Source organism: Heterocephalus glaber, unplaced genomic scaffold, assembly GCF_053883595.1.
Source record: "Heterocephalus glaber isolate CG9 unplaced genomic scaffold, H.glaber_assembly_v1.0 deba00000470, whole genome shotgun sequence".
NCBI lineage: Eukaryota > Metazoa > Chordata > Mammalia > Rodentia > Bathyergidae > Heterocephalus > Heterocephalus glaber.
This window is the reverse complement of record NW_028258145.1, coordinates 29,010,564-29,081,954: the sequence shown is the minus strand read 5'-3', so window position 1 is coordinate 29,081,954 and position 71,391 is coordinate 29,010,564. Positions and strand designations below refer to the sequence as shown.

The following is a 71,391-nucleotide window of genomic DNA, read 5'->3' as shown; positions in this document are numbered from 1 at the left end:
AATGTCATTATATTCTATACCTAAAATGTACCAATGATTAGAATGAATAACCGATAATGCAAAATAGGAAGAAAAGGTCCAAAGGGGTAGGAGTAGTAGGAGGGGCGGGGGAAAGGAAAGCAGGGAAAGGAAAAATGATGAGAAATGGAAAAAATGGAAATAAAGTCTTTGTAAATAGGGAAGGGGGTGAAGGGAGGGCTAGGAGTGGGGAAAAAGTAAGAACCAAGATGCATCATGTAAAGGTACAAGTTCCCAATGAGAAATGTAATTGTGTTGTATACCTAAAATGTGCCAATAAAAGAATTTAACAAAAAAAAAGAGAAAGAAATATCCCTAACCCCCACCCTTACTGAAAATCCTTGTAGGTATGCTATGTGACTTGCTTCCCAATTGGACCACCATTACTTAAGTGACTATACTTGTAACCTTATTAGATGTTCATGGCTGTGGCCCACATTGTACCCACCTGGGTTTCACCCTATAAAACTTCTCTGTAAAGTGGGGTCCTTGGCTAACCACTCAGGACCCCGCCTGCCCCTCAGGAGCTTTCCTATCAATAAATATCTTCCTACTTTTAACCTCCCTTGTTCCTAGGACTCATTCTTCGATATCTAGAGAACAAGAACTCAGCATATCATACAGTTAACAGGTTGGGAGATATAACATTTCGTATTTCCTGTGACATGGTCAGGGGCACTTCCAAAAGAAAAGAAAACCATGCAGAAAACTTCACCAAAAAGCAGGAACCAAGCTTTAATGTTATAACATAAGGGCTGCATCAGATCATGAGAGTTGGAGCTGCAGCTACTGAGTTCAAGAGCTATGTATCCTTTTTTAAAATCAGCTTTTCTTTCTTTCTTTTTGGTATCGGGAATCGAACTAGGGTACTTGCACTTGCTCAGCAGGCACCAGAACCACTGAGCTAAATCCCTGGCCCCAGGACCTTCCACTTTCAAGGCAGGTGAGGCCCCCTGAGCTAAATCCTAGGCCATGTTATCAGCTTTTCTGAGACACACTTGGACAAAACAGCCTTGCATAGCCATGTGATACATGCGTGGTCATTCCTGTTGACATTATTATTATAACAAAATCTGTCATGCACCTGCACCATAAGACAGACTTTGTGTCCTCAGGTGCCTGGGGTTTGACACATCTGCCAGTGGCCCCTTTCACCACCCCACCCTAAACACCTTTTTTTGTTTGTTTGTTTTCTCCTTCTCTTTCTTAGTACTGCAGTAAAACCCTGGGCCTTATGCTTGCTAGATAAGTACTGTACCATTGAGCTGCATCCCCAGCCTATATTTTCCTTTTAAATTTATTCTGACAAGAGACTAATTTCCAGATAATATAAAAAAAAGAAATCTCACTTGAGGGGAGGCTGTAATTGGAGCTACTGGGGAAAGAAGAAAAAGGATCTCAAGTTGAAAGCCAACCAAAGCAACTTAGTGAGACTGTCTGAAACAGAAAAACATTAAAAGCACTGGAAATGTGACTCACTGTGAGGCCTTACATTCAATCCCAAGACTCTAGTAAATAAACAAATAAATACATCAAGGAAACCCTACAACACAAACATAATAAGAAAAATAATGTAATTCAGAAGAAGCGACACATCTAAACACATACTATACAAAAGATTAAAAAAAGTATGAAAAGATTCTCAACATCATTAGTCATATGAGAAACAAATTTAAAACACAATGCAACAAAAATGAAACAATGGCAATACCATGTCAAACATGTAGACCTAGAATCTTCTTACACACACACACACAACACATACACTATATATACACATATACATATATGTGTGTGTGCATATGTATATAACTGTATGCCTTGTTCAGCCACTTACTTGTCTAATGACTCTTTATGTTTACAATAGAGGCACACTCTTTGGATTTACAATGTATCACTCAGACTACAACCCAGATTTTTTTATACAGTTCTGTATATCTTAGTTACAGACTCTCCATGTCTTTTTTTTTTGTATGGTACACATTGTTTATACAGTATTATAATTTTTGCTGGTTGTGATAGTTTGGGAAATAACATAACTGCCAACCTGCTACATGTCAGACATGACAAATTCCTGTTTTCCAAAATTGAAGAATGTATTCTAAGGAAACACGGAGGTTAAGAGTAAGAGAAGTTTATTGAGAGAGATAGCTCCTGAGAGACAGGAGGGAACTCGAAAGTGGGTTGCCAGCAAGCCCATTTCTCAAAGTTTTATAGAACAAAATCACAGGGTGAGTACAAAATTACGAGGTGGGTACAACATGGGTCAAAACTATGATCAACCAATAAACTTACAAATATACCTGCTTAGGTAATATTAGGTAATATTGATCTAGTGGGAAGCATGTCATGTAACAAGTGTACATGGAAAGAACAAAGACTTTTTAGGAAGGGATGGATCAGGAGATCTTGGTCACCCACCAAGGTGACTAATGATAGATTTCCCTCTGATTTAGGGTGGCTGATGTATATAATAGCAACCTTCTTCCCAACATGCCCTATTCCTCCCAACAGAGTAACCTAATACTTACTCTCCTCCTAGCAACTAATGACATCAGAGGCTCCTCCAGCCCCCAGCCACTACCTCACTTAACCCCACCCCAGCTCCTATAAGAAGCGCTCCCTGCCCTGGCCATATTGCTTTTGTCTCTCCTTTGTTCAGAGACAGCCCGGCAGATCATCCCTGCAATAAAAGCTTGTTGTCGCCTGGTCTGCTCTTGGTTTTCAGCTTTTTTTACCTGACAACTAATATCTATCTAGAGTTTATTGGACCAGGTGATACCACTTATCCCTTCAGGAAGTATGTAGGCCTGGCCATTCCATTTTAATCTCTTTTTTTTTTTTGCTTAAATTCTTTTATTGGTATATTTTAGGTATACAATATGTTTACATTTATCATTGGGTGCTTGTATCTGTACATGATGTAACTTGGTTCTTATTTTTTCCGCATTACCTGTGTACGCTTCACCCTTCCACCCTTCCCTCTTTACATACTTTGTTTCCATTTTTTTTTCTTTTCTCATAATTTTTCCTTTCCATTCTTCCCTTTCCCCATCTCCTCCCACCACCCCTGCCCCTTTGGACCTTTTCCTATTTCAAATTATAAATTATTAGTTATTAATCCTTTTAATCCTTATTTACACTCTCAGTTTCTCAAACTAGAGAAACTATTTGGTATTTACACATGTGTCTTATTTATTTCACTTAAGAGCATGGCCTCAATATGCATCTATAAATTACTCTAGCTTCTCATTCTTTATGGCTGAGTAGTACTCCATTTTATTAAAAAACCCCACATCTTCTTTATCCAGTTTCCAGTTGATCAGCACTTGGGCTGTTTCCAAGCTTTAGCTATTACAAACTGTGCCACTATAAACATGAGTACACATATATCTCTGTGGTATGATTCTTTTAATTCTTTTGGGAAGATACCCAGCAGGGCAATAGCTGGGTCAAATGGGACCTCCAGCCCTAGCTCTTGGAGGTATCTCCACACTGATTTCCATAGTGGTTGCACCAGTCTGCACTCCCGCCAACAATGGAGAAGGGTTCCTTTCTCTCCACACCCCCATCAGCATTTGTTATTGGTTCATTTCTTGAGAGCAGTCACTCTTTCTGGGGTGAGGTGGAATCACAGTGTTGTTTTCATCTGCATTTCTCGAATGACCAGTGCTGTTGAACATTTTTTCATATGTTTATTTGCTGCTTTTACTTCTTTGTCTGAGAAATATCTGTTCATTTCAGATGCCCATTTTTGAGTTGGGTCCTTGAATTTGGGGGGGTCTGATTTTTTTCATTTCTTTACAGACTCAAGATAGTAGCCCTTTGTCTCAGTTACAGCTGCTAAAAATTTTTTCCCACATTGTAGGTTGTCTGTGAGCTCTGTTGGTGGTTTCTCTTGCAGTGCAGAAGCTTTTTAATAAGATGAAATCCCAGTTGTTGATTCTTTGTGCTAGTTCCCGTGCTATTGAGGTTTTGTTCATAAAGTCTTTTTGTATGCCACTATCTTCAAGAGTTCTACCTAACTTATTTTCCAGCAAGTTTAGTGTTTCTGTCTTAATATTTATATCTTTAATCCACTTCATTCTCAGTTTAGTGCATGGTGATAGATATGGGTCTAGTTTTAATCTCTGACAGGTTGAAATCCAGTTTTCCCAACACCATTTATTAAATAGGCTATCTTTTCTCCAATGAGGATGGTTGGCTCCTTTGTCAAAGATGAGGTGGATGAGTGTGTCTGAAGTTGTTCCTGCATCTTCCAATCTATTTCACTGATCCTTGGGTCTGTTTCTTTGCCAGTACCATGATGTTTTTATCACAGTAGCTTTGTAGTATAGCTTCAAGTTGGGTATTGTGATACCCCCAGCCATGTCTCTGTTGCCCAGAATTTCTTTTGCTTTTCTAGGTGTCTTCTGGTTCCAAATGAATTTTTGGATTGCTTTCTCTAGTTCTGTGAAGTATATTGTTGGAATTTCAATTGGAAGTGCATTAAATCTATATAGCAGTTTTGGAAGTATGGCCATTTTCACTATATTGATTCTTCCTACCCAGGAACAAGGGATATCTTTCCATTTTCTTATATACTCCTTGATCTCCTTTTTCAGGGTGCTGTAGTTTTCAGTGTAGAGGTCTTTTGCTTCCTTTGTTAGATTGATTCCTAGATATTTCATTTTTTTGGATGCTATTATAAAAGGAATTGTTTCCCTAATTTCTCTCTCAGTGAGTCTGCTATTTGTGTATAAGAAGGCTATTGTTTTTTGAGTGTTGACCTTGTATCCAGCTACTCTACTGAATCTGTCAATTAGGTCTAAAAGGCTTTTGACCGAGTTTTTTGGGTCTTCTATGTAAAGTATCATATCATCAGCAAATAATGGCAGTTTAACTTCTTCTTTTCCTATCTTTATTCCTTTTATTTCTTTCTCTTTTCTCATTGCTGTGGCTAATGTTTCCAGAACTATATTGAATAGGAGTGGTGATAGTGGGCATCCTTGTCTTGTTCCTGATTTTAGCATGAAAGTTTTCAGTTTTTGATCATTTAGTATGATGTTGGCTGTTGGTTTTTCATAGATAGCCTTAATCAGGTTGAGATAAAGACATTCTATTCCAATTTTCTGTAGCATTTTTATCATGAGTGGGTGTTGGATTTTGTCGAATGCCTTTTCTGCATCTATTGAGATGATCAAATGGTTTTTGTCCTTCATTCTGCTAATATAGTGTATTACATTTATTGATTTACGAATGTTGACCCATCCTTTCATCCCTGGGATAAATCCGACTTGGTCTGTGTGTATGATCTTCTTGATGACCTCTGTATTCTGTTTGCCAGTATCTTTTTGAGGATTTTTGCATCTATGTTCATTGGGGAAGTTGGCCTGTAGTTCTCTTTTTGGGTTGGGTCTTTCCCTTGTTTTGGAATCAAAGTCACACTTGCTTCCAGGAATGAGTTTGGAAGCCTTGCTTCCCTTTCAATTTCCTTGATGAGTTTCAAGAGTAATGGCATTAGTTCTTCTTTAAAAGTCTTGTAGAATTCAGCAGTGAACCCATCAGGACCTGGGCTTTTCTTTGTTGGTAAATATTTTATTACATTTTCAATTTCACTCATTGTAATTGGGGTGTTTAGACTTTCTATATCTTCTTCATTTAACTTTGGCAATTCATATGTATCTAGAAATCTGTCCATTTCTTTGGTGTTTTCTATTTTATTAGAGTACAGGTTCTTGAAGTAGGAATTGATGATCCTCTGTATTTCTGCTGGTTCTGTTGTGACTTCCCCTTTTTTGTTCTTAATTGCATGGATTTGAGCCTTTTCTTTCCTTTTTTTGATAAGGTTGGCTAAAGGTTTATCGATTTTATTTATTCTTTCAAAAAATCAACTCTTTAATTCACTGATTTTTTTTGTATCCTTCTCCTAGTCTCCATTGCATTGATTTCTGCTCTGATCTTTGTAATTTCCTCTCTTGCGTAAGCTTTGGGTTTGTTATTCTCTTTTTTTTCTAGGAGTTTGAGGTTCTGCATTAGGTTATTTATCTGAGTTCTCTCTGTTTTCGTAATATGGGCATTCACTGCTATGAATTTCCCTTGTAGAACTGCTTTCATTGTGTCCCATAGAGTCCTGTAAGTTGTACTGGCATTATCATTTACTTGTAGAAACTGTCTAATTTCTTCTTTAATTTCCTCTGTGACCCATTGGTTGTTCAGGAGGGTGTTATTCAATTTCCATGTGTTTGTGGGAGTTTTGTGGTTTCTCATGTTATTGATCTCCAATTTTATTGCACAATGGTCTGATAATATACAGGGGGTAACTTCAATTCTTTTACACTGACTTAGACAGGTCCTGTGAGCTAGCATGTGGTCTATTTTGGAGAATGACCCAAGTGCAGCTGACAAGGATGTGTATTCTGATTTTGTGGGGTGGAACACTCTGTAAATATCTATTAAGTCCATTTGTTCAATAGCTTGCTTCAGTTCTTGAATTTCGTTGTTAATTTTTTGTCTAGATGATCTGTCTCTTTGTGATAGTGGGGTATTGAGGTCCCCCACTACAACTGTATTAGTGCTTATTTGGTTTTTCATGTCCATTAATATTTGTTTTGTATAGTTGGGGACATTTGTATTTGGTGCATATATATTTAGGATTGTCATCTCTTCCTCTTGGATTGTTCCCTTCACAAAGATGTAGTGACCATCTTTGTCTCTCTTGATTAGTTTTGGTTTGAAATCTACTTTGCAAATGATTGCTACCCCTGCTTTTTTCTGGGTTCCTGTTGCATGGAGAGCCATTTTCCATCCTTTTACTTTCAGTCTATGAATTTCTTTTTGAGTTAGGTGTGTTTTTTGTATACAGCATATTGCTGGATTTTGCTTCTTAATCCATTCTATCAGTCTACTTCTTTTGATTGGTGAATTGAGGCCATTAACATTGATAGTTATAATTGATAGATATTGACTCATCCTTGTCATGATGTTTTACTGTTGTTGGCTCTTATTTCTTTTTCCTCCTTTCCCTTAATTTCTTACCTTGCCTGGTGGCTTCCCTCTGTTGAGCCTCATGGAGTTGTGACCTTTGTTGCCTTTTTCTAGGATATTGCTTAGAATTGTTTGGAGTGCTGGTTTGGTGTTCATGAAATTTCTCAGGTGTTCTTTGTTGTGGAAGTATCTAATTTTCCTATCGATTCTGAAAGATAATTTTGCAGGATACAACAGTCTAGGTTGGAAGTTATTTTCTTTTAGGGCTTGAAATACTTCACTCCAGGCTCTCCTTGACTTGAGGGTTTGTGTTGAGAAGTCTGCTGTGATTCTGACGGGCTTTCATTTGTAGCTGATTTGTTTCTTCCCAATTAGGACAATGGGTAGCAATGATGGAATCAAATAATTGAAGTATTTTGAAGGGGTCGTGACAGAGAATAAATGACTTTTTTGTTCTGAACCTAGTCTCCTTTGTCCTTTTTTAAAGTCAAATCTCAAATACCATACCTTGGTCTGACATATTTGTGTCTTTTCCCAGCAGTCTTTTTTTTTTTAACTCACTATAAAGGAGAAGGTCATATTGTAACCTGTTGGCTCTTAAACCCTTCAAAGATGACCAATGTACACATATTATAGTAACATATTTAGAATTTAACACTTTGATGACAACCAGTGTAAACATATTTAAACTTTTTATAATAATCCAACAACAAAAGCATACATTTATTTTAGTATATGTGCTGCCGAAGCAAGTGCATACATATTTTTTTATAAATCACTTTCACACATCTTTTGACATACCTAGGCCTTCTGGTCTTGTATAACTCTTTTTATCTTTTTAACAAGACAAACATACAAAATTTTTATATCAAAATTGTATCTCTTTTACTTATAGCTTTTTAATATTTTTATCTTACTTACTATAGACCTTTTATCACAAACTTGTCTTTAGCTGTTAAAATTTTAAAGTGTCCCTTTTTTGTTCTCAGATTGTTACACTTTAAATTTGGTTGGCTGCCAATAGGACAGTAGTAACCTTGAGTTTTTATCAACAAAGTACAGAAAAGAGCAAGTTAACCCTATAATTACAATTGAAGAATTCACAATGTACAAGAAATATTTTAAGGACAACAATTAAACAATCCACTGAAACTGAAGCATAGATACATTTATCAATTAGCTAAAATTTGTAACTTGATTTCTCTTGTAAAATTTCTTACTTTTTTTGGCTTTGTTTTATGTCCTTCAGAGCTTTCTTAGCTGTTTTTAACCCATTACTTATTTTCTCTTTTTTTTCAATTTGAGTGTAAGCCCTATTCGATCCTCTCTGAGTCTCACCACAGCATGCACCCTCTGGTGCTCTAAGGCCAAGCAGTTCTCATGCATTTGTCCCCATCTCCCCACCTGTGAATTTAGGAACTCAAAAGGAGGGGGAAAGTCTAAATTCTCTCAGTCTAAATCTGAAAGGATCAGTTTCTTTTCAGCATTATCCCCTTTCTTTCTTTTTTTTTTTTTTTGGTACTGGGGATTGAACTCAGGTCTTTGCACCTGCACAGCAAGCGGTGAAACCACTGAGCTAAATCCCTGGTGATTATCCCCTTTCTGATGGAGGACCAGGATATTGCTTTTTGCTTCTGGGGTGCACATATGAAGCCAAGGAGGCATTCTGTGGCACAATTTGAGCCATAAATCAATATAGAGAAATTGATCTGGAAGTTCCTGTCCAGGGGTGGTGACTATTAGCCAGACAGACCAGATGAGACCCTCATCTAGGCACCTCTCAGTTGGCCAAGCTAGGCAAAGCTTGGGCCATTCTAACTCACAAAAGGCTCTATGTTTTAGGGTTTTATCTTAATACCCTAATTTCCAGTGAAATCTTTCTTAAAATTCTTAAGTATGCATTCTAAAACAGTAGGATGAGATGTTTCTGTCCCCACGATCAGCGAATCAGAGTGTTGGTTTGTGTATGGGTACCCTCGTACGGAGATGCAAGACAAACAAAGGTGGGGGATCACTTGCTCACCTGCCTGACTGCAGGCCTCTTGGCCACTTTAAGGTCTGTTCAGGCTAAAGTGGGCCATTGCATAAGCTCACCATTATGTCTTTGTTAAACACGACCACAAAACCAAAAGACAGACCACACACAAGTTTGGTGACTCAGGGAGGACTCTTTAAGCACAAGCGCCTCCTCCCTCTGTCTTGTTCCACAGCTCGTTCCACACACTCTCCTATCCAGAACTCTTTCACTCACACAATTATTTACAAGTTATTACATTCCCTCCCAGTGACCCCCTAATCATAACCAAAACAAATAGAAGTTACCTCCCCAGATGCCAAAGCACAAGGGGTAATCAGGCCTCTGCACTATTTTTGCCCAAAGTTCACAAAGTGAACCAAAACATGGGAGGAGCTATCTTCCCAAATGGCAAAGCACAAGGGGTAATCAGGCCCCTGTGCTGTATTTGCCCAAAGTTATAAAATACAAATTCACAAAGTGAAATCAAAGCGAAACCAAAAGTTAATGACTAGGGGGTTTCTCAGGATTTCACACCCAGCAAAGGAAAGAGACAGATGAGACCAACAGCAGCAGCCCTCCTTCTGTCATCCTCTGTCTCAGGTTCAGGTGATCCACAACCAGCAAGCGGGTCTCCCTGCCCTGTTGGGGAACCTAGAAAATTAGTCCCAGGGGTGCGCCTTTCTTCTTGAGGAGACAGAGAGCCACTCCCTCTGGTGGGGTTTGGGCCAATGCCCAAAAGGGTTATTTCATTTCTGATTCCTGGTCAGGGAACCAAATGTTCTGGAAATCTCAGAAAGAAATACACAGAGACACAGAATTCGGGTAAAATAGTAAAAGTTCTACTTGCAAGCAGGCAGGACCACCAGAAACTGGTCTGGTTAGTATCCATGTGCCCCTTTGTTCAGCATTTCCTTTTTATATCCTTTTTAGCCATTATCTCATCCCTAGTGGTCTTTGATGTTTACATACAATTTCAGTTCCTATTTACAAGTCACAGACAAAAGGTAAGCACATATACATTGTAAATTCACCCAGGCATAGTAACTTTGTTAGGTTAATGAAGTTATTGGTTAAAGAGTCAGATAACCATCACCTTAAAGTCACCTTAAACAACAAGAGTTACAGGAAAAGCAAATCTTGGGTGAACACATTACTTATTTTGCTTCTACAACTACCTTAAAATTCAATCTACTAAGTTATCTAAAACTTTTCCCTATCAGGTTGGCCTGGAAGCCTCCTACTCTTTACTGGGAGCTATTGCACACTGACCCAGGAAACCTCTCCTCTACACTGTGAGCTGTAGCATGTCAACCCTTAAGTGTTTTCCAGTATCTTATTGAGGTCTATGTTCATTAGAAAATTGGCCTGTAGTTCTCTTTTTTGGCTGGATCCTTCTCTGGTTTTGGTATCAGGGTAATACTTGCTTCTAGGAATGACTTTTGAAGTGTTGCTTCCCTTTCATGTTCATTAAGGAGTTTGAGGAGTATTGTCGTTACATCTTCTCTAAATTTCTTGTAGAATTCAGCAGTGAATCCATCAGGACCTGGACTTTTCTTTGTTGGGAGGTTTTTAATTACCACTTCAATTTCATTGACTGTTATTGGTTTATTTAAAATTTTTATATTCCTGCTTCGTATTTGGTAATTCATCTGTATCTAGGAATCTTTCCATCATTTTTGTGCTTTCCATCTTATTAGAATAAAGGTTCTTGAAATAGGTGTTTATGATCTTCTGGATTTCTGCAGGACCCATTGTGATTTCACCCTTTTCATTTCTAATTACATGGATTTGAGTCTTTTCTTTCCTTCTTTTATTAAGATTGGCTGAGGGTTTATCAATTTTATTTCAATTTTTCAAAGAACCAAGTCTTTGATTCATTGATTTTTTTGTATTGTTCTCTGAGTCTTGAGTGCTTTAATTCATGCTCTGATCGTCATACTTTCCTTCCTCATATGAGCTGTGGGCTTCACTTGTTCTTCTTTTTCTAGAAGTTTGAGGCTCAGAATTAGGTTGTTTACTTGACCACTGTTTTCCTGATGTGAGAGTTTGCCTCTGGAAATTTCCCTTGTAGGACTGCTTTCATTGTGTCCCATAAGTTCTGGTATGTTATATTGGCATTATAATTTAATTGTAGAAACTGTGTAATTGCTTCTTTAATTTCATCTGTGACTCCTTGGTTTGTTCAGGATGCTGTTATTTCATTTCCATGTGTTTATGAAGTTTTTGTGGTTTCTTTTGCCATTGATTTCCATTATGGTCTGATAATATGCATGAGATAATTTCAATTCCTTTGCATGTACTTAAGTATATTCTATCAGCTAGTATGTGGTCCATTTTGGAGAATGTCCCATGTGCAGCTGAGAAGAATATGTATTCTGATGTTATGGGGTAGAACACTCTGTAGACATTTACTCAGTCCATTTGTTCATAGATTTGGTTCAGCTCTGATATTTCTTTGTTGACTTTTTGTCTAGTTGATCTGTCTATTTGTCACAGTGGAGTATTGAGGTCCCCCTTAGTATTGTGTTAGTGCTTCTTTGATTTTTTCATGTCTGTTAATATTTGTTTTATATAGTTGGGTGCACCAGTATTTGATGCATATATATTTTTTATTATTATCTCTTCTTCTTGTTGTTGGAGGTTTCCCTTAACAAGTAAGTAATGAACTGCTTTGTCTCTTCTGATCAGTCTTGAATTTAAGTTCCCTTTGTCTGCAAATAGAATAGCTACCCCTCATTTTTTCTGGGTTCCTGTCACATGAAGTATTGCTTTCCATCCTTTGACTTTCAGTCTATAAATTTTTTTGAATTAAATATGTTTCTTCTATGCACAAAATTATTGGATCTTGCTTCTTGATCCATTCTGCCAGTCTGTGTTTTTTGATTGGTGAATTGAAACTATTTACATTGATGGTTATAACTAACATGCATCGGCTTATCTATGTTACATTATTTTCCTGTTGTTGGCTCCCTGTCTTTCCCCTCTGTTTAATTGCTTGCTTTGCCTAGTGGCTCCTTTCTATCAGTTTTCTTAGAATTGTGGCCTTCATTATCTCTTTCTAAAATATTTTTCAGAACATTTTGTAGAGCTGGTTTGGTGGTCATGAATTTCTTCAGGTGCTCTTTGTCATGGAAGTATCTTATTTCTCCATCAATTCTGAGATAATTTTGAAGGGTACATCAATTTGACTTGGAGGTTATTTTCTCTTTCAGCTTGAAATACTTCACTCAAGTTCTCCTTGAATTAAGGGTTTGAGTTGGAAAGTCTGCTGTGATTCTGATGGGCTTTCCTTTACACACAATTTGTTTCCTTTCCTAACAGCTTTTAATATTCTGTTCTTGTACTGAATTTCTCTATTATTGATTATTATATGCCTTGGTGTAATCATGGCTGATTGCTGTTCTGTATGCCTCACTTTTCTGCATGTGAAATTCTTTTTCCCTGCGTGGTAAGTTTTCTGCCATTACATCTATGAATAGGGTTTTTCTGTTCTTTATGCTGATCCTGCTTCTGCCCTGACTCTGATCAATCTTGTGTTGTTCTTTGCATCATCTTGCAGTTCTTGGATTTTTTTTCACATTCCCTTGCTATTTTTAAGAGATTTTTCTTTTCATAATCACTACCTGCAATCTTGTCTTCTAGGTCTGATACTATGTCTTCACTCTCATTCATTTGGCTTTGCAAAATTTCAATGGAATTTTTAATTTCCTGGATATCTGTTTGAATCTGTTTTCATGTATTCTATTTCTTCCCTATATTGGACATTAGTGGTTTCCATCATTTCCTAAACTTCTCTATTTTTTATCTATGTCCACTCTAGATTTGCTGAGCAGGTCCTTCACTATGATTGTCATCATTTTTTTTTACCTGGGAGATTATTTCTTTTATGATTTTCTCTACAGCCCCATTCATTTGTTTATTTACTTCTACTGCTTTCATTTCATAAAATTCCATGGGAGAATTCTGATTTCCTCTATTGCATTGCTCCCCAGATTGCTCCTGGATGGACTAGAGATCTAGGGTTGCATTTTGCTTCTGCATCTTGTCATTTTTTATTTTATTTTGTTTTCTGTGTTGATGCTTGTAAGTTTCTTGTGTTAGGTAGCTTTATCACTAGTATCAAGGCCTCCCTAGGAAGAGGCTATTCCTCAGAGATGTCTTCTGGGGGCAGCTGGCTCTTGGTCTCTGTGTCTGTCCCAAGATACTACCTTCCCAATTTATTAGGGATGAGAAGTTGCTATCTATGTGGCCCAGCTCCCAGCCTTTTGGTGCTGGACTATCATGATGATTATGGCCCCAGACAATCACAGTGTTGTCATACAAAGGTGAACAACTGATTACAACGGTATGGCATCCTGGCTACAATACTACAATTAGCAATAACAATATCATCAAGCACAGCTTAGAAACTGACAATCTGTGGTAAGTGCTACTTTGTTACCTTTAACTATGGGAGTAAGATCTATAGTTATATAAAAATATCCAACATAAACCAAGAACTTGTATGCAGTGAGTTTCCCCTTGGTAGAATGATTTTTGCCATGGGGATGGGGGTGGGGGTTAAGAGGGGTAGGGGACAAAACAAAACTATAACTGAAGAGAATCATAGCAGAAATAAGGCTGAAGACCAAAGGAGTATAACCCAAGCTTTTGGAAACTAGAGTAGGTGAAAGGATAGAAAAATTGAAGGGGAATGCAAAAGAATATCAAAGTGAGCCAGAAAGACTTATCGACAATATTCATTCACATGAAAATATTAAAAACTCAAGAAAGAGTTTAAGGAAAGAGAGAAACAGAATAGGCAAAACAAACAGTAAAGGTTGAAATGTAAATAAGCCCCCCTGCCCCCTGCAAAAAAGCCTAGTGAAGATCCCTGTACCCGGGTTCCCATCACCTACTCGGTGCTGCAGTGCAACGTGAGACGAAAAACTCAAAGACAGAATTAAAGAGAGAAGTGGGGAGGCAGGATAGTCAATGCTGAGCAAACAGCAAAAGACACTGGCCAGCCAAAGCTGCTGACATTGGTGACACAATCATTGTTAAATTGAGGTGAGGGGGATACATGTGGTCACCAGGGATATGCTGCTGATGCAGGTAAGGCCTCTAAGAGAAGAGACAAAGCATTCTTGTGTTAGGCTGGGAATAGAATTTGAGTAAGTGTCACTCTGATCTCAGCTGTGTGTTATGCTATACACTTTGGTCAGACTCACTTCTTAAAATAAGCCAATTGTGAGGTTAACTCTACAACTTGCACTGCTTACAGCCTGCTTTGGGCATAATCTATGGGGTTGTCTGCCACAAAACCTGACAGAAAAAGGAAAATGAAACAAACTAATAAAGAAGGAGAGAAAGAAGAAAACGATTCCTCTGGTGCCCACAGTTCTGTGGCAGGGTTGTCAGAACTCAATTCTGTTCTGGGTAACCCTGTCAAGTCTACAACAGGATTAGTGTTGTGTACAAGGCTGATCTTGGCCTCCAGATGTGGGGGCTGGGGCCAGTTTTAGCCAACAGATTTCTGGGTGGCTTGCCCACATCTCTTACAGGGTTGTCTCTGCATTGCTCTCCTAGTCTCTGTGGTGCCCTCGGACAGAGACAGCTCGAGGGTGCTCCCATTTATACAGTTGGCCCCTCTCAGACCTTGCATAGTCTCCTGTGTTCCAAACCCCTGGCTCCTCTCTCACACTTCCCTCCTTGTGCCACCACCACAGCCCAAGGCTGCTTGTGCTGCTGGTCACAAATCAGAGGGAGTGCTGAATTCCTGGCTCAAAGGTGCTTGCACCACTGGTCACAGCCAGGTCCACAGCCAAGTCACTCTCATGGCAATAGTAGGGCAGGAAGTATCATGTTGTTCCACTTGCAATCCCCACACCACTATTGGTTCCTAACTTTGTTGTCTCTAGAGGTTCCAGTTAACCCCTATGGCACACAACAGAGGAAAAAAAAGAAAAAAAACACTGGACCATGGTGGGAGAGGAGCAGCTTCCTGGTTAATTGTCCTTTGTGTGCCAGAGAAATTTGTTGCCAGGCTGCAGTGTCCTCTGTTTGAAGGAAACCAAAAGAGGTGAGGAGCCTTACATCTCAGATCTATCCTATGTGGATTGAGTTTGCCATACATTTGCAATCTCTCCATTTTTGGGGGAACTTCTTGGGAATGGCAGTTCCTGTTCCTTCAGAGGGTGGTCACCCATGGCCAGGACTGTGGCCTAGATAAGCATTTTATAAAGTCCTATGCCTATGTTTTGTTTGTTCTACAAATCCCTTATTTCAGATTGATTTTGGCATTGGGATATATGGTCCTCCCTTTCTTCCTGTGTTTTTAGTTGATTTTCTCTGAGTCACTCCAACTTGGCTCCTTCTCTATTAAGCCGTGTTGAATTTGATCTCTTGCCCATTTCTTGACTGAGTTTTTCATTTCAGGAGATTTAATTTTTTTGTGTTCTTTGTATTAGTTCACAGTTTGTGGGCTTTCAGTCCATAGTCAGCTGGCTCCAAGGCAGGGCAGCATGGCACAAGAGCCCTGGCAGAGGACAAAAGGCCCATGCATGGCAGGCAGCAGACAGCAACCAATTCATTTCCTGACCTAGTCCCAAGAATGTGGAATGGTCATTAAACAAGAAGTGTTTGTATTGCTTCCTGTTCTGAATATAAAATGATAATCACTTTGACCAAGTTCCAGTTTATTTGAAAACATAAACCAGGTACTTATCATACCCACCAGTTCCACTCCTCACTGAGAAATGAAAACATATCATGCTGGTTCACTTTGCATTGATAAGCAACTTGTCTGAATCCATTAGGACAGACCATTCACATACATAAGTAGAGATGGGCAGAGGTACACAGACACCTGGGATTCATTGAGAGCTGGTCTCCCAAGGCTCAGGAAACTTTCCCAGGGTGGATGAAAACTCTTCTGCAGATGCACCACTTTCACCATGAATGAGGGACTCCAAAAAGAAGCACAGCCTGCTTGAAAGGAGGGGCAGCTATATGACACAATGAGCTACAGTATTAAAGGATATCTGTGACTAGGTGGGACTAGAACAGGGCCTAGTTGGGCTATTGGCTCTTATCCCTCCTAATGAGAGAATGTTGTATTTCCAGCACACTCCAGTTATTCTCAGGAACCAGAAATGAGAAGGGAGAGAAAACTGGTCTAGTCCAAGGTCACCCAGATAACTATTCTGCCACTAATACAGGAATTTTCATATCAACTTTACTTATAATAACAATAAACCAAAAATAATCAATGATAGACAACATATGAATAAATAAATAGTGGAAAATGTGTACAATTAAATATTACTAACTAATAAAAAAGGATTGAACTATAGATAATTCCAATATATGTAAATCTAAACAACATGCTCAGGAAAACGGTGAGAAATGAACCTTATCTCACTATAAAACTCCATTTCCACAAAACTAGGACTTACAAATTTATTCTAGAGTATAGAATCAGTGTTTGCTCAAGAGAGTAGATGGCAAACACTGTTCTAAGGGACCATTATCATGAAGCCAGTATTCTGAATCTTGTGGTATTATATGAGCATACGAATTTGTATAATTTCACCACAATGCACTTTAGAAGACTACATTTTATAGGCTATAAATTATGCCACAATAAAGATCATTAATGTACATTGAAAAAGGTCTCTCAAGAGGCTGGGGATTGAGCTCAGTGGTGCCAATGCCTGCCTTACAAGCTCAAGGTCCTGAGCTCAATCCCCAGTACCAAAAAAGAAAAAAAAACCCACATAAACAACCAAAAAAAGTCGTCTCCTGTCACCACAACTTGTTTGTAACATTCAAAAACTGCAAACTATGTTCAAAATTCAAAACTTGTGAGCAACTTAAGTATACTTCACCTTCTGGCTAGACATGCAAATCCTGTTTTATAGGCACAATGGAATCCTACACAGCAAAGAAAGCTAGTGAACTGAAAAATTATTCACTGTCAGGCATGAATCTCAAAAACAGTACGCTAACTAAAAGAAGCCCCATTTGGAAAGCCACATACTCTTTGTTTCCACCTAGATGACACTGTAGAAAAGACAAAACTACAGGGCCAGAAAACACATCAGCAGTTGTCAGGGCCTGGGGTTGGTGAGTGATCACCTGTAGAGTGGTTTTAGGAAACTGGGGGGAGTAGAGAAGTTTTGTATTTTGATTGTAGTGGTGGATACAAGCTGCATGTATTTCTCAAAACTCAGAACTGTACACAAAAAGGGGTGCATTTCACTGTTTTTAAAAAATCATCTCAGCAATATAGATTGAAGCCTTTACCTAAGCTGTGGGACATAGATCAAGTACCATATACAACGTCATTCAGAAGCTCTAATTTGATGAGACATTAAATGAGAACTTTCATAAGAATATTAACCTTATCTTCTGTGTTTGTAGACTTGCATAAGTATTTCTAACTGTTACTGTGTGTTAAAATGAACTTAACCTTGGAAGTGTTAATATACAGTTTCCAAAAATGATTCCTACGTGTGTGACTATGATAAAAAATGAAAATTTTAGCTTTTGAAAAGTTGTTACCTTGAATATAACTGCCAATTCTATGGTCTTACAAGATGCAAAGCTTTGTGGGATTCAATGTCAAATTGGTGGAAATGATTAGGTACTTCCTTCTTTTATGTGCAGTTGAACAATAAAGATATTATGACTACCCAATTTTTAAACACATCTCAGGGGTCCTCTGGAAATCAGAGCCAGGAGGAAGGGTTTAATCACTGGTATTTTATTTGAGAGATGGAAGAACATAGTGGAAAGGGTGAACAAAGGAGTAAGGAAAGCAAATAAAATGATCCCTAGCAATACACTGTAATCATTTACCACCCTGGCAGGCTTTGGAATGAGCCCGGAAGACATGCAGGATGTCTGGCTTTGTGTACTCAGGAGGCTGGACCTCCCCTAGCAGGCTCAATGGCAAAACTGTGGCTGAGAGTAGAGTACAGCAGGGACACAGGAAGGGGAATTTGCCTGCCAGTCTCCTTCCTGTCCTCTCTGTCTCATTAACCAAAAACCCACAGAGGGAGCTGACTCCTCCATACGTGTGGATCATCACCCCACCCTTCTCTGGAAGCTAAGCAAGCCAGATCCCGTTGCCTGTTGTGTAGCATTTCCTCTAACTCTGTACTTGTGTCAGTTTGAGGGCAGAGAGGGCCTGGTGGGGGTGTCAGAAGGACCATGCAGAGATCAGAACTTGTGTACAGATCGACTTTAGTGTCTCAATCAGATTTTCTGGCAAAGGATAAAAAGGGCATTGTTGACTCAGAGGCAGATGGTGGTGTCACAGAGGAGAAGAAGGTCAAAGGAAGCTGAAATGTGGTACTTTAGGTGGTCTCTTCATGTAGCATGAGGTACAAGTGAAATCAATAATGACACAAGATGCCTTTAAGAAAAGGGATCAGTCTCTTGAGGGCAGGGTTTGAGGAAAACACTTTATGGAGGAGATGTGCCTCATAGAGTGAGAATAATTGGTCACAGGACCATAGCAGAGACCTTGCAGTCAAGGGGAAAACCTAAAACTTATGGAGGCATAAGTATGTGTGGAGCAGAGCACTCATAGAGTTGCTGGCTTGCACACATGGAAGTGAACACAGTAACTTGCAGTGAAAAGGCAACTTGCAGTCAGATACAGAAATCTTGACAATGAGTTGCCAATGGAATCTGAAAGCCATAAGCCATTCGCAAAAGGAGAGTAACAGGCATGGACTTGTTTTCAGGACATACATGTGGGACCATTGTTAGGATTTTCTGGGAAAGGGGGTTTAGTTAGTATCCTAGTTGGGTTGTCTGAGTAGCAGCAATATTCATGACTGGTATTATAGATTCAAATTATGACTCAAGTAATTCAATTAACGCGATTCCTGGGACACAGTGTGCATACACACAACATCAAGCTTATCTGAATGAGAGCCAACAACAAAAGCAATTTATTTGGCAGTTGAATTGTCATTTCACTGGCTCTTGTGCCTATATCACTAATCCCTGCCCAAGTCCCAACAAATACTAGGCACAGAAATTTTGAAACAAAATCCCAGTCTTGTCCTCAGAGCAGGAAAGTACTAAGAAGACCCATCAGTTAGAAAGTTGCTTTTATTTTTTTGGGGGGGGGGTTGTTTGTTTTTGGTATCAGGGATCGAACTTGGGACCTTGCGCTTGTGAGGCAGGTGGCAGAACCACTGAGCTAAATCCCTGGCCCTAGATAAAAAGTTTTGAGGAAGAGAACTCTGAAAATGTTCACAAGTTGGGAGCCCTCTAGACTATAGCTTTGTGGATTTACCCTCTATTGGTAGGCATAAACCTGACAAAGCCATTGAGAACTTGATCAGCCAGCCACCTGAGAAGCTCAGACCCTAATGGCCAATAGAAGAGCCAGTGCAAACCTAGCCTCCAATGGGACAAGTGGTGAGCGGGAGGCAGGAGCACCAGAAGAACATGAACTTCAAAGTATCTGACCTTGTTGATTCTGGCTGTAACAATGACCCATGCTAAGATGTTTTTCTACTTCTGTGCTTCTTCCACCAGCAAGCCAGCTATTAAAGTCTGTTTAATTGCTCCTAGAAAACTTCCAGGACACAATGACTTTTGAGAAGCAAAATTTCAATAAGCCCTGAATGTCAGGCCTGACAAGTGAGTCCTTCACAAACAAAAGGGACAAAGCAAACAGGCTGCTTTTAGCAAACAACAGCAGCTTCTTGGTAAATAGGGCAAATGGACTCAAAAGGAATTATACAACCCTCCTGATGCCGAAAAGTCCAGTAATTGTCTACACACCTGAGCAAACCGTCCTTGGGCATCCGAGTCATAAATGTTTCACCCCAGATTCCTTAGCCCCTTCAAAACCTATAACAGCCTAATTCCTTTCCCAGGTAATTGCTGACATATCTCTCCTGGTGTTAGCCCATCCATTCATGAATGAAATCTCTCCCAGCTAGCTGCCACTATCTCTCTCCCAGTGTCAGCCCATCTACACACGGATGTGATAAACTTGGTTTTTCCCAGCTAGCTGCTAGAATCTCTTGATGTTATTCCCTGCTCACTGGAAAAAACTTTCCTTTCAAAAGCCTTTTTTTTTGGTACCAGGGATTGAACTCAAGACATCGCACTTGCCAGTCAGGCCCTGTGCCACTGAGCTAAATCCTTGGCCCTCAAAAGCCTATCTTTGACAAGTGGATTCTTTATGACACTGAAGTCTTTCTGTGAAGTGACCACTTCTGAACTCTGAAGAACAATTAATTGCTGTTAATTCCTTTTGATTTTCTTTTTCCAAGTTCGTAGTCCTTAACAATTTTGATATAGGGCAGCAAGTAATCCAAAAATTACATAGGGCAGCAAGTAATCCAAATAAGCAACATTAATCTAAACAAGAGAAAAATCACTCTCAATATGCTAGATAGTCAAAATGCAGATTCATATTCTCTAAAATTGAAGAATGAATTCTAGGAATAAAGGAGGTTAAGAGTAAGAAAAATTTATTGAGAGAAAGATAGCTTCTGTCTAAGAGAGCAGAAGGGGGACCTGAAAGTGGGTTACCCACCCACCCTGCTTTTCAAAGGTATTTTAAAGGGCAAAGCCACTAGGTGAGATGAGTACAAAGTGGGACAAAACTATAAGACCCAAGGGAAAATCACAAGCTAGGCATGCAGTGGGACAAAACCATGATCAACCAATAAGATTACAAGTACAGTCACCCACGTAATATAGATTTTAAAAAATAAAAAGGGAAAACAAGTCAAGCAGAAGCTAACAATGAATTTCTGGAAAACAAATGGGATAGGGAGATCAATGCCTATTTAGAAGCTCAATCACTGCTATTTATTCCCAGGGGCAATAAGTGGGTGCAGTACCTCTTCTCGTTTTATAATGCTAACCAGTGAATGTGTCTCAATTGTTTTCTATACTGAGGGCCCAGCTTTGTCTAACTGCCTTCTAACAATTTCTAACTAACTTAGCTATCTGCAATAATTTCATTAATAGAAAAAGGATCTTATTATAATAACCACCACAAAAATACAAGATCTCCCAAGAGAATGAGATTGATGACAAATAGTAGATAAGAGATGGCAGTAAACTTTTCAAAGATGATAAATGTCAGATAAAAAGAAAGGCTGAAAAAAAAAGGCTGAATGTGTGCTGCATGGGCAAAGCAAACAACAAACAAACTGACTCTGTTGTGGATTTTGCTGGGAGTAAACAGAAAAACTCACAGGAGACAGAGGAGCAGGGGTAAAACAACAAAATGTATCTGCTAGCAGGCCAGCCCCATAGGAACATGTCTTTAAGGGCTGAAGCCAGGTTACATTGGAGGCTTACATTTATACTCTAGACCGGGTCTAGTCATGTGATGTACAGAAAGTTAAAGTCTACCTGTACTTCTGCTCGCAAAGCATGGCAATTGTTATCTTAGTTCAGACATCTGGCCTAATTTAAGTGGGGGTTGCAATTAAGCAAGGTTGTAGGTATTTTCTAATCTTGAGCTAGTGCTAAATGTAGACATTTCTTTATCTTGAGCTAGTACTACATGTCTGCAAGTTTATGGAGATGGTGAAATTTCTGATATTACTATTTGAGAAGCGCAGCAAGTTACAGAAGCAGAATGAAGCAAGCAGTCATTTTATATTATTTTATACTTTCCTTAACATCATCACCTCACTGAGTCTGACATGACAAAATAGAATTTCTATCAGATTTTAGTGGCTCAATCTTATCTCCAGACAGATGGGTAAATAAAGAGGGTCACTAAGTGTATCAGAAACACCTCCGGTGTGAGCAGCAGACACATGAACAACTGGGAAAAAATAAACTTGATGAAAGGAACAGAATAAACATTTTAATACTGATAACATTAGCAATATATGATAGTACACATTGCAAAAAAAAAACCCCACCAGAATGGCTCTCTTGTTTTGCATTACTGAGGATCAAACCCAGGGACTCATTTTTGCTAAGCTTGTACTCTGTGACTGAGTTGTATTACCAGATGAAGAATAGTTTTCTTTTCTGATAAAAAAAAATGGCATTCAGATAATGAGAATCATCTCTTAGAAATTAAAAATATAGAGCTGGCACAGTGGCACATGCATATACTCCCAGATACTTGAGAGACTAAGGCTGGGGATTGCCTGCCTGAGCTCCACAGTTCAAAGACCAGCTTGGGGTAGGTAGCAGGATCCCACCACATTTAAAAATAAAGAACTGTGTGTGTGTTTGTGTGTCAGTGTGTGTTTGTCTGTGTGTGCTTGTGATTCATCCCCCATATCTCCAAAACAGCTATTCAGCCTGCTAGGCTGAATTGGGTCTCCTCAAACTTCACAAATTGACATTCTAGTCCCACTACCTGAAAAAGTGACTGCACTTGCAGATAGAGCCTTTAGAGAGATAAGCAAGTTAAAAAAGACATCAGTAGCATGAGCCCTAATCCAATATGCCTGCCAGCCTTTTCAGAGGAAAAGGTGAAAGATGTAGCTCAGTCATAGAACCCTGGCCTAGCATATTTGAGATCCTGGGTTCCATCCCATGCACTGCTCCCCAAAAAGGAAGAGAGTAGGACACAGGCAAAGAAGAAAAGCAACAAAAGAAAACTGGAAGAGATACAGGGAGATGCTGGCCATTTACAGGAAAGGAAGAGAAGCCTTGGAAGAAACCAACCCTTTGGACATCTTTATCTTTTCTCATTACCCCATCACAGGCTCTCTGAGATTATTGGTACATTGGCATAGCACTTGTGGCAGGAGACCTCAAGTCTTCAGCCTTTGGTGCTTCCCTAGGGACTCTATTTGCAGAAATCTCACATGGCCTGCAGCATTCGGTACATTCACAAGATTGACCAGCACTCTCTATGTTGTCCTAAAACACTTTCATAAGCCCAAGAGAAAGCTGATCCCCACACAGCTATCATTCCCTATTTCCACATCTCCCCAAACCCTGGTGATGCCCAAGCGATCTGGATAACTTGTTTTTTCTATGGACTTGTGTCTCAAGGCACAAATTCTTCCTTGTCATATGGAGTTCTACTTTGTGATGTTCCCTTGATATTCCTCTAGCCCTTGCCCTCCTCTTTACCAGTCAGGCCCTTCCCCCAAGGCCAGATACAGGGTGTGGGCTGGCACAGATTTGAGCCCCTCCCCCGAGTCTTTCAGGAAGAAATGCAACAGCCCCAATGGTCAGTTGTGCATTTGCTCCACGAGGTTCAGCAGGGAGGAGCCAGTGAGAGTAGCAGACCCCTTTCTCCCCTGTTATGCAACTGGCCCATGACACTACTGCCAATCTCTTCCTTCTTGGAGCTGGCTGCCAAGATGCTTGTGGGAGTACACAGTCCAGGATTAATCTTTGCTAATATTACTCTTTAGGTATAAAGTTCAGTGTTCACTCTTGACTGTAACAGGCATGTGGGCAACAGGAAAACTGGTGTGCAGATGATATGAGTTGCAAAGGACTAAATTTCAGCAACACTGAAAATACAAGCAGGAGGCAGGGCTTGCTCCCTGCTCATGGTTATCTTTCTAACTCGTTCCTCCCTGCTCTTCTCCTGATAAATATAATTTCTGGGTTCACAATGTTATGGATGGAAGGAGGAGACTATTCAAGATCAAAAAAACAAAGGTCTTGAAGACATCCAGCAGAATAGAGGGTAATGAGCACCTGGCAGAGGTGGGGAGAGGTAGGGGCTACAGAAGGAGTGAGCCAGGCTGCAGGACTGCATGTGGGTTCTAAAAGCAGAGGAACAGTAGCTGGTGGGAGCCTCCACCACTGGGGGGGCCCTTTCTCCCTGGGCAGGATGCCCCCATTAACATCACTGTAAAAGAATTTCCAAGCTGGCTCTTCTTTGGCTTCTCTGCCTCTCTGGCTCCTAATCCCAGCAGGGCCTGACCACATGTGTGAGAGGTTAGGAAAACCATTTCTCTGCTAACCATTTCTCTGAAAGCTCCTTCAAAAGCAAAGGAACCATCCTGGCCTCTTTCATTTCCCACCATGGCAATGTGCCCACTCAGAGCTGTTCCTGAGGTAATGGCCTTGCTGAGCATGGAGAACTGGAAGCACCAAAAAATAGAGGATGCTCTATGGCTTTCTTCTTCCATCTCAATAGCCTGTCATAAGGGCATCACCACTAAAGGAGAAGATAACAGGACAGCTCAGGAGACAACAGACCCCGACTGTGAAGGGGCATGGTGGGGGAGTGGGATAGATGCCCGAACGACTGAGTTCAGAGAAGCACAGGGAGGCAACCTGAAGGAGGAGATGGGTTGGCAGACTTGATTGTGGGTGACATCAAGGCCAAGGTCAAGCTGACCAGGATTGGGGGACGGGGGTTGAAGTCCTTGGTCCTAAGCAACAAATAAATTGCATTTGGAATCTTGCCATGAGTGTGGCTAAGAGTCTCCATGTAGGTGCAATGGGCTGTGGTAGGGTCAGCTGGGGTGATTGTTTATGGTGTCCTCCCACTGACTCTTGAGTAGAGAGGAAGTTACATCAGGTTAGGAGAGAATCTACAGCACTGCTTTCATGTTAAAAGAACTTGGCTGAGGTGTGGTTGGACTCATGCTTTCTGCAGAAGATCAGCCTGTGGGATTGGGGGTCTCAGAAAGAAACTCCAGACTCCCACAGGCATGATAGTGTTAGAGATGAAGTAGCTGGGAACATAGACAGTCCTGTAAAAATCAGCGCAGACCCACATCCCCACTCACCCTTCTTCTGGGGCTTCCAGGAGGACATGGTCAGGACAAGGCAGCTATGATTCTAGTGTAGTGGAACCTTTGGGGACAGGGTTGGTTCCAATCTGGGTCCCAATAGTGTCAGATCTGGGGCAGTCACTTCCTCAACATCCCCTCTTCCTGTACACACAGGAACACACCCTACTTTGATTATCCAGCTGGGTCCAGTCAGTTGAGGGTCAAATGCACCGAGGTCTCTTGGTGAAAACATCCTCTACTGCAACCCTATCTGCCTTCTTCCTTCTGCATGCCCACTGGGGGACTAGAGAAGATGCAGCACTTTGCTGCCCAAGTCTTTTCACAGGGCTGAATCTCAAGCCCTTGCCCTGTAGCTGTAGCTAGAGTTAGAGACAGGGTTTGGAAAAGCCTGGCTTCTTTTCTAGGGTTGCTTTGACTCTTCTTCAGGACCTTGAACCTTGTCTCAGTTAGACAGGTGGTACAGGATGATGCCCACATCCCCAGCACTTCAGCCAACCCAAGACATTTGCAGATGTCCTAAGACCAGCAAGGTACAAGACAAACCTAGCAGAAACTGCTGGCCCACAAAGTGTGTCTAGTATTGTGATGTGGTTGCTTTAAAAGCAACATTATCATGACACTAGAAACATGAGGCAAGGCAATCCACAAAGACAGAATGGAGAAGAGCTGCAACTGCATGCAAACTACCATCAAACATGCCAGACTCAGGTGGGGACAATTAGATTTTATGCTTTGTAAGACAGAAATATCATAGTATGTGACTATAGCAGACTCAATCAGGTTTTTGTTAATACAAAAGAAATAGATCACAGGCCCCCATCCTGAGCAGAAGGGAATTGGTACAATAAATGAAATATAGGAATACTTGTTAGCCTCCAGATTATATTTAAAAAATAATGGTCTGTCTTTCGGAAGCCCATGCCCTGGTAGAGGGCCAGAGCACTGCGCTGCATCATACTTGTCTCAAGCACAACTTCACCATAACCCTGGTCCCGGGCAAACTGGAGGACAGTCCTGACCAGGTTTTTTGCTATCCCCACTCCTCGGTGCTCCTTAGCCACTGAGAGGTGAAACAGCTCCAACTGCTTCTTCCCCAGTGGCGGATTCTTCACTGGCAGAGCACACACAGTGCCCACCACCTGTCCCCCAGACTCGGCCACCCAGAAGCAAGAGCCACATGCACTCAGGTAGGATTTGGTGATGTCAGCCATGTCTGTTCGCAAACATGTGGCCACATACATCTTCCAGTTGTAACTGGCAAGGAACCACAAGAAGAGGAGCAGAGTGAGGCTGGACATGATAGATAGGAGCCAGGAGCCAGAGACCACGAGTAGGGTGAGGGGCACCCCAGTCTCAATCAGGAGGGTTCCAGGCAGCATCAGCATGTGGCGGAAGGTGGCAGGGACATGCTCAGTCATGCCCTTGGAGAACAGGTCCAGGACTGGTTTTCGGTCGCTCTCCTGGTATGTGCGGATGTGATAAGCAGCCATGTTGCCACTTCTGTGTCTAGAATGGAACAGTCCTTGAGGGACAGCCAAAGCTGCCTGTATGACTTCACTGCAGCCCTGGGGAAGAGAGAGAAAGCCATGTGAGTACCCCACCACTCCTGGTCACCCAGGCACAATGGATACCTTGCTCAGTGTGTGTCCTTCTGCTGTGGCCCCAAAGGAAGCAGGCCACCAGCACCAGAGAAGAAAAAACACCCTGCTTGTAGAATTGTTTGAGGCCTTAATAGAACAACTCATATGAAATGCTGGTATGTACAGTCCTCTCCTCTACAACTGTATTACCCTATTACTGGTTCTTTGAAGCTCTTGGTATATTGAGATGACATGTGTGGCAGGCAGAACTTGCAGCCCTAGCCCTTTGCTCCCTTCTGACGGTCTATCTATACCAAAAATTCTGTGTTCCCCAGCAGAAGATTTAGCAAAATCTCTTCACCCAATTATAAATACATTGGATGCTGAGAAGCTAAAAGGTTCAAGGACCAATATGGCCCAATTTTGAGATTTCCCAAGACATTTTGGTTCTTTGGCCCACGCTGAGGGGCCTGGATTTGCACCCATGCCCTATTACCTCTTACCACAGGGGCAACAATGTGCAGGGTGGCCTCAGCCTTCAGATCCTAGCTGACTCCCAGAAGAGACTGTCTAGGGCCTGCCTGACTTCTGCACAGAAGATTTGGATGCCATTCATTGCTTGGCTCATGAATAGTTTTTAATCATAAGCATCAGGTTAAGTAGGAAAGTGCAAAAAGAGGAAGCTTCATTTTTGTGATTCACCTTTTGATCCCTGGGAAATGATCTTGTAGAAGGACACAGGATCCGGAACGGCTGAAGAGTCCTCACTCTGATGAGAGCCTGGACTTCTTCCTGCCTCCTTCCGGACGCAGCAACTATCGCGAAACACACTAAGCCCTGTGCACACTCTACCATGGTTCTGTACAGAAACGTGGTAGGAGCCTTGAAACACTGCCCCCAGCCTTGGGCTCTCTTATCTCGGGCCAGCTTCCAGGTCTCCTGGCTCAGTAACAACGTCCTTCCCAGCTGCACTTCTTCCAGAAACATAAGGTGATACAGGCTCAGCCACCCAGAAACAGCAGCCACATAACCCCTCTCCCCCATTCAGCCCCTCAGCAACCCTGTGGATGGCCCTGTTGCACTCACTACACGTGCTCTCTGCAGCCCCAGCAGAGCTGACACCCAGCTGACAGGTAGTGGGACAGTGGGCAGATGCCATGGGCCCTGGTGGTGGCTTAGAGTCACCACAATCACACTTACACATTTTAGCTGAACACGAAACTCACTAAGACTGCCAAAGCAAAACAGGGCAATTTTTTCTCCATGAAATTCTCTACGGAGGGGATGCTTCCCTTTTACTAATGTGCTCAACCCTGCCTATGTGCAGTACCTTCACAGGACAGTGAAGGTGTTGGCTTTCTCCTCTCAAGGATCCCTGAAGCAGAGGACAGCAGAATCCTAGCTCTCTGTGCAGGATTTCCCTCATTTTTACTGTGTGGCAGGGGACAAGGGAACACTTGGATATGGCAGAGATGCAGTGATGTGGGTCATCCAGGGAAGGAACTCCTCAGGAAAGTTCAGTGTGTGGATGCAGGTGGAGGCCCTTCCAGCTGTGGTAAGAGCCAGGAGAAACGGATATGAGGAAGCAGGCCTCAGTGGACAGTGAGATGACCTCCTCAGGGTGAGGAATAGAAGCCTGAATACAGAAAGAAGAAAGGCACAGCTTTTGGGAAAGGCGGCTGACCAAACTACTTTTGGAGGAAGTAGTTGAGGGCACCCAGGTGTCCACATGCAGGATATGTGGTGCGGACTCTACTCCAGGGGCAAGGGAAGCCACAGACATGCTGTTAGCAGGGAGCTCAATGAACATGGTGTGGGGTGTGCATGCATGGTCATCACTCTTTCTGCACATGGAGCATGAAGCACAGGAGTCTACAGTAGAAAGATATAACCCCAGAGGCATGTGGATGATCCTGGAAAGAAACTGGTCCCTAGACACAATTGTACAGGTAGAAGAGTACCTGTCAGGAATGCCTACCTCGAACTAATGTACAGTCTATTCTGATTCTATGCAAAAGCCTTATTAGTGGCTGAGTCAGGCCTCAGGAAAAGGCACCTTTTTTCCCCTAATTTTCTGAAAGGTCTTGTTTGCCCACTAACTTTTGCACCAACAGGCAGGGAAACCAACACTATGAAAAAGTGAGCATCAAAAACACCTGGTTAGGGCCAGGGATTTAGATCAGTGGTTCCGGCACCTGCCGAGCAAGCACACGGTCCCGAGTTCCATCCCCAGTACCAAAGAGCAAAACAAAATAAAAAACACCTGGTTAGAACATTGGTTCCTTCTCTTTCTAGCTGTGTGACCTTGAGCATGTCACTTAACATCTCTGAGCCTCTGTATCTTCATCTGAAAAGCACAGCAACATACTGCTGAGGATTGAATAGAATAACATATATGAAGCACTGATATCCATAGTATCTTCCCCTCTACCTTCATTACCCTAACACAGTCTCTCTGGGCTTCTTGGCATATTGGGATGGCACCTGGGGCACCAGACCTCATGTCTTCAGGCCTTTGTTCCCTCCCCAGGTTCCATCCATTGCAGAAATCCTGTGATCCCCAGCAAAAGATCAACAAATCCTCCTGCTGAGGGTAAAGGCGTAGGCTGCTGAGAAGGCAAAAGGGCCAAACTCTGAAATGGCCTGGCCTTTAGATCCCCAGTAATGTTCAGGGGCTCCTCGACCATATGGAGAGGCCTGACCTTCCACCACTGTCCACTTACCTGCTCTACTGTGGAGTGACAGTGTAGACGGTGGCCCAAGCTCTCAGGCTCCAAATGGCATTGAGAAGACACCGTCTAGGGCCTGTCGCCAGCTCTGGGAAGCAGACCTAGGTGCCACCTCATTGGCTCCTGGGAATATACGTTAATCATAAATCCCAAGGTCAATGAGCTGAGTTGTTACTAAGCAGGGAGCCCAAGTCCATCCACCCATGTGATCTTTGCAGAAGTAACCTGGAGGGGAAAGCAGGGTTTGGACTGCTCCACAGACCTCACTCTCATGGGAAGACTGCCACCTTCCTCCTATTTTCTTTAGGAGGCAGCACCTCTCACTCAGCACACTAGGCCCTCTCTGAGGTCCACTTGGGACCCCTGCACACTTCTGCTAGGAGCCTCTGGACTGTTCCAGTCACCTTGGGCTCATTCAACAAGGGGTAAAGTCCAGGTTCCGTCCTCAAAAACAATGTCTGTCACATCTGTGCTTCTCCCTGGCCGAGCTGTACCTTGTCCAAGGTCAATGGATCCTGGGCGATTTCTCACACTCATTTGCACCTCCTCCTCCTCTCCATTCACTTGGGTTTTGGTTTGGTTTGGTTTGGTTTTCTATGTTAGGGAAGTTTTATTGGAAATAAGGAGAAGGAGACTAGCTCCTGGATTTCCAGGTGAAGTCCCAATGGGGTTCCACAAGTAATTCTCTCACTTTAGAATTACTTATAGCCAATAGGGTACAGGAATTGCTTAATTGGTTAGTGGTCACCTATCACAGGTGGCTCTGTAGGTTTAAAATGATCAATTGAGACTCAGGCTTTTTAGTCCAATTCTTTCACATGGTATTTACAATAAATTGGGATTTCAGAAGGAACTGGTCAATCTGTATTATACTTTCATAGAAATTCAGGATCTTAGTAGGGAGTGTTGCACCTCCCTTTATTAGGGAGCGGTCTGCATTCCATGCTGCCTGAGGAAATACATTCTAGTTCACTGTCTATTCTTAATTTTTATCAGTATGGCTGTTCACCCCACTCTGTCTCAGGCCCTTCCACTAGCTAGCTGCCTTACTTTTTGTTAAATTAATTTTATTGGTACATTTTAGATGTACATAATGATAACACTCATCATGTGGAATCTATGCCTTACATGATTTATCTTTTTTCTAGACATTTTTATATATTTATTGCATTAATTGGTACATTTTAGGTATACATTATGGTCACATCCATCACTGGGAATTTGTACCTGTACATGATGTATCCTGGTTCTTATTTTTCCCCATTCCCCTGCCCTCCCTTCACCCCCTCCACCCTCCCTATATACATAAGCTTTGTTTCCTTTTTTCCTTATTTGCCTCATTTTTTTCTTTCCTTTCCCCTGCCCCCCCACACCCCTTGTTCCCCTTCCCCTTTGAACGTTTTCTCCCTATTTCATCATAGTATACATTTTGATCCACATTTACACTTTAGTTTCTCCACCAGAGAAGCAATTCAGTATTTACACATGTGTAACCTATTTAAAACTTAGAGGTCCATTGGACCCAGCTATTCCCATTCTGGGTATATTCCCAAAAGAATTATTTACGTGATATATCTTTATTCTTCTTTTTTCCCCATTTCTCTCCTCGCCCTTCAAGCCCTCCTCCCTTCCTTATTTACAAAAGCAGCTGGCTCCCAGTAAGAACTCAGAATTCAAAGAAGACAGAGGGAAAGAAAACAACAGCTGATCATCTTAAGAGGAAAGAGTCGACACCAGATTCATCCTTGGTGAGGTGTTCAGAAATCCTAGGACAAACTTTCCTACACTATATAGAAGAAATGTTCTCTAACCGAGCCTTTTAACAAATTCTCTAAGGGACAGCATACCAGGTCTCAACACTCAAATAAGGATAACTGGAGCATATTTTGTAACTGTAGATAATCAAAGGTAGAATTAGGAAGAAGGTATGGTGGGGAGAGGGGAATAAGGTCGGGACAGGAACCATGCCAAGCATGTTTGTGTTACTGTAAGCCCAGAACACTGGAAGCTGAGGCAGGAAGATCACAGTATATTCAAAGCCACCCTGAGCTACATGAGCTCAAGAGCAGCCTGGTATCCATAGTGAGATCCTGTCTCAAAAACCCAAACCAAATCTATATTGCTCATAGGTTGAGCAGGGAAGGAGAGGTCTAGGAACTGGGCCCAGCAGCTGTCCTAAAAGGAGGTCTAGAGGCAAGGCAGAATAAAGATCAGCCTCACTCTCTTCCTCCCTCCCTCCTCCACTTTCTGCCAACTCTCCTGCCTAGTGTTCATTGGGCCAACCTGAGTGGATGCCAGGGTTAAAGGTTCCTCGTGCCATACTAGTACATATAGGTCAGTCTTCAGGACAGAGTACTGTCAGGAGGGGTAGTAACTAGAGGGGAAAACAGAAGACACCTGGCACACAGAGTTCTGAAAACACTGAATGGATAAAGAAAATGTGGTATTTATATACAATGGAGTACTACTCTGCCATAAAGGATAAATTTGAGTCTTTATAGGAAAATGGATGCTCCCTGAGATCACAGTGTTATGTGAAATAAATCAGATACTCAAGCTTAACTATTACATAATTTCTTTTATGAGAAACCCAAAGTATAAACAATTTAAAAATCAAAATAAAGGATGCAAAGCAAGCAAGGGAAAAAGAAAAAAAGGGAATAGAAGGCAAATGGGAAGGAGAACAAGAGAGAGGGAAGGGAAGGAAAGGAAGAAAAGAAAAAGAATAGAAGGAAATAAAGGTTGGATAATAGGAAAATAGGGAGATAGATCTTTTACAAATGGGAAGGGAGTGAAGGATGGATGAGGGAGGGAAGTGAAAGTAAAAACAAGATGTGCTGTGTACATGTACCAGCTCTCCATGATGAACATGATTACGTACTCAATCATGTAATAAAAAAAAATTTTTAAAGAGCCCCAGCATTATGGTACACACCTATAATCCCAGAACTTGAGAAGCTGAATCAAGAGGACTGCTGCAATTTGAGGCCAGCCTGGCCTACACAGTGAGTTCAAGGCCAGCCTAAACTGCATAGTGAGATCACATCTCAAGCAAAACAAAACAGAAACGCCCAGAACATGAAACTCTGATGGATACACAACTGTACTCATTCTGAAAGCAACTACCTTACAAGGTTATGCCTTATCCTACACTTTGACCCCGTGTATCAAGTGGCACTGCAGTCAGCAAAACAAAGTCAGGAGCAGGGGAGCAGCTGCAGTGCCAGCACAGCTCCTCACTGCAGAGGACTGGGGAATTAGGCCATCAGGGGTAAATCCAGATGTGGATGGTGGCAGAGGCAGAGACAGAGCCGGGAGCCACTTGGCTCTTCTTTTAAAAAAAGAAGGCTCGAGGCTTGGAGCAGTTCATATAATTTAGAATTTGGGGAAGGAGGGGATAAAGACAATGCCACTGAAGTTACTCACAGCTTTGCTTGTTCCCATGGCTGGGGAGGCAGGGAGCAGCAACGTCACCTGAATACAAAGTCCCTCCCCATCTCATCTCAGAGTACACGCGACTGGTGTCTTTGGGCTTTAATGCATAATCCTGTGACTAAGGAGCCAAATATGTGACCTCTCAATCCAAACCCCTTTTCCTTTCATCACCAAATCCCCTCCAATAACAGCGTACTTTTGCTGAGGGAGCATTTAGGCCCTGGACCTACCTGGCTACTCATAAAGGGTATTGTTCTAAGTTGGCTCAAAAATACTGAGATACTTATGTTAATTCTTTGGCAGTACTTTTATTTTTCCTAACCCAAAGGCTCACATGAAGTTGAAAATGATAGGTCTCCCACCACCTCAGCAGCTATTAAGTATAGTAGCTGCCCTCTTCCTATGGTGCCTTGCCCCCTCCCCTGTGTGACATCATGCCAAGATGGTTGCTCCCACCAAAGAACAAACCCTTCTTCCCAGCATGCCCCTGTTCCCACCTAGACAGTAACCTAATACTCGCTCATCTCCTACCACCTAGTGACATCACCGGCTCCTCCATTCCCTAGTCACTACCTCACTCAACCCTGCCTCAGCCCCTACAAGCCCCACCCCAGTCTCTATAAAAGACTCTCCCTGCCCCAGCCATATTGCCTTTGTCTCTCCTTTGTTCAGAGACAGCCCGGCAGATCTATTCCCCTAATAAAGGCTTGTTGTGGCCTGGTCTGGTCTTGGTCTTCGGCCCTTTTACCTGACATTTCTGGTGCCGTGACTCGGATGGTAGATGGTCCATTAAGGGACGATCCCCCGCAGGACGGGGTTGATTGACCTTTTGGCCATCTCCAACGGACCTATCTGCCGTTGCCAGGACCCTCGGGGGCTTTCTACCTTTGCCATTGCTGACGCTACACATCCACACCGGTCACCAATGTCTGGGTGAGTAGGGAGTTCAGCCTCCCTCTCGTCGGGTTCTCTGTCTCGTTCTCTCTCCCTCCGGGGACTTCTCAGAAATCCAAGCGCTTGGTCAGAGAAACCCCCACGGCCTCTGGGCCCAGGACCGTGCCCCTGGGAGACGTTCCATCGGCCCGCCTCCTCTCGTTCTCTCCCTCTGGGAGACTCACTGGGAGATTGTCAAAGGAGACAAGGACTCTTCTCCCCTTTGTCTTTCTCCCCAGGGGCTGCCTCCTCCTCACCCGCTCTAATCAGGGGGCCCAACAATCCAAACCCCGCCCCTCAACGCCTCTGGGCTGCCTTCTGGCACAACTCAAACCTCTCGGATTGTTGGGACCAGACTTTAGGCCAAAAAGATTTGTTTTCTATTGTAATCAGGTTTGGCCTCAGTATAAATTAGATAATGGGTTTCCACGCCCCAAAAATGGCACTTTCAATTTTAACATACTGTGTGATTTACACAACTTCTGTCAGTGCAATGGCAAATGGTCAGAAATCCCCTACATACAAGCCTTTTCTACCTATGCTCTTAACCCTCCCTCTGTCAAACCTGTTCTTCTCAAGTACTCCTAGCCTGAGCCGATCACTCACCGCTCATACCTCCCCCACTTTATAACTCTGTTGATAAGAAAAAGTTTTAAAGCTTAATAGATTAGCTATTAAAGTAGTTGTGGAAGCAAACTAAGTAGTGTATCCCTTTAAAAACTTGCATTAGCCCATTGCTTCTGCTGTTCAAAGTGAAGGTTATATAGCTTCTTTGATTTGTAGCTCCACTATAGATAACATCCTAACTAAAGAATGAAGTGAAAATCCTTGAACAAACTTGTGATATATGTGCCTTAACTGTCATGTGTTTAGGGCTGTAATCAGTGACAGAAACCACCTGTGTCTAACCATTAAACAGGAATTAGAACTTTATTTACTTAACAAAGACCACTAGGGATGAGATAATGATGGACAAAAGTATAAAATGTTTATAGTGAGTCGGAGACAAAATATTTAAAAAGCTATAAGTAAAAGATATATTTTTGATATAAAAGGATTTTATATGTTTGTCTTATTAGCAGGACAAGACCAAAAGGCCTAAGTACATCAAGAAGGTGTGCGAAAGTGATTTATAAAGGAAATATGTATGTTTACTTGTTGGTTTCAAGTTTGTTATAAAAGGTTTACAGAAATAGAGGTTTCATTGCTTCTGATTTTAATTCTACAAGAGATCTCTGTTAATTGACTTACAAAAAGTTTAAATAGTCTTATTTATAATTATAAACCTAAAATTATAAAGAGATTATAATTCCATTGGGCTAAATATATTTGAGTGCACTCTAGTTTTAGAAATTGTCTTATATCTTTGTTTTTGTCCAATCCTACAGCTGTTTTATTTATAGATAAAGGTTATTAAGTTCAAGGCATGCTCCCCAAGGAGCGGCCGCATGGAAATATTTTCCAGTCTTTGTTCACTAGGGGGACCTCAACAGTTTTCATCTTACAAGAGACTGACCCAATAGTTTTCATAGCCTTATAAAAGACTTACAGGAATAAATATTATTTAAATATATTATTATACTGTTTATATCAATTGTCATCAAAGGGATAAATTCTAAATATGTTATTATGGTGTGCTTACACTGGTCATTTTCAAAGGACTAAATATCCTGTAAAAAACAACAATAACAAGGTTTTTTTTTTTCTAGTGTACTAAATGTATTTATACTTTCCTACTGTACAGGTTTTCTAATATTTGTTTATGATAATAACCTCTTTTTGATTCAGGTATTTGCCTTTTCATACACTCTAGCTATTTATGATAACAGATACATATATGGGGTATTTTCTTTAGATGGTATCCTATCAAAAGATTATTTATTTATTTTTTAAAAGATAATTTAGGTAAAAACTTTTGGTGTTTTAAAAAAATGAGTACATTTAATGATGGCTATTTTATATCAAGGTGGACATTTAAATGTGTTACAAAGGTAAAGTCATCATAATTGTCATGTTAAAATATTATTTGTGGCTCTTTTTCTGTTAATATTCTACAGGAATTCAACTACTAAAAAACAACCATGACTGATGACAGTAACAGTTCTCTATATTTTAAATTCCAAAATGTTTGTTATTCAGGTAAAACTATAATAGTTAAGTTCATTATTCTTGTTACAATGCTAACGCTATTGACCTTCTCTTCTGGGTGTTCAACAACTAAAGTTTGGAGACCAAAACTAAAAGGTAACAGGGCTATGAGGACAGCCAATATTTTGGCCCTGGCCCCTCAAGGTCAACAAAGTTCCAGGACATGAGGGAACCTTCTCTACAGGGTCCTACATCTTTGGTAAGTCACTCAACCTCCTAAACTGGGAGATTGCTGGACACCAGAGGACAATGTACTGTGTGCCAAAGGAGGGTCACCAAGAAAAAACTCTCCACTGCTTTCACTGAAAGCAACTTGGTCAAACAAGGCCATAACCCATCCAGATGGCTGACACTGACAGAGAAGCAGAGAGGCACTATGCATGGTTCCAAAGTAATGGCCTGGGGAGACTTAACTGACCTTAACAGATAACAAGAGGTTCATATTGATTGACACAGGTCTCACTTTAACTTGGTCTTAAACACCCAGCAGAAAAAATAACCAAAAGAGGCACAAAACAATGACATAATAATAAAGCTAGACTTCAGAAAAATTAAGACATAGCCCACCCATTAAAATCTTTTGGTTCACTCATGACACAGCCATTTCAAAAAGACAAAACTTTGGGTACTAAATAGAAGCAAAAATCATTAATTAGCTACAAGTGTGTACAGATTCTTTTCAAAAAAATTTTAAAAAATTCTTTACAGGTAACCAATCCTAGAAACCACTGGTCTCCAGATCTCTCCTTTTAGATAAGTGTTTTTCTGATTCTGTGATAACTAATTAACTATCATGTAATGATCAAAAAAACCCCAAACAAACCATAAAGTAAGAGTATTGAGAAGAAATCACGTGCTTGTCAGCCACAGTCAGGATAAGTTCTATACCAAGCAGCTACAAGATTCCTTTTAAAATAATGTACATCCTTGTTCTCTGTTTATGATGCCTCTTCTCATTGTGCTCATATTTCCTGGATACCTACCCTTGCCTAAAAAGATCAAGCCTTTTATGTTACACTTGATCACCTTAAGTCGTCCAGTGTCCTTGTTGAGGTTATCAGTTCTCTTTATTTTTAAATATATCTAGGAGGCCTCCAAAAACTGAGAGATACAGGAATAAAACTTTCCTGGCCTTGAATTTAAAGAAGTCAGGTTCATAGTAACACTACACTCATCGGTATGTTGGCCTCCAAAAGACATTTGCTCAGTTACATACACCTTTTATATTCCCCCCCCCAAAAAGGGATTATAAAGATTATATAAATTGTGTTTATCACCTTTCCACTCATTCTCTAAGAGCAAGGACATGACACATGGGCCCTTAGATCAGGAGCTATGATCTCTTCCATAACAGTCTCTTACTTCTATAACAAATGAGCCCCTAAACATCCAGCTGTCTCTGTAAAACCTATGTAAATAATAAATAAAAAATTACATGTCAAATGAAAAAAATTAAAACTCAATGGGCCAGATAGATATGCCCCCCAAGGTACTAATCAATAGTGGGGTACGTTTGGTTCCTGGAGCTCATGGCTCACCTGGCTATTACTACTCTTGGGACTCCTTAGTATTATCTGTTTAATTCTCTGTTTTGGACCGTGCCTGGTTCGCTGTTTTCAAAATTTCTTGCAGAAACGATTGAGGGCATTCACCAGCCAGACAGCCACAGAGTTCATCATGGCAGGGAACCAGCCAGTACGGCAAAAGGAAGAGGTCCCCACTTGCCACTGACCTCATCAGATCCAGGCCTAGCCCTGATCTTCGCCCCTTGTCAGCAGGAAGCAGCTCCAGAAGAAGAGACCTTCACCCAACTATCATAAAACAAAAGCCTGGAATGATAGGTCTCCCACCACCTCAGCAGCTATTAAGTATAGTAGCTGCCCTCTTCCTATGGTGCCTTGCCCCCTCCCCTGTGTGACATCATGCCAAGATGGTTGCTCCCACCAAAGAACAAACCCTTCTTCCCAGCATGCCCCTGTTCCCACCTAGACAGTAACCTAATACTCGCTCACCTCCTACCACCTAGTGACATCACCGGCTCCTCCATTCCCTAGTCACTACCTCATTCAACCCTGCCTCAGCCCCTACAAGCCCCACCCCAGTCTCTATAAAAGACTCTCCCTGCCCCAGCCATATTGCTTTTGTCTCTCCTTTGTTCAGAGACAGCCCGGCAGATCTATTCCCCTAATAAAGGCTTGTTGTGGCCTGGTCTGGTCTTGGTCTTCGGCCCTTTTACCTGACAGAAAACATTATTTATAGCTACAGAAATAAAACTCTTACAACTTGTCTTCATAATGTACAAATTAATAAATATGAGTTTAATTTCACTATGTACCGCATTCCACAATGCAAACATGTGTAGACGTTAGAAGGCATCATTTGCAAGATTACTATGACATGGGCATGCTTGTACCCTACGGTGTGGAGTGCAAAGTGGAGCCATTTTGAACTCACACTTTTTTTGTGGAGGGGGGGGTGCTATAAGAATATAGAAACATGTACAAATTTTTTTGCAAAGAAAAAACCAAAAATTAAAAATGACATGTGTAAAATAGAACAATTTCATATGTGGTACACTGCACATCAATTGGAACGAATGTTTTTGAGCCCGGTAAGCAGCAGCATTAAGGATCTGTGGTCACCCAGATTTGACTTTAATTCTGATTATAGCACTGAGATTTCGGTCAGCTTCAACTCTCTAAGGTTAGGAGGAAAGGATGCTTTTATAACACAGGGATCTAGCAAAGCAGCACCTTACCCAAGTGGTCAAATTTAGCCCTACCCATACTAGGACCAACAGACATTGTGCACCTCCTGATGAAATGCAATGGGAAGAACTTCATCTAAATTTTAATAATTTAAAATGAAACAAGATAAGCAGTCTCTGCCAGTATCTGTGGCGCATGCCTATAAGCTCAGCACTCCAGAGGCTGAGCAAGAGGATCCCTGTGAGTTCATCAACCTGAACTACATACAGACTATCTTAAAAAACAAAAACAAACATGAGCACTATCAATCATTTCTATATGGACGCTTTACAGCCACTAAGAAACTCACTATGCTCCCTTCCAGCTATGAAGGGATGAGGGAGCACAGGCTGAGACAAAGCCTTCAGCACCTGGGTTCCTAAGTCACTACAGTGAGTCCTCCTACTGATTCAGGATGGCTCTGCAACAAGTTAAGACATAATTTTCTGTTGTATCCAACCAATTGGCTTTTGAACTGTTTGTCACTGCAGCCTAACTGACCCACAAGTCCACAAACTACAGACCTCCGTTCAAATCCTGCCCACCACTTGTGTTATAAATCAAGGTTGACTGGGACACCAGCATGTCCTTATGTGTGGTCTGTGGCTGCTTTGGCACTATAACGTGTAGTTGAGTAGTTGCAGTGGATCATGGTCTGCAAAGAGGAAAATTTTTGTCTTGTTCTTCACAAAAGAGTTCCAGTTTGCTGAGTCTTTTTGTTTGTTTGTTGAGACAGGATCTCAATATGTAGCCCAGGCTGGTCGCAAACTTGCAGCAATCCTCTTGCCTCAGCCTCCTGAGTGTAAGAATCACAGGGGACCACCATGCTCTGCGAGTTTGCTGCGTCTTGACCAAATCTATCTTGACTGACACAATTAAAAACATAGGTGAGGGCTGGGGATTTAGCTCAGTGGTGCTGCTGCCTGCCTCGCAAGTAGAAGATCCCCGAGTTCGATCCCCAGTACCAAAAACAAAAAACAAACAAACAAAAAAATAAAACAAGCTTGTAAAAAAAAAATAGGTGACAAGAAAATCCAATCATTATTATTTTTTGGTACCAGGGATCGAACTCAGGAACTTGTGCTTGCAAGGCAGGTGTGGTGCCACTGTGCTACATCCCCAGCCCAAGAAAATCCAATTATTTATCAATCGTGACTGTTCTCTAGCTATGTGACCTTAAGTGACTTCACATTTCTACAATTAATTTTTTTTTTACATAACAAGACTTTTATTCAATTTACAGTTCCTTCCTTTACCCTGCAGCAATTTGTGTCACCAGGAACCCCTTCAGAAGCCCCAGGCCTCTGCCTCTATTTCTTTCTTTTTTTTTTTTTTTTTTGGTACTGGGGATTGAACTTGGGACCTTGTGCTTGCGAGGCAGGCAGCTGAACCACTGAGCTAAATCCCTAGCCCTATTCGTTTCTTTTTTCTCTTTTTTTTTTTCTTTTTTGTTTTTTGTGGTACTGGGGATTGAACCCAGGGCTTTCACATTGTTTCTACAAGTTTTTAGTTGCTCCTTGTACAAAGTGGGGGTAAATACACTGTCGACTTTGTAGGCCTTCTGTGAGAATTAAATCCACATAAAATACAAAACAGGATCCAGAAGCTTGGAAGGGAAGTGTTGGAGTAGGCTCAAGTAGGGATGCGATGTGAACTGGTGGATATAAGATTGCTCAGGTAAGAGCCCAGTACACTGTAGGCACTCAATAAATGGTTGCATTTTTTCTTCTAATTATATAGAAATGTGTTTGAATATATACAAATGTAGAGATAATAAAAAATAGTATTCTCTTTAATGCTGACATTTTCTGTTAATATTTCTAACATTTCACAGAACATCTTTGGTTGACATTCTACAAACGATGCCATCCAATAATGTCCCAATGCTTTCTTCTTGTGATGACAATTTATATATCTGTAAAAATGACAGACAAATGATGTCTTTCTGATACATTTATGCACTACTAATTTTCATTCTACCAACATTGATAAGTGAAATTTTCATTCATTTATTGGGTTAATGGTATGAAATCATGCATCACAAATGTGATTAAAATAGTCAAAGCAGATAAAAATTCATTGCTTATCTCAAATATTTCCTTTAAAATGTAGTTATGATCATAAAAAACATTCTCTGTACGTAACATATTTGTATCAATTTCAAAAGCACTCATCTAGATACTAACTTCATACTAGTCAATATTCTAAATATACTATATAACCTTGAGAATTAAAGGTACTCACCTTCTGAAAGTTGAGAACGTTTTTATCAAATACATTTCTAATTGTACTTTATGTGCACCTCCTAGTTCTTTTTCTCTATAATTATTCTTAAATCATTTTGAAAATTAACTGTTCGTAAAAGGCCAAACAAATAGGTGCATTGTTTTGTTTTTCGTTGGGTTTTTGTTTTTTTTTTGGTACCTGTGATTGAACTCAGGTCTTTGAGCTTGCAAAAGGGCAGGCGGCAGAACCACTGAGCTAAATCCCCGGCTTTGTTGGTTTTTGAGACAGGATCTACCTACATAGTTCAGGCTGGTCTTGAACTCACTATGTAGCCCAGGCTGGCTTTGAACTCAGGGAGATCCTCCTGCCTCAGCCTCCTGAGTGCTGGAATTATAGGCATGGGCCACCATGCCCGGATAGGTACACTGTTGACCAATAAACAGCATCAGCATTATTCACCTATCACACTCTAAAAATATAAATTTACAAACCTTTTTGACTTCTGAAATATTTGTTATTTCAGGAAGGTTTTTCAGAGAAACCTGAAGACCTTCCACTTGAGATATTAGGTACTCTTGATTTATTTGCTTATTTCCCTCTTCGATGTAAACAATTAGAACTGATGTGTCATTTGCTGAGACACCAAATTTTTTCAAAGCTCCTGAAATCTAAGGAAAAAGAAAAAAAGAAAGAAAAACTGAAAGAATGAACTAGGTCTGAAATATCTACTTATGGGCCTTCTTCAGTCAAGTGCTTCCTGTTTTTCATACCCTAGTTTTTCCCTTCCAGACTCCTTCAATAATCCCTTCCCAGCATCTACTGTTTTGGCCTCTAATGTTCTGCCTGCTTATAGCTGCACCTTGTTCCTGCAAAGTCAAGGCCTTATTTCTCACACAGCATGTAAACAACACCCCCTTTTGGCCCAAGTCACCTTCCACCCACATGTTCCTAGCATCCAGCCAGTCTGAGGCTATCCCTGTGTTTCATATTCTTCTGCCTATGCTTATGCTTTGTCCTCGGCCCATCACTCTTCTCTCTGTGGCTTGGCTGCTGAATGAATACTTGAGGGACCAGGGCCACTCCCACCACCACACTCTCCTCCCTCCAGAATGAATGGCTTCTTCACTATTCTCCTACCTGTGCATTCACAGTCCCGTTATGTCATTTAACTTAGGGCAGCTTAACTTTTGTCTGTTTTATCTGCCTCTCCTCAGAAACACACTTGCTTCTTTTGCTCCTAGAACTAGAATTGGAATAGGAATAGTGTCCTGAATTATTTCAAAATATCTCTAAGAAAATCATGACCTGGTAAACTTTACTGCAAGTACTGGGGAATTCTACTACTACTATGCTGAGATAACTGCATTTTATAAACTTTGTAATCATCTCTTCTTCAACCAAACCACAAGATTTCTAGTGTTCTCTTGACAATATTAGTATCTGGTCGTGTTAGTAACAGTAGTAGTAATACTAAAACTTCACCAGCAATATTTCAGTCATTTTTTCATGTGCTACATGCATGTGGAATGTTGTTAGCTCAGTAATTTTTATTAAAGAAGTAATCCTATGAATACTTCAAACCATGAAATCTTCCTGTGCATTTGGTATGTGAGTGAGCATGGATTCACGACTGCTCTAGGAACCAGAAAGTTCCTGGAACTGTGTATGAAAAAGACATGCATCATTCCCTCAAGGACTTTACAGGAGAGTGAAAGACATGCGTGAATGTACAAAATGTCCAAGCTCAATTTTTATCATTTGGGTTTCTGTCAATCTCTTAAGCAAAAATACTTGAGAGATCTTACTGACCCCACAGGGTAAGGACAGGCAAATCTAGCCTCATTGAATTTAGCCAAAATTTGTTTACTCAGATGGAAACTGACTCCAAAGCTTATTTGTCTAGGTAGTGCTAAACCTCAAATCTCAGTCCAGAGCTCTCTTTGTGATTATTTTGTTTTATTACTAACAACTACTTTCCTAGAGCTTAACCTCTACCCCAACACTAGAGAACACATATATCATTAAGACAAAGTCAACAGAAATATGGACAATAAATTCCACATTGGGCTAGGGATTTAGCTCAGGGGCACCGCTCCTGCCTCACAAGCACAAGGTCCTGAGTTTGATCCCCAGTACCGGGAAAAAGAAAAAAAAAAATTCCACATTACATTGTTATTTGGGGACAGGTTGAAAATAATTTCAGTAGATAGAGCTCGTGTCTTCATTTTTCCCAGTTTGTAGAGGTGAACTGCTTTGTTTGCTGCCACAAGTATCTGAAATGGGTCAACAATCTACGAAGGAGAATACAAACAATAAATGGGGAGGAAAGAAATTACATGGGGAGAATCTGAAAGTCTAAAGATATACCCCTATCTTGTAGTAACTTTGGTATGCAGTTGTTTTACTTCCTGTGACTCACAGGGAACATATTTTTAAAACTATTGTCTGAAGGTCCAGGGTAGTTAAAAAAAAAAAAATCACAGAATCTTAGCTAGACGTGGTAGCGCCTACCTATAATCCTAGCACTTGAGAGGTTGAAGCTGGAGGATCATTGAGTTTGAAGCCAACCTGGGCTACACAGTAAGTTCAAGGCCAACCTGAACTACATACCAAGACCCTGGCCCAAAAAATAAACAAACACAGAATCTTAAAGCTTCAAGGAAATTAAATAGTAAAAAATGTTTTCAAATAACATTTATTCAGGGCTAATAAGGGAAATGCAATATTCTAAACATTTTACCTGCATTATTGTCTACAGTGTTCACATTCCTCAATGAAATCAGTATTATTCACATGGAAAAGATGAAGTCACTGAAGTAAAGAACATCTGGGTTGAGTCCTAGCTCTGTCACTTACCACCCTGAGAACTTGAGCAAGTTCCTAATGTTTCATCTGGCAAAAAATAATAGTACTTACTTGATGAGACTGCTGAAGATGAAGTGAGTTAGGTGAGAGAAAGCACTAAGTACAATGCTAGGGACAGAGAGAGCGCTATGTAAGTGGTTGCTACAACTTGCTCAAAGTCATAGTAAGTGGCAGAGCTGGATTAAGTCCAGGTACTAAAGTCTCACAGTGTCTGCTCTTAACCACCATGCTGTATCTTCTCCACAGACACTGTCTTGTTCAGAATCCTCATTTCACAGATGAGAAGCTGGACAGCTGGGCATGTGCAAGACCACAACTGTGGTCAGAGCTACACCATGACCTTTTCTCTTCTTCAGGACAGGGCCTGGCACTTCTGCTTCCATTCATTTGTAAATTCAAGGCTGGCTAAGTCTGACTCGGACAAGAACTTTTCACCTTAAGATGACAGAATTTTAGCCTAAACTACAACATGAAAAATTAACATACTCTGAAAAATCCCTTTATGGTTCACTCAGTTTCACACTTTGTACTCACCACTGTAGGATTTATTAATGAACCATCAATGCTGCCTTCCATGGCCTTTTTTCTCAAGTCTCCAGCATTTTTTACATCTTTAAATAACAGAAGGGTCACCCTGCATTCGGGAAATAGATCCAGCTCACGTGTTAACTGCATTTCATAGACAAGCAGGATTCTACCACACCAAACCTAAAAAGCAACAGATTTCTTTTTAAAATGTTAACATTAGCCTGATATTGTGGTGCATGCCTGTAATCCCAGCACCAGGGAGGCTGAGGCAGGAGGATTGGAGATTCAAGGCCAATCTGGCCTACACAATTTCAAGGCTGGCGTAGACAACACAGCAAGACCCTGTCTCAAACAAAACAAAACACAAAACTTAACATTGTGACTTGTTTTTTAAAAAATTCCTTGCTAACAAGTGAAAGTGTTACTATGAAATGACAGGAACAGTCAACTAGAAAAACCCAACCCCAAACACATTTGGCTTCCTCATGCTTTCTTCCTAATCCTGCTGAGGTGTTTCTAGTTCTTTTCCCATTGCTGGGAAAGGGTCACAGGAGCTGCCTGATCCCCTGCCTGTCCAGATGAGAGGCTCACATGCGTGACTGAGTGACTCAACCAGGAGTAGAATATTAGGAAGTTTTGGAACATAGGCTACTTACAGTATTAATGAAACTTTACCCCACCTTCGCTTTTTAACTTTCTGATCTCACTATTTTATTTACATTTTAGCAGAACCTAGAGACAAATATTAAGAAAATAATTGTAAAGTATAAAGTATCACACTTGACCCAAAGATATTCATCCCATGCATGGGGATTAGCAGAGAAAATACAATAAATAAAAAATAAATAACGTTGGTCCTTTCTTAGATATAAGTTTAGCAGGGAAGAACAGGGTATATATAAAGACATAAAAGAAGTACAGAGTAGGCATGTACTCAGTGATAGAACTGCTTTCCTAGCATGCTCCAGGCCGTGGGTTCTATCCCCAGCACTGAAAAATAAAGACATAACTATATCCTTGAATGGAAAACTAAGTACTATAAAATTTGATTTTTGAAAACAAGTTTAACTTTTTTAGGCAGTCCTGGCGATTTAACCTAGGACTTCACATGCCAAGGGTGTGCTCTACCACCCAACTATATGACATCATCAGCTCCCAACAGTTAGCATTTTGGTGAGGCCATTTGCTAAGTTCATTTCATCCTTTTACTCTGCAGTTTCCATTTCTTGGACTCGTTCTTAAGGAATCAATTCAAAATTTGGGTATTATAATAAGATGCATTTCTCATTATTTTAACAGTGAAAGGTTAAGAACAACTTATCTAGCCAATAACAGGATTAGTGATAACTAAACAACCGTTAAAAACTGTACACTTAGCAAGGCTTGTTGCCTCTGGTCTACAGTCCCAGGACTCTGAGGATCACAAGTTCACACTCAGTCTAAACAATTTAGTGCTGGTTTACCAAGACCACGTCTCAAAATAAAATAAAAAGAGCTGAGGATATAGCTCAGCACAAAAGCTATGGGGTCAATGCCCACTACTGAACACAAACAAAAAACTCCACTCTTGATGACATGTGAAAACAGCGGGAACATTAAACACTGATGGAAAATGAAACAAAATGTGGCTGAACTTCAGGGTTTTGAAAAGCTGCGTATAAAGAAAAAAATCAAAAAGCAGACAGCAAAAAATTAAAAAATAATCTCTGATTTGCTGAAAGTACATGTGGATTATTTCTGTTATGAAAAGAGAAAAAAGAATATTTGTAAATAATACCCTGGCACACAGTAGTTTAATCTTTAGTCATATTCATGTCTAATGAAAAACAAATGGATGCAACAAAACCAGGGGTTAAAAAAAAGAAAAACAAATGGATACCAAAAATTATACTCTGTAAAATACCAATTATACAAAAAGATACGGGGGGGGGGGGCTTGAAGGAAATACCTAAACAAAGTTATCTTGACTAGTGAGATTACTAGGTGATTTTTTTTCCCGTTGGCAGTACTGAGTTGAACCCAGGGCCTTCACATTGAGTTACATTCCCCAGGCCTTTTTTTTTCTTTCTGGTACCAGGGATGAACTCAGGACCTTTCCCTAAGAGGCAGGCGCAGTGCCACTGAGCTCCATCCCCAACGTACCCCCTTTTTGAGACGGAGTCTCCTAAGTCAGTAAGTTGCACAGACTGGGCTTTAATTTTTGATCTCTTTTCCTCAGCCTCCCAGAGGGCTGAGATTACAGGCATGCACCACATGCCTGGTTTATTAAGTGATTTTTACTGTCTGGATAAAAAAATAAGTATTTTGGGACCAGGGATTTAGCTCAGTGCTGCTGTCACCTGCCTTCCAAGTGCGAGGTCCTGAATTCAATCTTCAGTACCCTTCCCCCCAAAAATATACATGTGTTACACACCTGTAATCCCCAGCACTCTGGAGTCTTGAGGCAGGAAGATCAATGCAAGTTCAAGGCCAGCCTAGGCTACATAGTGAGAACCTGTCTCAAAACAAAAAAACCCCAAAACATATTTTGTTGTGCATGTTCTGAATTTTCAACAGGGAGCATACAAAACACAAGTACTTACGATCAGGGAGGGAAAAAATTTTGTCTGTTCTTTTTTTTTTTGGTCCCAGGGATCCAACTCAGGGCTTTGGGCTTGTGAGGCAAGCGAGGCACCACTGAGCCAAATCCCCCGCCCCTTCCATTCTTTTAATCCAGGGGGGAAACCTTAGAAAACCTCAAAATAGTTTATTTTTGTTTAATGTAATTCACTCACTTAGGCCAGAAAATTTGGAATTATTGCTGGACAGTATGTGTTTCTCCTCTGTGAAACTCATGTTGAAATTTAATTTCCATTTAAGATAGTTTGAGGTGGGAACAGGTGGGACTTTCAAAAGGTGATTGATTAGGACCCTGCCCTCAGGAATGCATCAATGGTTTATCTCCCCAGTGAGTCAGCTCTAAAAGCCAATTTGGTTAGGTCACCTTGTGTACTCCTTTGTCTCTTGCCATGTGACACCCTAAGCAGCCTCCCTCAGGGCTGTGTTCAGCAATGCCACCACTACACGCTGTCCCTGGACCACGACTGTTAGCCAAAATTAACCACTTTATAATTCGCTCCAAGATATTGTTCTTAGCAACAGAAAATGGACCAATAGACCCATCTTTCAAATCCCATGTCTAATACCTATAGTCCTGAATTTCTGCCTCCTAAATAAATTTTGATCCACCCATTTCTCTCCCACACCTCCCTCTACCACTTCCATTCCTCTGTAGCAGTAGCCTCCTAAGAGTGGTGGCCTTACTGAAATCCCTGCCCCCCTATCATCCAACTTCTGCCCGCAGCCATAATGATCCTTTCAAAACATATATCAGACTGTGCAGTTCTGATGTTGACAAAGCCCCATCTTTAAGTTGTCCCGTCTCTAGGATCAGGGCGCTGCTTACCTCTTCTACCACAATCAGTCTCTAGTCACAAACCCATTGAAGAGGTAGTTCCTGTCTCTCTTCTTTCAAGTCTTTTGCTGACTCAAGCCTTCCTCCTTCCTTCGGAGTCCATTTGCCAGAGCCACAAGAGCCCGGGGTTCATTTGTGTTATGCCAGCTCCTTAGTACCGAGCACGTTAATCATGTGCCTATTCGTGTTGTTCTGTTTGAGACAGTGTCTCACTGTGTTATCCAGGCTGGCCTCGAACTCCTAGGTTCACAGGCAGGCGCCGCGGCGCCCTATGGGCCTATTCGTTTGTCTCCTCGCTAAACTATTTCTCGGAGGGAAGACGCTATCATTTCCGTCTTGCATTTCCAGCGCCAGTCTTGGCAGGCAGGTGGTGGATATTGGCTGAGGAAACACTGGTACCACCCCCAGAAAACTGTAAAGCTACTGGGGCCGAGGCTTCCCCACCCAACCCCGCCCGCTACAGGGGGGCCAAAACTCACTGTCCGGTCCTGGTCCTTAGGGAAGCTCGTCCCCTCGGAAACAAATCCCTTAACTTCCGGAAGTGGTGCCCAGTCCCCGCCCTCCCGGGCTCCATTTCCTGATAAGCCGGCTCTGTTCACCTTTTAGATCGCGGCAGTCGTTGTCCCATTGGTCTGTTCCCTGACCCCAGCCTGCAAGTCTGAGTCCTGTTAGCTGACGCAAAGAATAACAGGTGCTAGTTCATCACTTCCGGCGGAGGCGGAAAGGACCCTCCAGCCCAAGCCGGAAACTGAGGGCTAAACCTCAGTTGTGGCTTTCGAGAGACGCGCTCTATTCCTTCCTATATAAAGTGTTGACAAGATAAACTCTACGTATGTTTCCACTTCTCGGGAGTCCACAGTTCGTTATCAGGACAGGCAGGACTCAGTCGGCTTCGTGCTTTCCCAGCACTCACGTAAGGAGGGTCATGGAGCTGCCTCCACTCAGTGATTTGCTCCTCGGACATAAGACACCAGGACAGTACAGGGATGAAGCCAGCCTCTTTTATTTAGAGGCGGCTTTGAAATTTTCTGTGTAATCTTTGTATAAGCCCCCAAGGGAGGGTCAAGAGGCTGTAATGTCCATTTAATGATGGTTAGGGCTTTTAATCCATTGCAGAGAAAGGTGAACAACAAACATAGCTGTCTCCTGCATGTGTGCTATGGAGAAAAATAGAAAAATGAGGGACAATGCGAAGGTGTGAGTGAGACTCCTCTAAATAGGATGGTTTAGAAACATCGAGTAAAAAAGGGTCATTTGAAACAGTGAATTGTCCTGCTGCTTATATGTGAACGTTCATAACTTTACTTGTAACAGATGGGATTTATAAAACCAGCTTGGCAGTCGATAAATTTTAGAAAATTCATACAATGAAATACTACTCAGTAATAAAGAGAAAATGAACTACAGAGTCTTCAGAATTGATGAATTATAAAATACACTCATCAAAACCAGAGACAATAAAATTACAGTACTGTAGGATTGTATTTCCACAAAATTCTAGGAATAACATTTATTTTAGAGTGACTAAAAGCAAATTAGTGATTGTGTGGGATGGTGGAATGAAACTTTAGGGTGAAGCCAGTGTTCTCTATCTCAATGTGGTGTTACAGGGTTATAGGAACATCTCAAAGCACTTTAGAAAAGTTCATTTTATAAATTGTGCCTCAATAAAGTTGATAAAAACACATTGCGTACATAACAGCTTGTGTGTAACTTCAAAAAGTGGAATGCTGGTGTGGTGACCCATGCCTATAATCCCAGCCCCATGGCCAAAGCAGAAGATCTCCAGTGTGAGGCCAGCCTGGGCTACACAGAGTTCAAGGGCAGCCCAAGCTACATAGTGAGATCCTGTCTACAAACAAACAAGCTGGAAAAATCGCACATGTTCATGAAGTGAATGAATAAATTGTCACATATACAAAGGTATCTGCAATAAAATACAATTTATTAATAAAAGGAATCTGCTATTGCTACATATAGTAACATGGATGAATCTCAAAATGCTGAATAAAAGCAGTTAAACTTTAAGAAGAGCGTATACCAGGCTGGGGATGTAGCTCAGCAGCACAGCACCTGCCTGTTAAGTACAAGGTCCTGAGTTGGATGCTCAGTACCAAAGCAACCACCATAAAAAAAAGTATATTTGATATGATTCCATTTATATAAAATTAATCTACAGTGATAGCAGATCAGTGGTTGCTGGGATAGGGCACTGGTGTGAAAAGAAGGGATTACAGGGCTGGGGATTTAGCTCAGTTGTTCTGGCGCCTGCCTTGCAAGCACAAAATCCCGAGTTCAATCCCAGATACCAAAAAAAAAAAAAAAATTACAAAAGGAGCATGAGGAAATATTGGGGTACAAGGTAGCTTCTATTTTGATTGTGGTAATAGCTTCATGGATGCATACAGGTCAATGTATCTAAATGGTTACTGTACAAATAGGTACAGTGTGTTACATTGTCAATTATGTCATATAGCTGTTTTTTAAAAAAGTAAGACACTACATCTCTTTATGACAATAGCTAAAATAAATCCCTGCATTCTTCGAAACTGAAGAAGGATGGCAAGTTAAAACAGCCTGGGAAACTTAGTGAGGCCCTATCTCAAAATTTAAAAAAACATGGGATGGGGATGCAGCCCAGTGTGAATGCCCTAGTTTCAGTCCTCATATTGAAAAACAAACACGAAAACCACAACAACCTTTTGGCAATTCTACTCCAAGTGAAATAAAAAGATGTTCAGGTAAAACTCAAATGCAAAAAATGTTTATGGCAGCTTTGTTCAAAATTCAAAAACTGAAACCACCCAAATATCCTTCAACAGCTAAATGGACCACACATGGTGGTATGCAAGGGAATATTAACTTAGAAACAAAAAGGAATGAATGGCCCATACACTCAAGTTATGTGGGTGACTCTCAAAAACAGTATGCTAAATCAAAGCCACATTTGGAAGGATACATACTAGTTTTTCTACTTAATGCCATTGTAAAATAAGACAATAGAGAGCACAAACAGATTAGCAGGGCCAGGGATTTAGCTCAGTGACCCCGTGCCTGCCTCGCAAGTGCAAGGTCCTGAGCTCACTCCCAGGTACCAAAAATCAAAACAGAACAAAACAGATTAGCAGTTGTCAAGAGTCTGGGAATGATCGGAGTGATCAGCTACAAAGTGGTGGTGAAATTTTTTTGCAGGGTTCTATATTTTGATTCTACTGGTGGTTACAACCCTGCACATGTCAAAACTCATGACTTGTATGCCAAGAAGGGATGCATTATACTGTTTAAGTCATCGCACAGGTAATGATCCCTTTGTCTATAGCTATAAGGTTAGATATATCATGCATCACAGGCAAGTTGGTTCAAAAGCTCTAATTTGACAAGGTGTTAAGAACTTTTATAAGGGTATCAATACTGACCTACCAACATTGTATGTAGACTTGCATGAATATTTATAACTTATGGTCTTAAAATTAGTCTAACATTGAAAGTGCTAATACAGATTCCAAACAGTATTCCTGTGTCGTATGAATATAACCCCCAGCGAAATCTGTAATTTAAAATCAAACTAGTTATTCTACTGCTTTATTCTGTGAATTTGGCAATATGCAATGCTCTAGGAAGTATCTGCTGTTTCACCTTTATTGTCTTCAATACACTCACCTAAGTACAGAGGAGTCAACACCATCCTTTGACTCATTCTCAGTCCATTAAAACTGATTTTTTTTTCTGGCCAAACTACACAGATGTAATCACCCACTTATCACATACACTTCTTTTTAATTTTTATTTTTCATTAGTACATGTTTCCAGTAAATCATGATTATGTTCCTCTTGGGGAGTTGGTAATCTGTAATTCTTGATATATTTGTAGAATTCCATGTCATATCAGTGGAAGAGATCAGCAGCTACTTGCCCTCTGCGTGGCTGAACAACTAAACTCTTATGACTGCTCAATTTTTAAATATTTCTCAGATTCTCTATAAATCACAGCCAGAAGCAAGGATTCAACCAATGGTATTTTATTTGAGATATATAACAACAGAGTAGGAAGGATGAGGAAAATGTTAAGGGAAGGAAAAACAATGCACAACAAAGTGATACAGTGTGCCACCGAACTGGCAGGCTTTGCAATGAGCCAGGAAGACACGCAGGAGGCTGGACCTTCTCTGGAAGGCTCACAAGGGAGATGACTCCTCCACACTTCTGGATCATCACCCCACCCTTACATGACAACTCAGCAAGCCAGGTCCCAAGGTCTGTGCGGTAGTAGCATTACCTCTAACTCAACATTAGGGTTAGATCTGAGAGTGGAAAGGCTTGGTGTAGGGGTCAGAAAGACCATGCAGGCCCAGAGTTAACATGTTCTGATCAGCTTGACAATCTCAATGAGGTCTGCTGGCAAAGACTAAAATGGGCATTGTGGACCCAGAGGCAAACAGTGCTGCCAAAAAGCAGGAGGGATTTGAGAGTATCTCAGGTGATACCTTAGATCCTGTGTTCATATAGCATCAGACACACATGTAATCACTAATGCCACAAGGTGCCTTTAGAAAAAAGGATCATTCACTTGAGTGTAGGGTTGGGAAAGAAGACTTTATAGAGGAGATATGGCTCAATGAGAATATATTTGGTTCACAGAGACCACAGGAGAAGGCCCTGCAGTCAAGGGAACGACCTGGAAGACAAAGGGTGTGGTGTCGTAAGTTTGCATGGCACAGAATACTCATGAAATAGCTGGCACCCAGACATGGAAGGGAACACAAAGTGCACGGAAAAGTCAGCCTGCAGTCAGTTACAGAAGCCCTGATAAGGAGTTAGTTGAAAATGGAGTATGAAGGCTAGAAGCCATTCAAGATTTCCAAGAGGACAATAACAGGAATGAGCCTGTTTTCAGGACATAATTAAGACTGTTGTCAGAAAGTCTTTGGGAAAGAGGTTTAGATAGCATCCTAGATAAGTCTCTCTCCGTAGGAGGAACATTTGTGGCTGGCATTATAGGCCAAAATGATGACTTAGGACACTCCATGGCTTACACTCCAGTGATGTGAGGCACCAAAACAATTACTAAGGACACACCCCAAAAGTAATTTATTTGGTAATGAAATTCTCATTATATTGGCTCTCAGGCCAAAACCTTCTGGCCCCTACCCAAACCCTATCAAATGACATCTAAGGAATTTTTAAAGATAAAAACTCCCCAGGTTGGGAGAGATAAGACATGGTAAATAAGAGGTTACAATAAAAATTTTATAGATGGTATCTGTCAATGTGGTGAAAAACAGCGGGGCGTGGTGGCACATACCTGTAATCTAGCACTGGGAAGGTTGGGGCAGGAGGATCACTGTGAGTTCCAGTTATAGAGGCCATTCTGAGCTACTAGTAAGTTCAAGGCCAGCCTGAATTACATAGTGAGACCCTGTCTCAAAAGAAAGAAAGAAGAAACAAAGAAAGAAAGAAAAAAAGAAAGAAAAGAAAGAAAGAAGGAAAGAAAGAAAAGAAAGATGAAAACTAAAGGCTAGATTGTGCAGCAGGGGGAAGGTACCAAACTGATTAGCTACCTCATTCTAAATCCACCACAAACAAGAATAGAGTTCGACTTTTAGTGCTCAATCTTAAGTACAGGTAGATGAAAAATAAACACTGTCACATGTTTCAAGAACATCTCTAATATGACAGATAGAGGTACAGACAACAAGGAAAACGCTGAGGCAGGGAACCAAAGAAACATTAAAAACTGGTAACATTAAGGAGATATAAAATTCTATTTTTTTCTGAAAAAAATATGACATTCAGAAAGTAAAAGCTAGCTCTTAGAAGGTAAGAATATAGAGCTAGGTGTGGTGGCATATGTCTGTGGCCCTAGTCAGGAGGCTGAGGCAGAGCAGAGGATTGCTTCAATCTGAGAGTTTAAGGCCAACCTGGGCAACACAGTGAGATCTCATCTCCTTAAAAAAAAAAAAAGGGCCGGGGATTTAGCTCAGTGGTTTCGCCACCTGCTACACAAGAGTAAGAACCCAAGTTTGATCCCCGGTACCAAAAAAAAAAAGATATACACACACACACACACATACTCACACACACACACACTCACACACAAACAGACACGACACACACACAGAGGAGTTGGAGGTGTAGATCAGTGGGAGAGCATTTGCCTGATAGGAAGCCCGGGTTTAGTTCCTTGTACCTCAATAGAAAAAAAAGAATGTTTCAGAGAATAAACAGCTATATATTTAATCATATTAAAATATGTTCTAATGTTATTAGAGATTCAGGGAATGAATTAATGATAAGGTCCATAGGAAAAGCAGCAAACAAATTAGGCAAAAATGAGAGGGGCAACAAGGCATATAAGAAAGGAAATATAACTCCAGTACACTATTGCTCATGAGGAATGATATTTAGCTAGCAGCATGAACTCACAATACTGATTTAACCAAAAGCTGGAAAATGATAGTGTGATGTGAAAGAGCTAAATCCTCATTTACCATAGTAAAAATTCCTTAACAGATAATACTACAATTGAAAAAATCAAGAATATGCATATGTATATACACACATATATATGTGCATATTATTTAAATAATGGAGGCAAATACCAGAAGGTAATACTTAAGAGTGTTTGCTTTTGAAAAATAATAATCAGGGTTAGGGCAGAATACTGATCTTTTTTTATGGTGATCTCAATACAGCTATTTGAATTTTAAACTATTCATATGTGCTTTTAAATAAAAATAAATTTTAAAAGCCTAAATAGATCACTAAAAAACTCAAAGAGGGAGCTACTCATCCCTTTAGCCAGAGGCTTTTAGTTTTTTCAATGGTGCAGTGTGAGCAGAACCAGAACCAGTGCAATGAAGAATAAATGGGACATAACATATAAAATGGCAGGTCTTTTTTAACAAGCCACACTGATAACTAAAATGAGGCCATACGAAGGGGGCAACAGAGTCAAGAAAAAAAATTTTTTTTTCTGGTACCAGGGATTGAACTCAAGGACTTTGCACTTGCAAGGCAGGTGTGGCACCACTGAGCTAAATCTCAGGCCCTAGAAAAAAATTTTAAAAGTGACAGAGCCCGTATGATGGCACTAATGAAAGTGTCCTCCTCAGGAGCAACTGATAAGTCATTCCTTCTTTCTGTGGTACTGAGGATTGAACCTAGAGCATTCTCACTGCGCTACATCTCCAACCTTTTTTATTTATTGCTGAGTTGCCCAGGCAGGAATCAAACTTGTGATCCTCCTGCCTCAGCCTCCCAAGTCCTAGGATTACAAGTGTGCACCACCATGCCCACTTTGCCAAACCATTCTTTACAACTATGGGACTGGGTAGATTCCCATATGCACCCATGGTATTGTTTTGGTTGTTGTTGTTGTTTGGGGTTTTTGGCTTCATAGTTGTTTTGCTTCAACGTCTTCCAGTGTGAGCCTTCATATCTTTCGGAGAATAATTTTACAACAGTAGGCTTATAACATAAAGGACTTCTGTATCTCTGTTAAAAGTAGCAAGCAGAGAAAAGCTTTATGAGCTATCATTTAGGTAAACTGGAGAGACATGACCGAATTAGATACAGGCAAGGAGAACAGTTAAGTTACAGTACTTCCGTAAGGTCAGGCTCCACACACTGTTCATATATGAAACAACTATCATATAGTATTAGACATTCTATGATACAAATCCTCAAAATTAAGAGGCTTTATAAAATGAATCTGAGTTGCCCAAGTATTCCTCAAATATTCACTGAGGTTTACTATGCGTCATGATGTTTAGATACTTTCTCAAGCAAGCCAAGATTTCTAGCTTCCTCTGCAACTAAAACTTATTAACATCCTCTCAAGTGATCTACCTGTGTATTCCTGAGGTAAAGCACCACTCCAGTGTAAGAGGCAACTGGAGAAAGATCCCAGAGAGTTATGTTCAAAAGAGGAGGAATAACAGTCTTCCCAGATATTCCAGGAAATCTGTGGTCATATCTTAACTCCATTCATTGAGCAACTTCTATAAATCTACAAAAGTTTTCAAGCTTTCTGGATAGTTCAACCCCTTTGATGACATTTACCCTGTCAGGAAAATTATCCATTGATTAGCCAGCACTCCGGTTAGTTTCTCTATTGCCCAATTAACAATCCCTAACATTTTCATCCATCTTTGTGTTTAACGGCACATCTGGCAATTCAGTAAAAGGAAGTTGGTCAAATCCCAATACTGACTGCCTAAGAAAGAAATAGCTAATCACAAAAATATCAGAACTAATACAGATAATGACTAGGTTCTAAAGAAACTGTCTTTCTAGGTAGACTTTAGTAAAAATTTGAACAGTTAGAGAAAAAAAAGGTACCCTTAATGACTGGGTCAAGAGAACATAACAAAAACACTAAAAATTTATATCTCATATCACAAGTCTAATCAGAAGGAAATATATAGAAAAAAGGATAGAATTTTAAAAAATAATTTGCAAGGGAAGTTCTTAATATTTTTATCAGATCTAAAATATCTTCCTTTAGAAAAATTTAAGACTGGAATGATCTTTTTTTTGCATTGCTATAATTAATATGAATTTATCAGCAACAAGGCAATATTATCACAATTCTCCTTTATGCTTGAACACATAGAAGGAGGCAATAAAGTTGTTTTAAAAAACCCATTTGACCTGAAAAATAATTTGACCTGATTTTTACTGAAAATCACTCCAGCAATCTTCAGTCCAGCTCTGTTCACCAGGTAGAATTCCAGGACAGGCCTGTATCACTTGTTCCATCCCCAATAGGCTGGAGAAGATAGTCTCTGGTAACCACCAGAATACCACCTCTTATTCTGAGCTGCTTGACTGCCATTTGGCTTCATACTCCAAAAGTATCTCCTTTGTGAATAGTCCTCTCCAGCAGGGCCAGGAGGGGGCGCAGGGCCTCTCTGGTAAACATTCTGAGTTTGTGAAAATTTTCTTAAACAGGAAGTAATAAATCATTATTAGAATAAAATACAATAACCCTTATAAAACAATCCATATTGCAGTTCTACAGTTTCCTACCTGGCTGACCTAAGTAGAAAAATTACTTATCCTTCTAACTCTTCATTCTTTATAAAATGGAGCTCTTAATACCCTCTCTTCACAGGCTGTTATAAAGATAAATTAAGACAATATATTTTAAGTTTCCTACAATGCCTTGGCACACATAGTTTACTAGGAGCATTCTACTCTTTCCTACATAGATAAATGAATGCCCATACTAGTTCAACTGACATTCCCTCCAAAAGATTGGCATGGTTGATATTAGACAGAATAAGCTATTCAATATTGAAATCAGGAAAAAAAAATTTAAAACGAAAAAAAAAAAATTTAAAAAAGAGAACTGTTTTTATTTTATAAATAAATAAGAAGTTATTTTAAAAGTGTAGCCATGATACATGCAACACATTAGGATAGTGTTTAATTCTTTCAAAACCAAGATTAGCAAATATATATAATCATACAAAAATTTAGAAATCTGATAAAACCCCCAAAACTTCTCAATCCCATTAGGTCTAATTCAACTTGTCAACATTTCCTTTTACTTTTTCTCACTGCATCTTTTTTCATGTTGAATCACAGTATTATTTTTGTTTAGCATAAGTGAGCTTTACATAACACTTTACAAAATGTAGAACGGATATACTGTAATTATTTTGCTATATTTTCCATTGTTAGGAATACAGGCTACTACCATAAACACTTCGGAGATTAACATCTAGGAATATATACTTTTGTATCTGAGCACCTAGCCCAGTATCTGACGTACTGGGGCGTTTTACAGAAGTACTAAGTGACTAAATGAATACAGCCTTTTCCACATTTTACAGTATTTCCTTAGCTCAAGATGAAATTACCAGGTATATTTATGGCTATTAATATTGTGTTTCAAAAGGGTTATACCAATTTTCTACAACACTACCACCATCTTTTTCAAATGTTTACATCTCTTAAAAATGCCAACATCTTTATGAAAGTGTTTACAATGGGCTAAACTGTTTTAACTAATGATGTAGTCAACAACAACCCCTTATGGGTTCTATATTATTAAAATCTCCACCTGACTGACAAGATGGAAATTTAGAGAGGTTAAGTATCTCACCCAAAACCACACAGTAGGTGAATGGCAGAGCCAGGAGGCAAATCTATGTACAGCCTGACAAACACTCCACTGGACCGCTCATCAAAAATTGTTGCTAAATAGTCAAAGAATAAGGCTTTGCTTTTGTGATAGTTAAGTTTTAGGTATCAATTAGACCGAATTAAAGAAAGCCCAGATATCTGGTAAAGGATTATTTCTGGGTATATCTGTGAAGTGTTTCTGGAAAAGACTAGTGTTTAAACTGGTAGACTGAGGATGGAAGATCTGCCATCAGTGTGGTGAGGACCAATCAAATAGCTTGAGTTCCAGCAGAAATCTGCCCTCTCTGCTGCAGCTGGGACATTCTTCTCTTGCCCCTAGATATTAAAACTCAGATTCTGGACCCTAGGACTTGCACTAGAAGTGTACCTTCCCCTCCCCCTCTTAACACTCACCCTGACCCCAAGGGTTCTCTCAGGGTTTTGGCCTCAGCACTTGAACTCCAAGTCACAAGGTGCCTTGGTGTGGAGCTTTCTCACTTGGACTGAGTTATACTACAGGCATCCTTGGATGTCTAGCTTGCATATAGCCAGTTGTGGGATTTCTCCAACTCTGTAATTGCTTGAGCCAATTCCCCTAAGAAAGCCCTTCTGGTGTCTCTTTTCCTCTCCCTCTCTCCTTTAGACATATAGACACAGACATATAGATACAATTTATTGAATTCAGGGCCTTTACACTGATCTATACCCCAACCCCTTTTTTAATTTTAGACAAGGCCTCATTAAATTGCTATGTTGTTCAGACTGCGACCTCACTTGCGCTCCTCCTGCCTCAATCTCCAGGAGTGATGGGATTACAGGTGTGTGCCACTATACCTAGATTTTCTGGATAATTCTAATACACTACTTTCACTGAACTGAGATTGCTCTATTTTCACAAGTGTGATTAACCTGTTCAAATACTATGCAGATGTCTCTATTGGGGTTTTATTATTTTTCTTTATTTGTATTTACTCTTTAAATAACAGCCTTTCTCATTCTGAAAACTATACCAAAATTAAAATAGCCTCAGAATGCAAAATTATCTCTGGAAGCCATATCAAACTGTTGGCTTAAACTAAGCTTAAAATCACTAAAAATTTCTAAGTTCCTTTCCTAATTGTCTACCCTGTATTTGATTTTCCAAAATACAGAGGGGAGATGATACCTGCTAGTTGATACTGACCAGCAAGAACATATCAATTCCTCACCATTATGATAATATATTTTCACCGATTAATAGTACTAATTTCTGTTTCAGTTCGAGACAAAGGGAAAGCAGAGGTACCTGACTGACTGTTGCCAGTACTGGGTGTGAAAACGCCGGAAAGGAGGTGGATTTTGTAGGTTGTACCTCAGTCCATGGTTAACAGACTTGTTATTGCTGTGGAATGGTTCCACAGAGTCTTCAAAACCACTTGATCTGCATACACCGGAATTCCAATTCCTCAAAGAAAACATTTCCACACAGTATTACTAATTTCCAAATTTTGGTTCCAATTTAGTTACTCCTTTTTTTTTTTTTGGTACTGGGGATCAAACTCAGGTCCTTGCTCTTGTGGGGCAGGCAATGGAAGCACAGAGCTAAATCCCCAGCCCAGTTACTCCATTTTTGACCTATGTAAGTAACAATCTCTTCCTCCTCTCATTCCTATTTGTTTAGATTTCCCCCAGTAAGGAACAACCTATGAAAAGAATGGATATATCCAACTTGAATTATATAAGAAAAAGATCTCCTGAATCACAAACTTCACATATGAAATGCAAGACTTACTTTCTGACAGGACCATTCTGAAGATCTTCAACATAGTTTTGTCTTTCTATGCAATGTCCTCGGCACCTATTGAATACTGAGGAGTGGATGAACTGTTAGAAATTATTGTACAAAACCCAAATCTTTCCCACAGAGATTAAAATAAAATCACTAATTACTTAGGCTGTTACAGCTCACCACTTCCAGATACATCCCTTTATAAACTTTTGGTAAAAGATTACCTTATATGGTTTTGGGGTTTTTGTTTCTTTGGTGCTGGGCATGCACTCTATCACTGAGCTACACTCCCAGCCCCAAGAGTTTTCTTTTTTTATATCTTACATTGAAGCAAATGAATTATGAATTTTTTTCAAAATTTGAGAAATTCATTTATATTTTTACCTTTAATTTTTATAAAACGGGAAAAAACAGCGACAACCCTCATACTTACATTCAATTGCATCATCTGGCCTCATGCCTTCTACATCAATCAAATATCTAACAAAACAACATAATTTGGGTCATTTATATATACAAAAAGAAAAAAAGGTTTTTTCAAAAAAGGTCCAATTTCATTTACAAATGGAGACATAAAAATGCTAAGGAAATATCAGCACATCTAATCCAACAATTATTAAAGAATGATATGCCATAACAACAAAAAGACTACTCCAAGAATGCAAGGATGACCCAACTTTAGAAAATCTATTAATAAAAGTACATACATTAATATAATAATTTAATTAAAAGAAGAAAGAAAAGAAAATACAGCCCCCAAATGGCAGGTGTTTAAAAGGTACTTGAAAAACTTCAAGAGGAATTTTTGAACAAAATGCTATGTACACTAAAACACAGAAGACTTCCTTAATATGACAGAATATTTATCAGGTACCAACAACAAGCAAAAGACGAACTGGGAAAAATAATAAATCATATCTTAAAAATATTGTAACCAACTGTATGGGCCAGAAACAGGAGCATCATCACTGTTTCATTTCCTCTCATTCTCATCTTCACCCCACCATCAAATTATGAAAAGATAGTACCTAAATAATCTCTGGAGTATGATCACATTTTCCACCAAAATACCCACCACATCTTGCTCCAAGATACCATTCTGCCTCACTTCCTGTAAGTTTCCTAACCTGACTCCTTATTTCTACTTCTTTCCTCTGTGGTGCATTCTCCACTCAGTAGTAAAATGATAGGTTGAAAACACAGAATTTTATTATGTTCCAGACACTCACCACTACCAAAAAATTCAGTGCTTTTCTTTGTTCTTAAAACAAAACTTAAATACAGTTCTGCATGATCTGTCTCCTACTTATACTGCCACCTCCAATCTAATATCATACGTACCCCATGGTACCCCCCCAACACAATGTATGTTGACCTGTTTAGGGTTTGTGCTGTTCCTTATAGACACAATTCTCTCCACCGTGTCCCTACCTGATTAGTATCAATTCAACCTTCAGATATTGCCTCAAACTTCCTCGTGGAAACCTGCAGTCCCTACTCTTGATGAGGTCAAATCTTTTCCATTATAATCTCTCATAACATCACGTCTCTTTGCAAAACACCTGTCAGTTATAATTTTATATGCATTTGTGTGACTCTTTCATGCCTATTCCTTCACAAAGGGTAGTTTTACATTTTCTGAATGAAGAAACATAAATAGGCACAGTACCCATCAAATATCCATGAAAAGTGTAAGAATGCATACTTTGATTCAGAAATTCCATTCTAGCCAGACGTGGTGGCCTGTAATCCCAGCACTAGGGAGGCAGAGGCAGGAGGATCACTATGAGTTCGAGGGTAGCCTGGGCTACATAGTGAGCTCAGGGCTAGCCTGAACTACAAAGCGAGACTCTATCTCCAAAAACCAAAAAAAAAAAAATTTCCATTCTAACAGAAATTATCTCTGAACATCTCCATATGTATTTGAAGATGTTCACAGAGGAATATGCATTATTTTAATATTGAAAACTTCTAACTTTCATGCTCATCAGTATGTGGATGAACAATGCAGCCTTTAAAAAGAGTAAGAACTTTCACAGAAACATGTCTATATAACACATTGTGTTAAATAGCATATCTATTATACCAGAAACTACATATATATGCTTTCAGCTACATCTCTGAAAACTAAAAAGATATATATTAAAATATTAATGATAGTAACCTCTTGGTGGCAGACAAAAATGCTTTCTGCTTCACATATTTCTATACTAGGAATCAACCTAACAAACGAAGCAAAAGACCTCTACACATATTTCTATACTGATTGCATTTTTTGAAACAAGCTTACAATATCATTGTAATCAGACAAAAATAACTTAAACATGATTTACCTCTAGGGTTGGCAACTCACCTGCAGATGAGGTAGCCAGTCCTGTTTAAACCATGGGTACAGTGGACACCAATAAGTTTGTCTATAAAACAAGAAATACAGAGTGAAGTAACTGTAATAGATACACTAAAGGTAAATTAGACGATTTTCTCAAGAGTAGCATGTAGAAGTTACTATAACATTACCAGTACCCTGCGCCAGGGATTTAGCTCAGTGATTCTGCCGCCTGCCTTGCAAGCGGAAGGACCCAAGTTCGATCCCCAGTACCAAAAAAAAAAAAGAATCAGAAACATTACCAATACCCTGAAAAGAAATGTGTTTTTCAGGAACATGTTATACAGAATCACCTACCAGAAAACCAATATTCACTTTCTATAGGAAAATTTGCATAGTCCCCATTAGACCCAATGATGTAAACTGCAGAAAGCCTGGACAGGTATTAACAGCTAAAACTGCACTGAGACAAAGTCATTTGTCTTAATATAAAGTATCCATTAGAATTGATTTAATTACAGAAGAAGCAAGCAAAACAAGAGTTGTCAAAAAGAATGAAATTTGTTTTGGAATGAAACAAATGAAATGCCTTAACTTTCTTTTTGTTCATTTGTCTGTTGGTTCTCTCCTCTCTTCCTCAGACCATACCTCATGCCTCCCTCTCACTTTTTTGAGGGGCAGTACTGGAGGCAAGTACTCTAAACACTGAGCTAGACCAGACCAGCCTTCACTCACTTGGTACTAAACACGAGCAAAACTGGAATCAAAGGGGAAAAAACAATGGAAATATCTTAAATATGTAAAACAAACGTACAATTTAATGACCCACACTGTCTTATTTTGGTTCTATTTGGGACTGCCTAACATTTACCTTTTGCTGTTTCTTTTCTGTAACTCTCAGATCCTGAGATTTTTCTGTTTTTCTTATCTGTCATCTCTTAACCAACACAGAAGATGAAACAAAATTTTTATTTTGTTATATGAGTAAGCTACTTCAGTTCATCTTTCTCACTAAAATCACTTACCAAAGAAAACTTTTTCTGACCAATAAAATGAAAAACACTGTATTATCAACTTCTCACATTTTCACCTTAACAGGTAAAATGATTACAGGCTTAATGTCAAAATTTACAACGATCAAAAATCTCCAATGCCATTCAAAATGTAATTTTTTTAAATAAAAACTTACCATTATCTTTATTGTTCTTCAAAAATTTATTAACAGCACACTTGAATTTAAAAATAGTGTCATCATCGGGCACCTGATGCCCAACTGTAAAAATTTTTAAATAAGGAATAGTTTCTGGCAAATCCTACAAAGCAAAACAAGAAAAATACACATTATTTTACTTGTAGAAAATTAAAAATTAATTAGAACAATCTGATAAGCCAAGAGAATATAATAAACTCTGAATGTCAGCGATTCTGATGAACGAGCTATTTTTTCCAAAGCTGGTTCAACCAATATATATTACTTGATAAAACTACAGGACAGATAACGAACAGGTATACAAGACATAGCTAATTCCACGAGAATGAGTACAAATACAGTATAACTTAAAATTCTATGAGCAGTGCTACCTAATATTTCACATTTCAAGGCCCAATGCCTTCATAAAGCAGCTGTGAAGCATAAATATTCTTGGGGCAGGAGAAATTAGATACAGGTAGGAGACAGAAAAGGTAAGTGAAAATCCTGTAGCTCTAAGTTTAAATGGATGGAAAGTTATCAGTCTGAATCCATGATGTAGTTTACATTACAAACACAGTTCCCAGATCTACCCATAGAAAAAGCCTAGGAACAAGTTCGGCCCAGTACCACTGCACCTCTTAGCACTCAGACTGTAGTCTAAAATATTCCCACTAAAAGAAATCAAAACAGCTTGTTACAATGGATGATTTGGGTTGAGACTGATGTATATGAGATGTGTTGGAACTTTTTTCATACAAATACCAAAAAAAGTGATCAAAGACTACTAGGATTGTTATCAAAAGAAGCCAAACAGAGATGCTCCAATTGTTCAAAGACAAGGCGTCAACCTGTGCCTCAATAAGAGACAACTGCAGTGGAGTTTATAATAACACAAAAACCAGATTAGTTAAATAAAATCCAGCTGGAAGGTATTAGTGAACCAACTTATTATTTCAAACACTATTTAATAAAAAGAATTATGCCTACAAAACTGGGCAACCAAATAGATGAGGAGAAATTCCTCTTTGCAGAACTACACCTAGCTGATGAATTTAAAAACAAAAGACAGAATTTACCTTTTTTTATGTACTCCAAAAACTAATGGGTCAATCAACGACTACTTATATCATAAAAGAAAACCACCCATTTTTAAGCCTCCTGATAAAAGGAAACATATCACCTATAAAATGTCTTGCAAAAGAAAAAAACCAAAACCAGGCTTGAGCTCCAATTAAACTAGGTTCAATTACCAATCTGCAGAAATTAAAAGGACTAGAAAGTAATAACTCATTCAACAAGGAGGGAAAAAAAGAGAGACAGACATGAAAGGCAATCTATAAATTAAGACATAACCAAATTAACCACTGCCTGGTGACAATTTTTTATGACATTTAGGAAATAATTCCAAGTTGTACAATAGACTGGGTATTTGATATTAAAGAACTGGTAGGAATAAAAGTACTATATTTTAAATACATATACTAAAGATATAGAGATGAAGTTATATATGAGATTTGTTTTAAAATAACAGAGAATGAGTAAAGACAAGGGTATATCAAAACACAATAGTCCACATAAATATTGAAGTTGAATGAGCCAGGCATGGTGGCACATGCTTGTAATCCCAGCACTCAGGAGGCTGAGCCATGAGGATCACTGCAAGTTCAAGTCCAGCCTGGGCTACACAGTGAGCTCAAGTCCAGCCTGAACTAGTGAGATCCTGTGTCAAAAAACCAAAAAAAAACAGTTGTATGAATTAATGGTTGTACAATGAACACTAATAAGTATGCTTCTTTCTGTATATGTTTAGAATGTATATGTTAAGAGTAATAGCTTAAAAGCATGAATATAGCACTGTAAAGCTCTGCCAGTTTCTCACAAGGTTGAACGATCATATGACCCAGCAATTTCACTACCTATACCTCTAGAACTGAAGGCAAGGATCTGAACAATATTTGTACACCAATCTTCATAGTAGCATTACTCACAAAAGGCAAAGGAACTACCTAAGTGTCTACCAATAAGTGAACGGATAAACAAAACTTGGCACATACACACAACAGAATATTCAGCCATAAAAAGGAAAAGATTCTGATATAGGGTACAACATGAATGAACTTTGAAAATATGTAAGTGAAATAGCCAGAAATAGAAGGAAAATACTGTATAACACACTTGTATAAGGTACCTAAAATATGCAAATTTACAGAGCTAGAAAGTAGATTAGAAGTTACCAGGGGCTAAGGAGATGAAGGAACAGAGGAATTTTTGTTTAAGGGTTACAAAGTTCTCGTCGAGAATGATGAAAATAATTTCCATATAGACAGTGCTAATGATGACCAAATATTATATTTTAAGTCATGTCTCCAATCCCATTTGGAGACAACAATTTAAACAGGTAGTTAAGGAAACCATTTACTTGTTCCCCTTTATCATTTACTACTACCCATGAATGGCCAGGCTTCATATTAACACAAGATGGAAACTACTCAATTATTACTGAATTACTTTCAGTTATTTTAGTATCAGAATAAACAAAGTTCTTTTCAATTAAGTATTTACCTCTGGTTTGTAATAGCGCTGAGTATATGTTAAATCAATAATCAGTCCAAGCTCTTCATTTTGCTCTTGGATTTTGTTAAAAAGATCCAAAAGAGAAAATCGTTCTTCTGGAGCAAGATTCACTTCAAAATTCTGTCAGAGAGAATAAAATAAGAGAAAGCAAATGTACACTTTATTCTAAACTATATTTTATGCAGTTATTCAAGGCATATGACACTAACATACAATGAGACTCAAAGGAAAGTTTCCATTCTTCTGGAAGCTATATTACAAATCTGTCTTCTAGTGATTGAAAGAAAAAAAGGCACTTGAGATATGTATATAGATATAGATATATACATATATCTGTGTGTTCCATCTCATAAATGAATTTGAACATCCTATTGAACATTAATATAGGTTAGGGCTGAGGATGTAGCTCAGCAGTACAGCACCTGCCTGGCAAGCCAAGGCTCTGAGTATAATTCCCAGTACAAAAAACAATACAAAACATTAATATAGGGTTAAAAAGCAAAAACTGTTCCTATTTATCTAAGCCTTAGAACTTAACTTCTTTTTACAAATAAAGTATTTTTTGCACAATTTTAATGTATATTAAATTTCCCAGGATAGTAATCGCTTTATCAACAAAGAGAAGGCTGTACTTTGTTTTGTTTAGAAATCTACTAATAGTTGTTTGCTATCATGGAAGCCTCTACCACTGAAATATAACCCACCTAGATCACAGTCTGCATTCATAGTTCTTTCACTGATGATGCAATCAATCATTTTTTTATATGTTCTAGTGTAGTCATGCACAAGTATTTATATACTGAAAACATATTACTTTATTATGAACCCAGTTTATTCTTTATATTCTACAGAGAATGTTACACCGGTTTCTTAGTTACATATGGAAGTAGATCATACTCATTTATGAAGTTAATTTCAGGACAGTACAAAGACATTACAACGTATTTGCTACAAAAACAGAAACTGAAATGTGCCAAGATTGAGAACCAGTGTTCTACAGGGTGAATTTAGGTTTCTGAAAGAATACTGAACTAACTTCTGCTTACCTTTTGCAAAGGTACTTTGAAAGCAATGAAACGAGTCCCAGGCATCCGCTGTCCAATTGGGAGATAGTCTTTCCACCTAGTAGATATGTTTTTTTGTCAACCAAATTGTATTTTAACCTTGTCTTCCTCCATAGAATGAAGGCTCCTTGAAAACAGGAGTTACAGCACACCCAGAACGTCCCATCTTTGCATTTTGCCACTCAGCTTATTAATCCCTGCCTAGTAAAAACTGATAATCTCTTTCTTCCCATGCTCCCATCTGGAAAACAGCTATTCTGCAACAAAACAGGACAAAAGTCTGCACACTTAACGAATATAAAAAGCTGGTGAACTTATATATCTCTGATAAAAACATAACTCAGTAGCAAATAAGAAGGTATCATTAATACATACACAGTGGATGAAATGATTTAAATTCAATTCTGTCACTTCATAAGTTTTTGTCTTTATACAACTGAGACAATTAAATTCAATCAGAAGAAAGCTTCAAATTCATATTTGAAGAGAACAGCTCATAAAAACAGCAACTGTGAACTTTATTTAGTGATGCTAGGAGTTTCAGTGAAAAGTAATACTTGAGTAATACTTCTGTAGAATGAGTGAAAATTAAGTTTAATTCCGTATATTTTAAGATTTTTTAAAAAGTGAGGACAAGAGTGGCAAGAGATGGGACTGGAGAGGTAGAGAAGATCCCAACCATGCAAACCCTTATATTACAGGCCATAAAAAGGAGGGGATTTTTGCTTAAGTTTGTGGTGGGTTTTTGGGGGGTTTTTTGAGATAGGATGTTGCTATGTAGCTCAGACTGGCCTTGAACTCACTATGTAGACCAGGCTAAACTCGAACTGGCAGGGATCCTCCTGATTCAGCCTCCCCAGTGCTGGGATTATAGGCACACCAGACTTTCATTTCTTTGCTTAAAACAATGCTTTACAGAAATGTCTATGAGCTATCTTCCAACTACAGCTCAATTTCCATTTTTAATACCTATTTAAGAGTTCTTGTGTGATTCACGGACTGCAAGGAAGTAAAGAGTAGATATATGGACACTACTCCTATTTAACTACAATAGGTCAGTCAAGATCTGCATTAGGACGCTAAGAGAGAGATGACAGATTCAAAAATTATTGGGGAGACAAAACGAAACAGACTTCAAGTATGAGACGGCAGAAAGTCTCAGGGAGTAGAAGGGGGTCACGGAATATACAAGCAAAGTCTTTTGGCGGGGGGAGGGGGGTGTTGAGACAAGGTCGTCCTATGCAGTTCAGGCTGGCCTTGAACTCACGGAGATCGTCCCAAGTGCTGGGATTACAGGCGTGCACCACCACGCGGGGCGAGCAAAATTTTAAAAACTATTTGAAAGCACGTTTCTCAGAGGACACGTGTTAGGAAGCACCAGTTTCCCTGTGATGCCTGGAAACACTGTAAACAAACTTCACATGAAACTTCAGAAGGTCGATTGCGAGGCCGTGGGGGCGGAGGCCCCTTTAAACTTCTTACTCGAATTTTCTGTGGTAAAATAACGTAATTTGAGTAATCGCGGCTAGACAGCATTTTGGTCACTTAGGAGTGTCCCCAACACAATTAGTCCCGCATCAGGGCAGTCTTTCTGTATTTTACCGGAGGAGCACTGGACACAGCTCTCTTTCTAACGACGGGGAGAAATCACAGAACTAACCGCACAGTTCCTTTCGGCTACCGCGGGAGGCGGCGCAGGGAGGGGCCAGGTTCGTCAGGCGGGATGCCGGGGCAAGCGCGCCAGGGCTCAGGGTGAGGCCGAGAGCGCGAGGTGGAGCCGCGCCCAGACGCTACAAGCCAGGAGGGCCAAGACCCGGGGCTAAGCTTCATTACCTTTCCGGGATGCGGTTTCCACCTTTCTTCTTGGTTGAAGGGCGTCCAGTAACGTCGCGTCCGCGGCCCCAGCCACTGCGGGCATGATGCCATTGGTTCATGTAGGCCCCGAAAAACCGCCCTTCAGATACCGAGCGAGTCAGAGCCGTAGCGCCAGCGCCCTCCGTAGCAAAGCAGCGAACCGGATCCAAAGCATTCGGGTTCCTCGCTACTGCGCCTGCGCCCCCGCCCGTTGCGTCGGCGTCGCCACGCTGTTTTAGACGCAAGGTTGGTAAACAGGACTCTGGTGTCCACAGCGCCCTCCATAGCCGGAAGCCGGGAGCACATGTCGATCTGTTTGTATGTGCACCCTTCAGAATTCAAATTCTGTACTGGACAGGGAATAAAAGGTAAAACCCGCCGCCCTAGTTCCTTGTGTTTTCTTCGACTCCAATTGTTTACATTTACATTTAAACTCTTCTTATATAAAAGCCGTATACGATCCATTTTGTTTGATTTTCCTAGTGAATTTATGCATATGTCTCCCTATTTTTTAATGACAGGAAAACATTTCACTGATTATAAGTAACACAAAGAAAAGAACCATTATTTAACCAGACTAACTTGATAGACCGCAAGCTTGTTCCAATTTTATTTCAGTTTTGGTTTTATTCTTAATGGATAATGATTCAATGTGAGCATGCTTATACGCATACACAACTATATCTCATTCTTACAAGTAGAATTACTGGAATGGAAGACACACATTTTTCAAACTTTGAAAAATACTAGCTAATTACCCACCAAAAATTTTATTAACCTACACTACCAATGACAGCCTTTTACTGGTTTCCAACACATGCTAGGTATCATGCTGCAAGTGGAGAGCATGGATTTATTTTGTCAAATACAAAAAAAGTACCTGAGAGAGCTAACAGTGGGACTCAAGGCCAAGGTTGCCACACAGTATCAGATAAAGAGACCTGTACCTGTAAGAAAAACTCTGAATACCGTACTGCTACAAGTAGAAGAGGAAAAAATAGTGAATCTAAAGACAAAATAGTGTACTAAATTGCAGATTAAAATGTAAATAGTTGCAATAGCAATTTTTACAGTACTTACATTTTAGTTTCTAATTTCTGAAAGTAACTTGCATATACTTTTTTTTTCTTTTTTTTTTTTTTTTTTTGGTACCGGGGATAGAACTCGGGGTCCTTGCGCTTTTGAGGCAGGTAGCAGAACCACTGAGCTAAAGCCCCAGCCCTACTTTTTTTTTTGTACCGAGGATTGAACTCAGAACCTTGTACTTGCCAGGCAGGCACTGTGCCACTGAGCTAAATCCCGGCCCTTGCATATACTTTCAATAATCTTTACAGTTGTAGAGCTGGGCAAACCAACAATCAGAAAAAGCAGCATTATTAAATGAATAAGTGAGTACATTAAAAAATAATTTGTTTTAACATTTTGAGGCCGTCATATTGCAATCAGATTTAAATCCACAAGAATTTACAAGTCTGGTTGGCCATGGTAGTATACAACTGTAATACTACCTACTTGGGAAACTGAGGTAAGAAGATCACAAATTCAATCCCCCACTAAGCAATTTAGCGAGACTCTCACACTAACAGAATTAAAAAATTGGTGAAGTGCCCCTCACTGATAAAGCACCCCTGGTTTGACGCCTAGTACCCCCCCCCAATGGGATGTAAAATGTAAATGGGCATGTAAAAAATGGGCATATAAAGTAGGTCAACATTACTAAGTTGCTAATTGGGAAAAGACATAAGTTAGCACAACATAGCTTATGAACTTTTTCAAATTATAAAGTACCATTTTTTTGCCATTTGAAATGTTAATAAATTCACTCCAATAAAAGATGTAAACAATCTGTAAAATGCTACAGAGACAATTTATCCACAGTAGCATATTTGATTGCAGGAAATCTTATCTTTCAATGTATCCACTATGATTTTGGTTTTTTAAAATTAATTTTATTGGGACATCTTAGATATACATAATGATAACATTCATCATAGGGAAAGTGTACCTGTATATAACATATCTTCATCCTTTTTTTCCCATTTCCCTCCTCTCCCTTCAACTTTTCTTTCCCTCCTTATTTGCAAATGCTTTGTTTCCATTTTTTCCTTCTATTCACTTTTTTCCTTTATCCTTTCCTTCCTTTCCCTCTCCCTCTCCCTAGTTCCCCTTCCCATTTAAACATTTTCTTCCCATTTCCTAATATCTGTTATACATTTTGGTCCTTATTTACAGCTTCAGTTTCTCACACCAGAAAAACAATGCAATATTTACACGTGTATCCAATTTATTGCACTTAAGAGTATCATCTCAAGGTGCATCCATTTACCTATAAATGTCTCAAGTTTATCCTTTTTATGGCAGAGTACTACTCCATTATATTAAAAAAAACCCACATCTTAATCCATTCATCAGTTGATGGGCATTTGGGCTGCCAAGATTTACCTATTACAAACTGTGCTGTTATAAACATGAGTGTGCATATATTGCTGTGATATGATGCTTTAAATTCTTTCGAGAATATATAAAGAAGGGGGATAGCTGGGTCAAATGGAACATCTAGTTTTAGTTTTTTGAGGAATCTCCACACTGATTTCCACAATGGTTGCACCAGTCTACACTACACTCCCACTAACAGGGGAGAAGGATTCCATTTTCCCCATACCCCCACCAGCATTTGGTTTGTTTTTTTTTTCATTAAGTTGATTGGTACATTTTAGGTATACAATACAGTTACATTCATCGTTAGGATCTTGTACCTTTACATGACACATCTTGGTTCTTGTTTTTTCTCCATTCCCCCGCCCTCCCTTCACCCCTTCCACCCTTCCCTATTTACAAAGACTTTGTTTCCATTTTTTTCCTTTTCTCAAATTTTTTCTTTTCCCTTCTTTCCTTTCCCCTACCCCTCGCACTTCCCCTACTCCTGTAGACCTTTTCTTCCTATTACACAATGTCAATTATATATTTTGATCCTGATTTACACTTTTAGTTTTTCACACCAGAGAAACTATTTGGTATTTACACATATGTGTCCTATTTATTTCACTTAAGAGTATGGCCTCACTGTGCATCCACTTAGCTATAAATGTCTCTAGTTTCTCGTTCTGTATGGCTGAGTAGTACTCCATTTTA

The 71,391-nt window shown here is 40.0% G+C and overlaps 3 protein-coding genes and 1 long non-coding RNA gene across 11 annotated transcripts; 1 reads left to right on the top strand and 3 right to left on the bottom strand.

The window, feature by feature from the left end:
- Window positions 1–25,414: 25,414 nt before the first annotated feature.
- On the bottom strand, window positions 25,415–34,591 carry LOC147829826 (N-acetyltransferase 8F1-like). Of its 4 annotated transcripts, none has more exons than XM_087204339.1 (2): window positions 33,198–34,591; window positions 25,415–26,270 (listed from the first exon to the last, which is right to left on the bottom strand). In XM_087204339.1, the coding sequence occupies exons 1-2, from the start codon at window positions 33,357–33,359 to the stop codon at window positions 25,512–25,514; spliced, it is 921 nt and encodes a 306-aa protein (XP_087060465.1). In that variant the 5' UTR covers window positions 33,360–34,591; the 3' UTR covers window positions 25,415–25,511. The 4 variants fall into 4 exon arrangements, with proteins under 4 accessions (XP_087060465.1, XP_087060466.1, XP_087060467.1 ...); XM_087204340.1 differs by having other exon boundaries at window positions 33,335–34,590; XM_087204341.1 differs by lacking the exon at window positions 33,198–34,591 and adding an exon at window positions 29,009–29,137.
- On the top strand, window positions 33,192–37,739 carry LOC147829825 (uncharacterized). Its single transcript, XR_015448564.1, has 2 exons — window positions 33,192–33,382; window positions 37,163–37,739. It is a non-coding gene; the product is annotated as an uncharacterized LOC147829825 (long non-coding RNA).
- An 83-nt stretch (window positions 37,740–37,822) lies between these two features.
- On the bottom strand, window positions 37,823–48,058 carry LOC147829824 (EKC/KEOPS complex subunit TPRKB). 5 transcript variants are annotated; one of them, XM_087204346.1, is made up of 6 exons: window positions 47,830–48,002; window positions 46,310–46,390; window positions 43,903–44,076; window positions 42,672–42,794; window positions 40,995–41,171; window positions 37,823–39,143 (listed from the first exon to the last, which is right to left on the bottom strand). In XM_087204346.1, the coding sequence occupies exons 3-6, from the start codon at window positions 44,041–44,043 to the stop codon at window positions 39,135–39,137; spliced, it is 450 nt and encodes a 149-aa protein (XP_087060472.1). In that variant the 5' UTR covers window positions 44,044–44,076; window positions 46,310–46,390; window positions 47,830–48,002; the 3' UTR covers window positions 37,823–39,134. The 5 variants fall into 5 exon arrangements, with proteins under 5 accessions (XP_087060472.1, XP_087060470.1, XP_087060473.1 ...); XM_087204344.1 differs by lacking the exon at window positions 37,823–39,143 and adding an exon at window positions 39,591–40,192 and having other exon boundaries at window positions 47,950–48,058; XM_087204347.1 differs by lacking the exon at window positions 37,823–39,143 and adding an exon at window positions 39,591–40,192 and having other exon boundaries at window positions 47,830–48,005.
- A 3,295-nt stretch (window positions 48,059–51,353) lies between these two features.
- Window positions 51,354–68,471, bottom strand: Dusp11 (dual specificity phosphatase 11). Its single transcript, XM_087204342.1, has 9 exons — window positions 68,239–68,471; window positions 66,388–66,463; window positions 65,330–65,461; window positions 62,765–62,888; window positions 61,603–61,663; window positions 59,683–59,729; window positions 59,253–59,328; window positions 58,767–58,925; window positions 51,354–56,293 (listed from the first exon to the last, which is right to left on the bottom strand). Exons 1-9 carry the CDS (start codon window positions 68,337–68,339, stop codon window positions 56,098–56,100), a joined length of 972 nt encoding a protein of 323 aa, XP_087060468.1. The 5' UTR covers window positions 68,340–68,471; the 3' UTR covers window positions 51,354–56,097.
- Window positions 68,472–71,391: the final 2,920 nt, after the last annotated feature.

Excerpts from the sequence above, each read along its gene's own strand:
- LOC147829826 (XM_087204339.1), bottom strand. The coding sequence starts at position 33,359 with ATGTGTAGCGTCAGCAATGGCAAAGGTAGAAAGCCCCCGAGGGTCCTG. Across the intron at positions 26,271-33,197 it reads CACGGCACCAGAAATGTCAG|GGCTGCAGTGAAGTCATACA; the intron begins GTAAAAGGGCCG and ends TCTCTTCCCCAG.
- LOC147829824 (XM_087204344.1), bottom strand. The coding sequence starts at position 44,043 with ATGCAGTTAACACGTGAGCTGGATCTATTTCCCGAATGCAGGGTGACC. Across the intron at positions 42,795-43,902 it reads CATTAATAAATCCTACAGTG|ATTGTTGACCCATTTCAGAT; the intron begins GTGAGTACAAAG and ends TCTCCTTCGTAG. Across the intron at positions 40,193-40,994 it reads ATATTTCAGAAGTCAAAAAG|ATATATAAATTGTCATCACA; the intron begins GTTTGTAAATTT and ends TCATTTTTACAG.
- Dusp11 (XM_087204342.1), bottom strand. The coding sequence starts at position 68,339 with ATGAACCAATGGCATCATGCCCGCAGTGGCTGGGGCCGCGGACGCGAC. Across the intron at positions 65,462-66,387 it reads TCAAAGTACCTTTGCAAAAG|AATTTTGAAGTGAATCTTGC; the intron begins GTAAGCAGAAGT and ends TCTCTCTGACAG. Across the intron at positions 59,329-59,682 it reads GCCAGATGATGCAATTGAAT|TATTCAATAGGTGCCGAGGA; the intron begins GTAAGTATGAGG and ends TCCACTCCTCAG.